Below are 72,089 nucleotides of genomic sequence, written 5' to 3'. Positions count from 1 at the left end.
GGGCAACGGAGAAGAAGAGACAAGGAGCTCTACGGGGAGAGAGGGAGAGAGAGCAAGCCTGAGCGTTTTCTCCGAGAGCCCCCTAGCACTGTTGCCTTCTCCGATTTATAGTAGGAGGTGGTATGGCCTCGCCGTCGGTGATGTAGACAACGGGAGAGTTGTCAAATCATCGGAAGTTGTCATGCCGTTGACAAAGTTGACAGGTCCTAGGAATTAATTCTCGTCCTTAGCAGGACAGCGTCCCAGGCTTCCTGGCAGGGTAATGCCCCCTGGCGTCCGTGCGGCGTTTACTTGATGGGACTGCAGCCAACGCCGCTCATCCGGCATCTAGGAGGGCCTGTAGAGGTGGGACGACAGCCATCCAAACCGATAGTGAGTCGTCGGCGTCCCATCCGATGGGAAGTCGGTGATGGGGGTCGGCCCTCAGGCGATCGGAGGCGACGTGGGGCCGCTAGGCTGATCCGTTTCGGTCGGGACGCAATCGATAGTCGCTGTCGGTGTCGCCCGCGATCGATCGGATGGAGTCGGTCGGTATATCCCAACAGATACAGTGCAAAGAACTGATTTAAGTAAAGTTACCTCATTTGGTTTGTCAGAAGTAAAAAGATAGAAAATATGACCAACAAAGAAATGAAGAAATCTCTCTTGTTTCGTTGAAGTTTTCCAAAAAGAGAGATTTAAAAATGGCATTTCCATAGGAATAAGCTTTTCTACGATTCATAAAAAAGAGAAACTATGTGGGACAAGGATTTTGACATTTTCGTGGGAAGAAAATTGTAATCATTTTTTTTTTAAATAACCCTTAAAGCCATGAATAAGATAGGATAAGATATTTTCTTTTATTAAGGATACAATAGATATTTTTTATTATTTTTTTCAAAAAAAAATAAATGCTCAACTAAATATAAGGTATTTTATAATATGCCCCTTTCATCAACCAAATATGCTAAAATTATTTTCTCATATATCATAATTTAAGAAAATATCTTTTCGAAAAAAATATTTCGATACAGAAAAATTCTTCCTAGAAACCAAACGAGCCCTTGGCCATAAGAGCATCTAAGAGCCCTAACTAATAAGATCAAAAAAATTATTTTTAATTCTTAATATTTAAATAAGTAAAGTTTATACACTCAATTTTAAGCTAAAAATTTAAAGTTTCTCTTTCGTAATTAAAGAAAGAAAGTAAGATGCAAAATTTCAAGTCTTTTTCTTAAATTCAAAAATGCATGCTGATATTGTAGAAATAGTTTATATACCTAATTCTAAAAACATCAATCATCCACCCTTTAATTTATGCAAATTATGCTCATGATGCTCACTTAGTCATAGAAATGAGAAGGTGTTCGATTTAGTGTTGCAAAAAGTGGATGCACTAAATATTACTATAATTTTATTATGTACTCTATTTTTTAGTGGACTTATATAATTAAAAAAAATTAATTATAACTAACTAATTGTTGGCAATGTTCAATTTACTTTTAATTTACATTAGTTTATTGATTCCTGTTATTCTTTTTTTTAAATCTTTACTTTTAACATTGAATTTTAATAGTTAATCTTAGGTTTGAGTTCCCATGTCACTTATGTTACCAAACTCCCATAGGTAGCCAATTGTTTCAAGTAGAATATAATATTTGCTTTTAGAATCTTATATAGAAATTAATAAAAGAAAGAATGTTTTTATAGACGAGTGGTAAGAGGACAAGGGAAAAAATCCTAGAGCTTTCCTGCTGGTCCTTTTAAATTTGGCATTGGGCTCAGCTCTAGAAAGTGGATCGGTGGGAATGGGAAAGCAACAAGCCTACCACATCGTGGAGCAATCCCCAGCCCACGATTCCAATCCCTCTCCCGAAATCACAAGCCTGACCCCTTGTTCTCCTCCTCTCTGTCCTCTGATTAGTGTTGGTCCCCTCATCATCAGATTTATCAAAGTTTCATGTATGTGCAAGATTGATTACTTTGCAACGGCTCACTTTGCGTTGCTTACAATGGTTCTTGATATTGCTAGTCACTTGTAACTTTAACCTTATCACTTCTGCACTACAATCTTGAATTATATTAGACACTTACATGACATTTTCAATGAATGAATTAAATAGAAATAATGTTAATAACATTATTACACAATTCCATACTAAACCAAACAAACTATACCTAAATTATATATATATATATATTATATATATATATATATATATATATATATATAGTGCTAGCTTCATGATAATTGATAAAATATTATAGATCGATTAAGTAAAAGATGAATTAACTCATGCACACATACTTCTCCTTGACCGAGGAGGCTAATGTTGTAGGGGATGGTATTTTTAGATCCAAATCGATTGTGAGTCAAAGAGAATATGTCTTATATAGAATAGAATATTTTCATCCTCGGAAGATGTCTTTTGAAGGACAAAATCGTGAGGACCCTTGTCATGGGTTTAAAACTGAAGCGGATAATACCTCATGTATGTGGGAGTAGAAACCAACACATCCGAGCCAGGTGTATCTTTGACCACAATAAAACCCAATTTACTTTTTTCATTATTTTTCTTCATTTAGAAGTTTTTCTTAATAAATACTTCTGTAGAGGTTCTTAAACAAGAAGCACCTTATCATACATATTCTTTAGGATCGCATCATAAAAAAATAAAATTTTCAAATTCTTTTCATAAAAAAATATTAGTACAAGTGGGTTTCATTAAATCTTGGTTCAAATATATATATATATATATATATATATATATATATATATATATATATATATATATATATATATATAGTGCTAGCTTCATGATAATTGATAAAATATTATAGATCGATTCACTAAAAGACGAATTAACCCATGCACACATACTTCCCCTTGACTGAGGAGGTTAATGTTGTAGGGGACGGTATCTTTAGATCCAAATCGGTTGTGAGTTAAGGAGAATATGTCTTATATAGAATAGAATATTTTCATCCTCTGGAGATGTCTTCTGAAGGACAAAACCGTGAGGGCCCTTGTCATGGGCTAAAGACCGAAGCGGATAATACCTCACGTATGTGGGAGTAGAGATCGATGCATCCGAGCTAGGAGTATCCTTGACCACCATAAGATCCAATTTATTTTTTCCATTATTTTTTTCATTTAGAAGTTTTTCTTAATAAACACTTCTGTAGAGGTTCTTAAATAAGAAGCACCTCATCATACATATTCTTTAGGATCGCATAATAAAAAAATAAAATTTTGAGATTCCTTTCATAAGAAAATATCAGTACAAGTGGGTTTCATTAAATCTTGGTTCAAATTAACTTGACTTTATTTTTATCCTGTACTCTTATTATGAATTGGAAATTGCAAGGCACTTGTTCATTTAATCTGATGATTAAGATGAATGGAATGATTCTATAATTTAGTTAAAATAAGTTCAATGCGCATAAGTTGCCATATGCTTGAGTCCTGCTAATATATTCAAACTTCACCCTCCTACAAGTACATACCAAGCTAAAAGCCTAAATCGAGCTTGGTTCAAGCTTTAGCTAATTTTTTGCTTGATCGAGGATTTTCAAGTTGATCAACTAAGCTTGAGTTCAACTTGGTTCAAAATTAAGCTTGAATTATCCCGGCATAATAGTAAACAAGTCAAGCTGGATCTCAAATTTGAATCTTGAAATTAATCTCAAAATAAGATTGACCATACCAAGCCTCAATCAAGCTTAGTTGGTGACACTCTTACCTTCCACATACATGGAACTAATAGTTGAAGCATTATAGTCAAACTAGACATTTTGAAATACGTGTTTAGCCATGACAACCTTGGTGCGGCCGTAGTTGGGTTGCAAAGTTCCACCAGCAGATTGCTCGATAAATATTCCTCCTGAGAGATATTTTTTATGCACCGTGGATGGTGCAGAATATGCATATCACCTGTGGTGATTGGCTCATGCGTAGAGTCGGAGCACGGTGCAAAAAAATTTTTTTTCCTCCAACCTTATTTGTGAGCTAATTATCATGGGCGATATATACGGTTTTGCACCATTCATAGTGTACAAATAATTACTCTTCCTTCCAAATCATCAAATCAAATATCCCAGCTCCCTTCCCACCTTTTTCCAACAGATACTAAGGATTAGATGAGGTTTCCTTTTTACATAACCATGTTCCCAGGGAAAAGCTAGCTTGCAAAACAGCCCTTTCCATCCATATTGTTAGGACTCATTTGGTTGAATTTTTTTTTAAATTAATTTTTTTAAAAATTATTTTTTAAAAATATGATTTTGATATATTTGATTGATTATAAAAAAATTATTTTATTTAAGAATAACTTATATTTAATTGAGCATCTATTTTCTTAAAAAAATTATATCAAATAACTATAATATCCTTAACAAATATAAAACCATATCTTTTTACTCTCAAACTTTGTATAAATAATAATAAGATATTATATTAATATTAATATTAATATAATAATAATATAATATAATATAATATTAGATCATAATAATTTATTATATTAATATAATATCAATATATATGTACTAAAATTATATTAATATAATTTTAATATTTTAATATTATAATTCATAAAAATAAAAATAAATATAATATTAATATATTAATATAAGTAGGGCTGTCAAAATGGGTTTGACCCACAGGGCCGGTCCGATCCAATCTTGTAAATGGGGTGGGCTGGGCTGCCATATGAATAGTCCAAATAACAAGCAGGCCTGTTTGGCCCGCCCCACATCAGCCCAAAGGCTAATATGAGTTGGGCCAGACTAGCCCGAATGGGTCATGAAAATTAAAAAAAAAATCTTAAACAAAATTCTATTCATTTTTTAATCCCTGACTTCTGAGCTCCGCTGCCTCACATCGTCGGCTGCTGTCGCAGACCAGCAGGATGATCGTCTCTATCAGTTTCTTTTCCTTTCGCCTCCCAACTCTACAGATCCTCTCTCCTCCTCATTGTCAGTGCCACCACCTCCGACCTCTAAGTCTGATCACGAATCAAGATACACCGGCCCCCTCCTCTCTTTTGCCGATGGATGCCTCTCCATCTACCCTCCAGACGATCCCTCTCCTCCTCCGGGCCCCTCCTCCCTTCTGCCAATGGATGTCCCTCCATCCAACCTCTAGGCAAACCCCCTTCTTCTCCTCCTTCTCATCGTCGGCGCCGCCACCTCCGAGTCAAATCCAACCGCAGCTCCTCCTTCTTGGACTCTCTCAATTTTTTTACTCTCTGAGTTAGATCCGTGCTGCCTCCCCTCGGACTCTTTCGATCTCTCTCCACTCTCCAGGCTCGACCGTTCGAGGCATCGCTACCTCTGAGTCAAATCCAATCATGGCTCCTTCTCCTCCTCGGACTCTCTCGGTCTCTCCACTCTTCGAATTAGATCTGCGCCGCTTTTGGCCTCCCCTCAGGCTCTCTTGATCTCTCTTCACTCTCCAGGTTCAACCGCTCGAGGCTCTCCCTCTCTCGAGTTCATTGCCTCTCCTTTTTTCACTCTTCATTCTTCAATCATTTAAAGTTCAAGGCCCATGGGCTGGCCCGGTTTGGCCCACGGTCCTTAAAGGGTTGGGCTGGACCAGCTATATTGTGTCTCATTTTTTGGCTAGACTTAGTCCAGCCCGGCCTATCAGATTTTAGACCCTTATGGGCCGGATCGGACCAGTCCATTTTGACAATACTAAATATAAGTACTATATTAATATTAATAAAAATATTATATAAGTATAAATATTAAATTAATATTAATATATTATAAATATTATAGTATATATTAAAATAAAAATTATATTATATTAATATTATATTATATTAATTTTGTAAGGAAAAAAAATGGAGATCTTGTCATACATCACTGTTCCGTATTTCATCTCAAGTATCTATTGATATTTTGTAGAATTTCAATCATAGACTTTAAAAGATATTTTTAGAAAAAAAAAAGATCATCAATTCATATCCCATGGAAAATCTCAAAACCTACCTATCTCTCATGGATTTCTACTTTCCATGAAACATGAAAAGTATCTTTCTATGGAAAGAACTTTTTCATTATCACTCCTCTTAAAACTCTACCCAAATAAGGAGACTCCTCTCCACTTTTCAGGAATTATCTTTTCCCCCTATGCTTCTCATGAACCAAACGTGTCCTTAAAGACCATAGACATGTAGAAATTTGCAAAAAATAAATAAATATAGTGCAAAGAATTGATTTAATAAAGCTACCTCATTTGGTTTGCCAGAAGTGAAAGGAGAGAAAATATGGCCACTAGAAAAATGAAGAAATCTAGATCTCTTATTTAATTAGAGTTTTCAAAGAAGAAAAATTCAAAAGTAGCAATAAGCTTCCTATGTTTTATAGAAAAGAGAAACTATATGAGACAAGGATTTTTGACTTTTCTATAAGAAGAAAATTGTGACCTTTTTTTTTGCAAAAGTATCCTTAAAGTCGTGAATAAAATAGGATAAGATATTTTTTTTCAAAAAAATGAACACTCAATCAAACATAAGATATTTTGTAATATGCCATTTTCACATAGACAACCAAATATGTTAAAATTATTTTTTTATATATCATATTCTAAAGAATCATCTTTCTAGAAAAAATATTCTAGTATAGAAAAATTCTTCCTAGAAACTAAATGGCCCATAGCTACGAGAGCATCCAAGAACCCCTAACTAATGAGGTCAAAAAATTTATTTTAAATTTTTAATAATCAAATATATAAAGTTTATATAGCTAACTTTAAGTTAAAAATTTAAAGTTTCTGTTTAATAATTAATAAGTAAAGTAATGTTGCCCAGCTATGCAACCCAAGAGAGGGGGTGAATTGGGTTTCTAAAAAATTTTAAGCTTAACTTATGTCTTATGAAAAATGTTTGACAATAGCTAAATAAATAGGGAGAGTAAAGTTAATTCAAGGCTAATGACTAAATGCAAGAATGCAAGAGAATAATGAAGAGATAAAGAAGAGCAATTAGGCACAACACAAACAAAAGGATTTATAGTGGTTCGGTGCCAACCTTGCACCTACATCCACTCCCCAAGCTCCTACTTAAAAATTCCAATCCACTAATCTTGTATTCAACCCGAATACAAACGTCGAAAACTCCAACTCTAGCTATCCCAAGCTAGCCCACTTGTTTCTCGGATACAAGCCAATCCAATACACTCCGATTCAAGGTTTGGATCAACCTTTTCTTGTTTTGGAACCCTTCTAAAACAAAAACAATAACTCAAAACAAAGTATAACAATGAATAGCACAAGTAAGTACAAAGAAAGCCCCTTTAATGAGCGTATGATGCTTTAAATACACTTTACTCAAAGAGAAGAAGACTCTTTTTGATTTTCTCAAGGTGGTTGGAGACTTGAATGTGCACTTGAGGAGTTGGTGAGCTTGGATTAAAGGCTTCTTGAATGCTTTGAGTGAGCTTTTACTTAGGGCTGAAAAGTTTGCTTGAAATCTCTTTTTCAAAATCTCTCTTCTTGATTCCTTGTTTTTGATTTCCACCTTTTTATCCTTTTTATAGCTTCAAAAAATAGTGAAAAACATTCTAGGCTGAAATAGAGCCGTTAGACCACATTAAATGAGCATTAAAAGCACTTAAAACGGGTTAAAAACTAGACGTTGCGGAACAATCCTGTCACAGGGGTCGACTCATGGGTCGACTCATGCCTGGGGGTCGACTCATGGGTCGACCTCTGTGGAAAAACATCAGAGAATCAAACGGGATGCAAGGTTCTGTAAAATTGGCTTAAAACTCACAGAGGTTGACTCATGGGTCGACTCATACCTTGGGGGTCGACTCATGGGTCGACTCACAGGGTATGCCAAGTATGTGCCAGCCAAAAATTTTAGCATGCCAATCATCTCATGTGCCATGAGTCGACTCATGGGTCGACTCATGTTTTTCAAACATGCAAATCTTTCAAAATACAAGTCCAAAAACAATAAAATTTTCATCAATGGATCACAAATCTTTTGTTCTATCATTTGATACTTTCAAATCAGGATTTTGGTAAAATTATGATTTTGCCCCTGAAGAGTAATAAGTCTTTTTCAAGTGAAAAACATTAGTACTCATTCAAATGCTTTGTAATAATCAAAATCAATTCAAGGAGCAATAATCTCCCCCTTTTTGATGATGACAAAACACTTGAACAAAAGTATATATATGAATCAATGAGCATGAATTTTAAAGGAATGAAATGCATTATAGATAGTTTGAAGATAAATAGAAAATTTACTACCAACTTGAAAATTACTTATAAGTGCATTTGCTTGAAAAGAAGATTGATTCTTTTGGCATGTGATACATGTGCCCATTTGCATAAACAATTTGCCTATTACTTAATAATTTAAAAATTTTCTCATTTGATTATGTGATTTTGGTATCAGAGCAAAATTTATTTTTACTATCAGAGTAAAGCAGAATTTGCCTAAGAATTTGAAAATTACGTATTTGAAAATATCTCATTTGCTCATTTGCTTGTTTTTCAAATTTTTTAGCATCTTGAAAATTTGCTCATTCTCATTTGATTATTTAATTTGGATATCAGAGCATGTTTAAAAATTAAGTGTATCAAAGCATGTCTAAGAATTAATTTTAAAGTGTATCAGAGCATGTCTAATTTTAAAGTTTGCTCATTTTCTTTTTGCTTAGCAATTCACTCATTTTGTTTTTAGGTCTTTTATGTATCTTGCTTTTGATACTTTTCTTTAATTTCTCTTCCTTTTTGACATCATCAAACATTGTTAACTCCCCCTCTTTTTTTTTGAATACATTTTCTCTTTTTGTTTCTTGAAACTTCTTGTACTAATCATTAATTTGACTGACATTAATATTTACTCCCCCTGAATACAGCAATCATAAAATAAAATATACCGTTGAGTACTAGCAATTCATAGTATTTTAAGCACGCACATAATTGAAAGGAACTCAATTTAAAGGACATACATTAAAAGTCAAAGAGTAGATACATAATCAAAAAGTGATTGATACCATAGTTGTTCCAATACATATTCCATAATATAAAAGTCAACCAGTTAATATCATTACATGACCCAAAAGATAGATCCTAGAAAGAAACAAGGCTAACTACAAGGATCTAGTAGAGTTCATGACTAGATGGATCAGAATCAGATGTATCGGAGATAGGGTGGGGAGATGATGGATCACGACCAAGGACTCATCCTCTACCCCGTCTGCCTCTGCCACGAGTGGAGGTGCTGGCACGAGTAGGTGGGCGAGATGATCCTGAAGGCTGAGAAGCAATAGACTGAACTGCAAGAGAGAACCTGATGGTGTCGAGAAGGTTCAGAACTCTCGAAACAGACTGAAGCAGTGCAGTAAACTGTGTGGATGCATGCTCACTAGAGCCTCTGATCTCTCTCCTCAGGAAATCAAATCCACTCTCCAATACTCCTCTAAGTCTGGCTGCCTCCGTAGATAGGTCTGAGACCTCAGTAGTGCACTCCTGTGGCTGTGGATGGGCCAGAGCTAATACTTGCCCCTGCAAATCAAGTACCCTCCCAGTCAGTCTCAAAATGTAACCCTCGAGCTGCTGAATCCGAACTGACTGATTTGAGATCATCTGAAATACAGTAAAGATATGGGGGATCAAAGTCTGATCAGATACATCTAATGATGTGGATCCCGGTGCAAAAGCTGAAGTGCTCCACTAACGAGAAAGTAAGGAAGCCACCCGCTGAGAAATCATCTCAATCTGATCATCAGCCAGTCTGATCTCTGAGGAGGAGCTCTGCTGTCTGGCTGCTGAACTGGAGTGTGCCTCCTGGTGGACTCTGAAGGGCCAGCCTCTGGATCTGAAACAAACTGGATGTCTGGAGATGCTGCCCTGATGTCATGGAGAGGTGATGAGAGACCTTCTTCCTCAGCTCTGTCCTCAGCTCTCTCTTCTACATCCTTAATCCAACCACCATCGATCCTAGTGAATCCCATGCGGTGCAGAGTGTGATGGTTGATGGTGTCAGAGTGAGAAAGCCCAGCAGATGCCTCCCCCTCAAAACTAACTCCAAACCTCCTGAATATCAGTGTGAGGGCCATACCAAAAGGCAGATGTGCCTTGGATCTATTCAGTGTTTCTCTCATGGCCTCAATCATTAAAGCAGGGAGGTTTAGGGGGGTTTGGGTGATCACATGAAACATGATGCATATGTCTCGGCCTGAAAGGAGGTCATGTCTACCGCTTCTTGGGAAGAAAAGCTTTGTTACTAATTGATGTAGAATTCTCATTTCAATTGACAAGATCTTAGCTTCTAATTTATTTAGACTTTCCGAGTAGGTTCCTCCTAAAATCACATTAATCCCTTCTTCTTTCACTAGGAGTTCCATGTTTGAATATCCCTCACAGGGCAAATGAAGAATCTCTCCCAAAATAATAGGATCTAAGCAGATATCAATTCCCTTAACAGTAGATGTTACTGTTCCATTCCCATAGCACAGATTCAAATAAAACTCTCTAACCAAATCTACATATGTAACTTCTTTAAGAGAACAGTAAAAACTCCAACCTTGATTTTTGATCTTTGAACCAATGGAGAAACCTTCTTTTTCAAAAAATCTGAAGTCAATATTTTTGCCGGTTTCTACCTTTCTGACACAGAATGGAATTTTACTAGGGCTGAGAGAAAACTGAGAGGAACCTGGAGCAGATGCTGAAGCAGGAATGGGAGCAGAGGAGGTCTGAGAAGCTTGCCTTTTCCTGCGCATGCCCTCTTTCAGTCACGGACCGATTTCCTTCTTTGAGGGAGTTTCATTTTTGGAGCCATTCTCACCGCAAGAGCAAGCAAGGAGACTTGGAAGATCAAAAGGGTGAGGAGAAGGAGGGTTATTAGGGGATGGAAAGAGATTTTTGGAGGAGAGAAATCCCAATTTGGAGGAGAATGGTGGAAGCTAGGGCACGCTCCAACCGTTTCAATCAAGGGAGAAAAATGAGAATAGCGCCTTTCCCAAGGGGCAATTTGAGGTGGAGAGGTGATGGAAGAAGGATCTTAGGCTAAAACCTCGGATTTGGAGAGAAGGAAGAAGAGGACTATGGGTTTTGGAGGGAGGAAGACGAAGATGAAGGGGTCGGCTTATGAATGGGTTTTTTAATTAAAAAGAGATGAACCCGTGGGATGTTGGTCGAAAATTGCAAGTATGCCATTGGGTCGACCCTAAGGGGTCGACTCATGATTCACAAAATTTCAGAAAAATTATGAATAAATTTTGAAAAAATTCAGAATTCTGAGAGAAGAATTTTTGCTCAATGACAAGTTGTGAGAAGGATAATCTTGAGCTTTTAGATCCAAGAGAGATGATGGAAATTGAGCTCAAAGAAATTTTAACATCGATTTCTTGGAATTAGAGAGATATTTAAGCAAATGGATCAAGAATTCCTAGATCTCTCCTAATTTCACAGAATCTATCTTCACTAGGGCCTTTGTAAAGATATCGGCTAATTGATTTTCAGTGCAAACATAGTCAAGAATTATATCTTTATTTTGAACATGTTCTCTTATAAAATGATGTCTTATTTCAATATGTTTAGACCTTGAATGTTGAATTTGATTTTTAGTAAGATTTATGGCACTAGTGTTATCACATCTTATGGGTGTTTCATTAAGTTTGATACCAAAGTCTTCGAGTTGTTGCTTAATCCATAAGATTTGAGCACAACAACTTCCGACTGCAATGTATTCGGCTTCAGCCATAGACAGTGCTACCGAATTTTATTTCTTGCTAAACCAGGAGATTAGGTTAACTCCAAGAAATTGACAAGTTTCACTAGTGCTTTTTCTATCTAATCTACATCCAGCAAAATCAGCATCTGAATATCCTATTAAGTCAATTAATGAGTCCTTAGAGTATCATAATCCTAGAGTTTGAGTACCATTTAAATATCTAAGGATTCTTTTAACAGCATTCAAGTGAGACTCTTTAGGATTAGATTGAAATCTAGCACACAGACAAACACTAAACATGATATCAGGCCTACTTGCAGTTAAATATAATAAAGAGCCAATCATACCTCTATAATATTTTAAGTCTACACATTTACCTTCTTCATCCTTGTCAAGCTTACATGAAGGGCTCATAGGTGTGCCAATTGCTTTGGAGTTCTCCATTATAAATCTTTTGAGTAATTCCTTGGTGTACTTGCTTTGGGTGATGGAGATTTCTTCCTTTGTTTGTTTGATTTGGAGTTCGAGGAAGAATGTCAGTTCTCCCATCATGCTCATCTCGATCTCCCCCTGCATGAGCTTAGCAAAGTCTTGACAAAGAGATTCATTAGTAGACCCAAAAATAATTCATCAATATAGATTTGTATAATTAACATATCATTTTGATTTCTTTTAATGAAGAGGGTTGTGTCTACATTACCTCTTGAAAAATTATTATTTAGTAAAAATTTGCTTAGCCTATCATATCAAGCCCTAGGTGCTTGTTTCAAACCATATAGAGCTTTATTTAATTTGAAAACATGATTAGAAAAGCATGATTTTCAAAACCTGGGGGTTGTTCTACATAGACTTCTTCAGCAATATATCCATTAAAAATACACTTTTGACATCCATTTGAAATAATTTAAATTTCATAAAGCAAGCATATGCAAGTAGAAGTCTAATGACTTCTAATCTAGCAACAGGTGCAAAGGTCTCATCAAAATCAATTCCTTCTTCTTGATTATAACCTTTAGCAACCAATCTTGCTTTATTTCTTATTACATTTCTATGTTCATCTAATTTGTTCCTAAAGACCCATTTTGTGCCAATTATTGAATAATTTTTAGGTCTTGATACTAAAGTCCATACATTATTTCTCTCAAATTGATTAAGTTCCTCTTGCATTGCATTAATCCAATTATAATCATTTTCAGCTTCTTCAATAGTTTTTGATTCAAGATGAGAGATAAAAGCACAATGATTAAATACATCTTTTAGTGAAGAACGAGTTTTTACCCCATGCATAAGATCACCAATAATTAGCTCCTTAGGGTGATTGTGAACATACCTCCATTCTTTGGGTAGGTCATTTGTACCTTGAGGTTGTTCTTGATGTTCTTCACCTCCCTCATTCTGTTTGTCTTCATGTTCCTCATCATCTTGAATTGTTGAATCTTTCAGAGTGATCTTCTTCATTCCTTCTATAAGAGGATCTGTATCATCAACATCTTCATTCTTCCTTGAAGAAAGATCGTTAGATTCATCAAAGACAACATGTATCGACTCCTCTACTACTAAGATTTTTTTGTTAAAAACTCTAAAAGCTTTACTAGTGGAGGAGTAACCAAGAAAGATTGTTTCATCTGATTTTGCATCAAATTTTTCAAGTCTTTCTTTACCATTATTTAATACAAAACATCGGCAACCAAAAACATGAAAGTATGCAATATTAGGTTTTCTTTCTTTCCAAAGCTCATAGGGGGTTTTCTTTAAAATTTATCTAATCAAAGCATGATTTAAAATATAACATGCTGTGTTAATAGCTTCCGCCCAAAAGTATCTTGGAAGGTTGCTTTCACATAGCATGGTACGGGCCATTTCTTCTAGGATTCTATTTTTTCTTTCTACTACCCTATTTTGTTGGGGTGTCCTAGGTGCAGAGAAGTTATGGTCTATTTCTTTTTCATCACAAAATTTTTCAAAGTTTTGATTTTCAAATTCAGTTCTATGATCACTTCGAATATTTTGAATTGAAAATCCTTTCTCATTAGTGACTTTTCGATAAAATTTAGTGAAAACTTGAAAAGTTTCATCTTTGTGTGCCAAAAAAAAAATCCAAGTAAAATGAAAGTAATCATCTATAATTACAAAATCATATCGTTTTCCTTCCAGACTAGTAGTTCTAGTAGGTCCAAATAAGTCTATATGCAAAAGCTCTAAAGGTCTAGAGGTTGAAACAACATTTTTGGTTTTAAATGAAACTCTTGTTTGTTTACCTAGTTGGCATGCATCACAAATTCTATCCTTTTCAAAATTCAATTTTGACAAATCAAGAACTAATTCTTTCTTAATTAATTTTGAAAGTGAATGCATGCTAATATGTGCAAGCCTACGATGCCAAAGCCAACTAGTCTCATTAATTTTAGCATTCAAGGATACTAGGCATTGCATGTTTATTTTGGATAGATCATTTAAATCTACCATATAAACATTACCATGTCTATGTCCAATAAATTTAATGCCATCATTAATAGGACTAGTTACAATGCAAACAGAAGATTCAAAAATAACTTTATATTCTTTATCACAAAATTGACTAATGCTTAGTAAATTATGCTTTAAACCATCTACTAACAAAATATTTTCAATGTATTTGGAGGGAGTGATACCAATGTTACCTATACCGATGATCTTTCTTTGTCATTGTCTCCAAAGGTGACCATCCCTCCATTCTTAGCATCAAGAGTGATGAATTGGGATTCATCACCAGTCATGTGTCTCGAGCATCCGCTATCAAGATACCATTTTCTGTTTCCTCCTTGGGATGCTAGACACACCTGCAAGCAAAAGTCAAGTTTTTATTTTAGGTACCCAAGCTTTCTTGGGTCCTTTTTGGTTAGTCATAATGGTTCCTTTTGGAACCCATATTTTTTTTACATTTGAGTTACAGATTTGTTAGAGAAGCAAGTGTATGACTTGTGTCCTATTCTACCACATTTGAAGCAAGTACTATTGGAGAACTTGTTATTTGAAGAGTTTACATAGATATTTTTCAGATACTTTTGTTTCTTCAAAGGGTTATAGCCAAGTCCAGCCTTGTCATACACAGCTTTTTGATTATCAAGGATCATATTAAGTTTATTTGAACTCAAGGTGAATTTTTCTACTATTGTTTTAGCTTGGCAATTTCATTCTTTAAACTTTGATTTTCTCGAAGCAGGATAGATTTTTAATTAAAATACTTTTATTTTATTTCAATAAAGATTGATTTTTCAATTTTAGATCTTTGTTCTTCATCCCTAGTTTCTTTAATTCATCAACTAAATCATAAAAGGCTTCATGTAGTTCTTCAAATGTAAAGTCACTAGGAGTTTCGAAAATTACCTCATTTTCGTGTGCCATAAGGCACAGGTTGGCTTGTTCAGTCGAGTTTTTCTCTTCGGAGCTTGAGTCATCACTCGCACTCCAAGTGGCCATCATGGCCTTCTTCTTGTACTTTTTGAGACCCTTCTTTAGTTGTGGGCATTCGGACTTGAAGTGTCCCGATTTCTTGCATTCGTAGCAGATAAGGGATTGGTCTTTCTCTTTTTCTTTGCTTTGTTCCTCTTTTGTGAATGACCTCTTTCTCATCCCTTGTTTTTTTTTTCTCAAAAATTTCTTGAATCTTCGGGTAATGAGTGCCATCTCTTCATCATGTTCTTCATTTTCAGTGTCATCAGTTTCTTCATCTGGTAGAGCTGTGGATTTGAGTGCAATTGTTCTCTTCTTTTTGATTTCTTCCTCTTGATGTTGCTTCATGCTCAGCTCATGAGTCATCAATGATCCAAGAAGCTCTTCCAAGGGTAGAATGTTCAAGTCCTTGGCTTCTTGGATGGCGTCACTTTGGCTTCCCAAGTTTTTGGTAAGGATCTGAGAATCTTTCTTACAAGCTCACTGTTAGTATAGGACTTACCAAGACTCTTTAAACCATTTATAATATCAGTAAAGCGAGTAAACATTTCAGTTATGGACTCATCATGCTCTATTTTAAACAATTCATATTTATGCACAAGCATGTTGATTTTAGACTCCTTTACTTGATTGATTTCTTTATGGGTTACTTCTAACCTATCCCATATTTTTTTAGCAGACGAGCAAGTAGAAATGCGATTAAATTCGTTAGCATCAAGAGCAAATAAAGAACATTCATTGCTTTAGCATTTAATTGGGCCATTTTCTTATCAACCTCATCCCATTCTTTCTCGGATTTGGCTGATTCCACACCATCTATACTTTTAGTGGGTGTGTGAGGACCGTTCACTATGATACTCCACATATCATAGTCGAGTGCTTGAATGAATATTTTCATCCGAGCTTTCCAATAGGTGTAATTAGACCCATTGAAAAGTGGAGGTCGGTTGGTGGATTGTCCCTCGGCTAGAGAAGTGCCGACCTGAGTTGCCATAGATCTTTGGCTTTTTGATTGTTTAAATCAAAGTAGGGCTAGAGCACCGGGCTCTGATACCACTTGTTGCCCAGCTATGCAACCCAAGAGGGGGGGTGAATTGGGTTTCTAAAAAATTTTAAGCTTAACTTATGTCTTATGAAAAATATTTGACAATAGCTAAATAAATAGGGAGAGTAAAGTTAATTCAAGGCTAATGACTAAATGCAAGAATGCAAGAGAATAATGAAGAGATAAAGAAGAGCAATTAGGCACAACACAAACAAAAAGATTTATAGTGGTTCGGTGCCAACCTTGCACCTACATCCACTCCCCAAGCTCCTACTTAAAAATTTCAATCCACTAATCTTGTATTCAACCCGAATACAAACGTCGAAAACTCCGACTCTAGCTATCCAAGCTAGCCCACTTGTTTCTCGGATACAAGCCAATCCAATACACTCCGATTCAAGGTTCGGATCAACCTTTCCTTGTTTTGGAACCCTTCCAAAACAAAAACAATAACTCAAAACAAAGTATAACAATGAATAGCACAAGTACAAAGAAAGCCCCTTTAATGAGCGTATGATACTTTAAATACACTTTACTCAAAGAAAGAAGACTCTTTTTGATTTTCTCAAGGTGGTTGGAGACTTGAATGTGCACTTGAGGAGTTGATGAGCTTGGATTAAAGGCTTCTTGAATGCTTTGAGTGAGCTTTTGCTTAGGGCTGAAAAGTTTGCTTGAAATCTCTTTTTCAAAATCTCTCTTCTTGATTCTTTATTTTTGATTCCCACCTTTTTGTCTTTTTATAGCTTCAAGAAATAGTGAAAAATATTCTAGGCTGAAATAGAGCGTTAGATCACATTAAATGAGCATTAAAAGTACTTAAAAGGGTTAAAAACTAGTCGTTGTGGAACAATCCCGTCACAGGGGTCGACTCATGGGTCGACTCATGCCTGGGGGTCGACTCATGGGTCGACCTCTGTGGAAAAACATCAGAGAATCAAACGGGATGCAAGGTTCTGTAAAATTCGCTTAAAACCCGCAGAGGTCGACTCATGGGTCGACTCATGCCTTGGGGGTCGACTCATGGGTCGACTCACAGGGTGTGCCAAGTATGTGCCGGCCAGGAATTTCAGCGTGCCAATCATCTCATGTGCCATGAGTCGACTCATGGGTCGACTCATATTTTTCAAACATGCAAATCTTTCAAAATACAAGTCCAAAAATAATAAAATTTTTACCAATGGATCACAAATCTTTTGTTCTATCATTTGATACTTTCAAATCAGGGTTTTGATAAAATTATGATTTTGCCCCTGAAGAGCAATAAGTCTTTTTCAAGCGAAAAATATTAGTACTTCTTCAAATGCTTTGTAATCATCAAAATCAATCCAAAGAGCAACAAGTAAGATGCAAGATTTTAAGTCTTTTTTCTCAATTCAAAAATACACATTAATATTGTAGAAATAGTTTATACACCTAATTCTTAAAATGTCAATCATCCACCCTTTTAATTTATGTAAGTTATGCTCATGATGCTTATAGTGCCTACTCATAGAAATGAGAAGATGTTGGTTTTGGTGTTGCAAAAAGTGGGTGCATTAAATATTACTACTATTTTATCATGTACTCTATTTTTTAGTGGACTTATATAATTAAAAAGTTTTAATTATAACTGAACTAATTGTTGAAAATATTAAATTTATTTTTAATTTACATCAATTTATTGAATCATGTTATTCTTTTTTAAAATCTTTACTTTCAACATTGAATTTTAATAGTTAATCTTAGGTTTGAGTTCTCACATCACTTATGTTACCAAACTCCTATGGGTAGCCAATTGTTTCAAGTAGAATACAATATTTGCTTTAAGTATCTTATATAGAAATGTAATTTTATTTACTCTTGACTAAAATAGGGAAATCTAAATGGAGAAATGATTGCCCCATTATATGCATACATATGACTAATATAAGCACCCAATCAATAAGTTGTGGTCTAAACCAATTTTGAACTAAATCTTTTCCTATTGATATTATTTATGATTACTTGAATTAAACTAACATATATGCATGTTACACATTAAATATAATAAAGAAGATTACAGAAGTATTTAAAAAATACCAATAAATAGTAATTTAATTTTTATTTTATAAATTTTGAAATGCTAAAATTAAAGAAAGCCTCTTGGAATCCATAATTATTTAGATTTGTTAAATAAAAAATTAATTTTTAGTAGAAAAGGTTAATAAGATTCTTATTTTTTTATGAAGTCTACTCACCTCTATATTAGTTCTTTAATAAAAAAATATAATCTCATTTTTTGAGGATATAGGTCAAATTGATTCATTTTAATAAAATAAAGAATGTGGCATGATTTCATTAGAAATCAAATATAAGAGAGGTACTTCTATAAGAAAAATCGTTATAGAGTTTTTGATAGAAATTTTGAAATTTGAAAAAAAATACTATTAAGGAGTTCTACTTGTCAGTGATGGAATTCAAATTAAATAGGATAGATAGGAATTGGGTGAGAGATTAAGGCTAAAAAAAAAGAGGTTATGAACCACAATGAAGCATGATAATCGAGGTTTGTTATTAAAATTATATTAAACTTAGTTTCCAATATTAACCATACTTTTAAAGAATGTATCATAAAATATTTTATGGAATGAATCAATTTTTTATTAAAGGGCAAATCTAACAAACTAGAGGACTCCAAGTACTCTTTTTAATAAGTATAAACATATAAATCTTGTTCTTCAAATCTTTTAAAGCTTGTACTTTGGGTTAAACTATGTAGTTTTTTATTTTTAAACTTTTATAACATCCCGCATAGGTGTGTTTTAGCATCGCTTCCACTTTTTATTCTTAAAAAATTAATTTATATTTTTTATATTTAAAATTTAAATATATTTGGTATACTCAATTATTTTGAAAAATATAAATATGGTGATGGTGATAATATTGTTAGTATTAGTAGAGACGGTGGAGATGGCATAGTATTAATGAAAGGATTGGTAGTGGTATGGTGAAGGTGGCAACATTAATGATAATGGTGATAGTGGTAGTGGTAGTGCAATATAAGTGGCAACAATAATAGTTGTGGCAACAATGATGAAGTGGTGGTGGCAATAGTAGTAAGAGCATTAAAATTATAGTGGTGGCGATGATAATGATAGTATTGGTGTGATAACAATAGCGAGGAGTAGTTATAACATTGAAAAAGAAAAAGAGATCATAGAGATGAGGACAATAGTGATGATAAAGATGATAATAATTTTGATAGTAAAGACAGTAGTGGCAATAGTGGTAGAGATGGTGAAAGCAATATTGACATGATGGTAAAAATATGAGATATTTATTGAAAGTAAGCAGCTCTTATTTATGAAAATAACTCTTGAAATGTATAAAATAAAGGCAATAGCACCAATATATTTTTTTCTTGATTTTTGTATTTTTTTAAGTAGAAAATAAGAAATAAAAATGATATGAAATAGGCCCTGAAGTTTGCAATTCTCTACTTTCTCCTTTTATAATTATGCTCTAAAGTCCTATGTTACTTCAGTTAGTATTATTTATACTCCTTTTTTTTATCATGATGATATGATTTTGTAAAGTACTAGACATCAAAAATACATAATGTTAAATAAAAAATAAGATTGGATTGATGCACCTTAGCCTCAATCTTTTACGAGTATTATAATAAATATCATCATTTTTTGCACTCATTACCTAATTTTAACAACTATCATATGGATTACTAATATTTAAAGTGTTGTGTCAGAATACCATAATATCAAGATCAAACACGACAAATTAGCTAAACTTCATCTCAAGCTTTCTTCAAAAGATACTAGATTTTATAAAAAAATTATAAGACATCCTTTCAGGTTTGGATCATTTATACTTGGATTCTAAAAGTTTAAAATGTATTAATTAGATCCCAAAACTTTAAAATCGTTGCAAAATGATCCAACTGTTTATCTTTATTAAAGAATTATCATGTATTGCTCACCTGATAGATTAGGGTGCATTTGGTTACACTTTTTGATTTTTGATTTTTGATTTTTAATTTTTAAAAATACTTTTTATTTTTTTTTGATTTTTGCTATTGAGTAAAAGCAAAAAAGTAAAAAGCATATTTGGTAACTACGTTACTATAAAGCAAAAAATAATGTTTGAAAATGGCAGGTGAAGAGCTAGGGAGAAAGGTTCAAAAAGAGAGGGAGAAGGGGTGGAGAGGTGAAGAGCTCGACAAGGAAGAAGGATTCAGACTCTTTACTTTTTGATTTGGCATTTTAGATGTGCGGAAGCAAAAAAAAATAGAAAAATAAGTTTTGGAAAGCAAAAAATTTTTACTTTTCATATAAAGCAATTATTTTGATTTTTGCTTTTTACTTTTTATGGTGTTACCAAACATTACTTTTTGATTTTTGCTTTTTAAAAATCAAAAAGTAAAAAAAAAAATTTTTTAATGACTAACCAAATGCACCCTTAATTTATATAAAATTTTATAATTATCCTTCTCACTAACTTAGTAAAGGACTCTTATTTTGATAGAAATTAAAAGAAATAGAAGGAATGTAGCACTTTGAGATATGTCCCCGTGGATGAATGATTTTGTCCTTTAAGATTATAGGTGCATGTATAATGAAAGATATAGTACTTTAAGATTTATGAAATAGATAAATAATAGAAGAATGAGTGCTTTGAAATTTGTACTGATAGATGAATGACTATGAATGGAGTGCTTTAAGATCTGTGCAAACATATGGATGATAGTAGATGGAACATTTTGAGATCCATACAGACAGATGAATGATAAAGGATGGAGTACTTTAAGAACTATGTAAGTTGATGGATGATAAAGGATAGAGTGCTTTGAGATCTATATGCAAATAGATGGATTAATGGAGAACAAATTATTTTAAGATTTGTGCAAACAGATTGATGATAAAAAATAAAGCACTTTGGAATCCTTATAGATAGTAAATGATAGAGGATTGAGTGTTTCAAGATTTGTGCAAGCGGATAGATGATAGAGGATAAAATGCTTTGAGATCTATGCAGACAATTGAATAACAAAGATGGAGTGCTTTAAAATATATATAAATTAATGGATAATACAGGATAGAGGACTTTGAGATATATGTAAATGGATGGATGGTGGATGACAAACTACTTCGAGATTTGTCCAAGTCGATGGATGACAAAGAATAAAATACTTCGAAAATCATGTCGACAAATCAATGATATAGGATAGAGTGCTTAAATAGTTGTGCAAGCGAATAGATGAAAGAGGACGAAATGCTTTGATATCTATCTAGATAGATGGATGATAGAGAATTAAACGCTTTAAGATTTATATAAGTAGATAGTTGATAAAAGATGGAATACTTTAAGATTTGTATAGAAAAATAAATGATCAAGAATAAAGTACTTTAAGCTCTATGCAAATAGATAGATGATAGATGATGGAGTACTTTAAAATTTATATGGATAAATGGATGATAGAGGACTGAGTGCTTTAAGATCTATATAGGCTAATATGTTATAGATAAAAAACTTTGAGAGTTGTGTAGACAAATGGATTACAAATAGAGTACTTTACGTTCTGTGTAGGTGGATGAATGATAAAGAATAAAATTTTTTATCATTTATACATGCAAATGGTAATTGGGGTTATTGGACCTTTAAGATTTGTATTGGTAAATAAATGATAAAAGATGGGGCACTTTAAGATTTATGCAGATGGATGAATAATAAGGAATGTAGTGTTTTCAGATTTATATAGATAAATGAATAACAGAAAACAACCTTTCTAAAATAAGGATATTTTAATCTTTTTATATTATGTTAATATTTTTAGAATCCAGATGGCTGGACTATTTTGCAACAAATTAGAAGTTTTAGGATATAATTGATACTTTTTAAACTTTTATAGTACGAGTGTAAATGACTTGACCTGAAGGGATGTCTCTATAATTTTTTTAATTTTATATTATGATTTTCAACACTTATTTTTCGTCCAAGTAAAGCTCTCCAAAATATCAATTTTAAAGATAATGTTATACATTATTGCTCTAATCTTCCATTCCTTCAACAATTATGCTTTAGATGCTACCATCCCAAGTTATTTTGCTAGGATATTATAAACTCATAATATTAAATGATCATGGCTAGTAATTTATCAAATTATGCTTTTATCAAATATATCTCTAAAATATAGCTATAATATGTTTGAATATCTGTGTTTTAAAAGATATGATATATTTGTCCATATATTAATATCTACATATTTTATTTCCATGATGTCCATATTTTCAAAGTGAAATCAACATGCATGTTGACCACTTCATCCTAGGCTCCCCCTAGGTGATGTTTACTGATTGCCATAAGTAAATATATATAATTATTTTTCTCTTTCAACCTGTTTCATTACATAGTTTTGTACTTTAGCTTGCTAAACTAACATCGTCCCTTTAATTACTTTACCTTTCAAATTTTGATACCTAATAGTGAAAAATGAGAGAGTAAAAGAAGAACACACAAACCCCGATCCCTCTCTCAAGCCCTCTCCTATAGGGAAGCTCCACCAAGGGCTTAAATTTTTTTTGCCACTCCTCTCCTCCATATCGCACTCATAGATAACTTTAATTGTGACTCTAATATTTGCATCATGTTTATTTTGTTCTACCCCATTCACCCTCATCCCTCTTCCCCACTATTCCCTCGAAGATCTAAGAAATGGAGATGGTTTCTTCCAATATAGGTCAATTTTTCATGAATTGTTTTCACTTTCCCATCAAAAAATTGGGACCTATAGTTTAAAAGCCTTCTTCTACTTTGATAGAGTTGGGAGGAGTCTAATTCTAGGATTTGCTATTATCTCTCTTCTCAATTTTATGAAAGGAGTGGACTTTTAATTTTTTTTTTTTTTTTTTTTATGTTAATGAACTCATGATACATATCTAGAATTCTCTTTTAATATAGTAGTAGACAACTAAATAAATAAATAATATGAAATCTCTCAATTTTTTTGCATCCAGTAATATGAACTCATGTTGAAAAGTTACTTTATGCATCCATTCTAAAGACACTACTTCTCTATCCTTTAACTACACATTCATTATGGTCATGAGGACTACTCACGATATTGAGAAGGTGTTGATTTTTGCTAGAAATATGTGTATTAAATAAATATTACTAGAGTAATATCGATTTATTTTTCAATTTAGATCAGCTTACTAGATTACCTTCTTCTTTCTTTTACTTTCAACCATATAAAAAAAAAAAGCCAATCCTGAGTTTGAGTCCTTATGCTACTAAACTCCTTGTGAGGGGGCCAATGGTTTCATGCTGACTAAAAGACTTATATTAGTATCTTTTATATAAATATAATTTATTTCTTATACAATAAAGGCACCGACCAAAACCAAAAGCAATGCAATAAAAAAATTAGAAGCAACATTGCTGCCCTATGGATTTTGCATCATCCATCACTGCAAAATAGAATAAATTATAAGCATAATGAAAGGAGAAACCAACTATTTTGATCAATAGTTGCTGTACTATATGCCTACTTATGAAATCATGCAGTGTAAACATCTAATCAATAAAATTGCCACTAGAACTAGATGTGATCTGAACGAACTATGAGCTAAACTTTCTAATTTATACTATCTATGATTGTTCAAATTAAATCAATATATATGCACATACATTACACATTAAATATGATAAAGAATGTTAGAATAGTATTTAAAGATATAACATAATTTTGATAACAATTGAATTTATAATGCTAAAATTAAAGCTAGTTTTCTAGAATTCATAATTACCTAGACTTCTTGTGGATAGTAGAATGCTTGATAATATTTTTATTTTTACCCAATTCTAATTGAGCTTCCTTTTCCTTACTCATTAAAAAGATTTTATTTTCACTTTTCACACATGGCTTAAATTATTTGTTTTTAGTGAAACAAAGAAAACAATGAGAAAAATTTTATTTAAAACCAAATATGGAAAGGTTCTATTTCTTTTGATAATATTTCTATTTTCACCCAATTTTGATCAAGGTACCTCCTTCTTAGCCATGAAAAAGGGATTTTATTTTCATTTGCACTCATGGCTTAAATTATTTGTTTCTAGTGAAATAAAGAAAACGATGGGAAAAATTTTACTTAAAACCAAATATAGGAAGGCTGTATTTCTTTCTTGAGGAATCTTGAGAGTATTTAGACAAAAAAAATGAAGTTAAAAGAAATTAATATTAAAATTTTTACTTGTTAATGGTAAAGCTCAGGATAAAGTGTGATTTAGTAGTTGAGATACCAAGATATTAGAGAGGAAGGATTAATGAAGCATAAGAATTGTGCTTTTTCTGCAACATTTGACGAGATATCATCAAACTTATTTTTTAAAAATTATTAATTCATCTAGTGAGTATATGATAAACCCTTTTAAAAACTAATTAATAATCTATTGGTGGTCAAGTTGGATGGACATGAAAGACCCACAGTACTCATTTTAATATAGTATATATATTTGATCATATTCTTCAGACTCCTTGAACTTGCACTTTTTTTTGGGATTGAATCAGGCTCTTCCATCTTTAATTTTGCACCATTATTTCTTCAGTCTTCTTCTTTCTTATTTTTGGTAAAAATCTTCTTCCTTTCAAAAATTATGCTCTACTCTAAAGTCTTATTTCACTTAAGTTATTATTCCATACACTCTTTTTATTCTTTTCAACAAGTATGATCTTAGTTAATACCATTCTTGAGATCAAAATCTCATAAATATTGAACAAAAAATGGGACAATACTCTCACCTTTGTCTCAAACTTTGATCATACTATAATTAATATCATCATTTATTACATATTTTCTAATTTGATAATTATTTTATGGATTACTAGTATAATTAGATATTGTACTAGCACACTACACTATCAAACTCAAACAAGAAAGATCACCTAAGGTTCCTCTTAAACTTTTCTAAATTATAAAATTTTATATTTATAATTTACAGCATTTGTTTCTCATTCTAGAAAATATATTAAAAAAAATACAACCATATTGAGCGATCAAGTTAAAACTTAAAACATCACAACGTCCAACTAAGATGAAACTAAATTTCTCAACCTGCATCCAAACAAGCTCTTCAAAATATTAAATTTAAAACTAACATTATTGATTGATGCATGATCTTCCATTCTTTTAAAAACTATTCTTGGGAGTGTCGCCATGCTTATCACCAAATTCATTATATTAAGCATCCCATTATTAATTTATCAAACATAAGTTCGTACAAAGAATACATTTATAATATGCATCTACAACATTTTCGAATACTTGTGTTTTTGAAAAGAATATACCATGGGTGATTTACTCAATTAAAAAAAAAAAAAATGCAACCATGCTCACAGTCATTATTTTTTGTTTTCATATTCTCCAAGGTCGCACGCATCTTGACCACTCCATCGTTGGTTATTTTATTAGGCCTATTGACTGTTGGCGAAAGGTAAACACGGACAGCTGTCCCTCATCTGGCAGCATATCTCGCTGTGCCGTTCTTTGCTTTCCTAACTTGACCCCATCGCTTAAGACACCGTCGTCCTTCAAAAGCCAAGACCCAGCGGCGGAAAGCGAGAGAGCCGAGCACCGATCCCTCCCCGAAACCCATCCCCACTGGGGAAGCCCCGCCGAGGGCTTAAATCCCCTCCCAGTCTCTCCTCTCCCCACTCGAAAAACCCTAACCCTAATCCCTCGCCCTCGCCGCGCATCGATTTCGGTATACTCGAAGAGCCCCTTGTCACCACTCCCTTCTCCTCGAAGATCCAAGAAATGGCAGCGAGTTATACCAATGCAGGTGATTTTGCGCATTTCCTCGTTTTCCCGTCAGAAAGTTGGGATCTTTTTGTTTCAAATGCCTTCCTCCACTGTGACAGGGTCGGGAAGAGCCCAATTCTAGGGTTTGAATCAATCTCGAGGACTCGAAGATGTCGCGGCAGGCAGCCGCCTCTCATTTCCACAAATCGAAGACGCTTGATAACAAATATGTGAGCATTCTAACGTGATTCTCCCAAAATTTTTCTCCCCCCTCGTTCTTTTGTGGGTTCATGTGCGTTTGGTTTGTTGGTGGTTTAGATGCTTGGAGATGAGATTGGGAAGGGAGCGTATGGACGCGTGTATAAAGGTTTGGACCTGGAGAATGGAGACTTTGTGGCGATTAAGCAGGTCTCGTTGGAGAATATCCCCCAAGAAGATCTTAACATCATAATGGTAAGTGCTTTCTCCGTCTTTTGAAGTGCTGATTTATAATCATCTTCAACTTTGTTACCATGTCACAAATGTATATTCCTATTGTGATGCTTTTTTAAATCATCAAAATAAATCATCTCTATAAATGCGATATCTAGAAAGTGAGGCTGTATGTTTGTCCTCTTGATGTGTTCCTGTTCTCTCTTTCTGTCCTTCATTTTGCATTTTTGAGTTTAGATATCTTTGTATACAGGTTTATTGTTTCATCTGAAATGGATGTAGAAGAAATAGTATTCAACCATCATGCTACATTTGTATTCTCTTTTTTTTTTTTGGCAAGAGCTTAGCTTAGAGTGAGGTTACAATTCCACAATCGTCTGCCAGAATGCAGCCTCCCATTGCCTCTGACCACATGTCGCACTATGCTACGATGTTGGTGGATTTCAAGGTACTTTGTACTTCATTTGGAATAGGATAGGTTGATGCCTTGCTGCAATGATCTGCAGTGGAGGATATGGGCTTCCTGTGATGTCGCTTGCCACGGGCTCCTAGTAGCCTGTGTTGGCTTCTTGAAGTGGCCATCTTCAAAAAGGCGTTTGCCTCTTGTTTGAGACAGTTTTTTTAATGGTATTATGTTGCATTAGTATGAGTAGATGCAATAAAGGTTTAATATTTTGTTTCTGGATTATGTTTTGGCTGTTGTACTTGATGCCAAAAGTTTTCAACCTTGCCGACAAAAGTCTGAGAAGGCAAAAAGTACGTTTGATGAATAAGGAGTTAAGCTCCAAAATGACATGACATCTTTGATGTACATGGAAACATCTTGTTACATAGAAACAATTTGAAGCATGTTTCAACGTAAGATCCAATTGTATGCGTATTTTATAGCTATTTAGTGAACTTTAAGTTTTAATCCAATTATGTGTGTATTTTATGGCTATTTAGTAAACTTTAAATTAGTTTACTAGCGCACTCTTGTAGTAACAAATATATGTTGTGTGTGTGTGTTGACCTCAAGCACCAAAAATAGAAGCTACCATGTGAGACACTAATGAAAACAACAGAAGTTTTGAATGTGAAGTTATGAGAACATAATTAGTAATGAATAGGACCTTTACTCATAATTCATGCTCTCCATAATAATGCATGGTGCTGTAAAAGTTGGTTGCTTGGACAACCTAGACTGAGGTCTGCTCTCAGCTGCACCTCGTAGAGCTTGGATAGCCTATATGCAATCTGATTGCCTAGCAGTCATCTGGGGGTTCTGTTAGGGTAATATAGGTTAGCTGACATGTGGACGATGAGCCAGGTTAGGTAACAGGTTGGGGGTGGGTTAGGCCAGGTTAGCTACACACAAAATTCAATGGGGTTGTTTTATGAAAACCTCCTTCTGATTCTTCATGCAGTCTATTCCACCCTAACATGAAAGAACTGAGCAGAGAACAAAGAAAGAAGGAAGAGGAGGGAGATGCATTTGTGGATCTGATTTCTTTTCTTTTCTTTTCTTTCTTTTTTTTTTTTGGGTTGGGGGGGTGGGCGGATGCATGGATAGTGAATGCAGAGGAAACATTACTATCTTAGTCTTAGCTGTGCCTTTTTCATTTTCTCATTCTCTACCTCTTCTTTTTAAATCATCTTTCTTTTTCTCCATCTCCAACCTCTAACTCCATCATATTACTGAGTATGCTCAACAGGGCAAACTCGCTGAACCATGCTGTTCCCTTGATAATTAAGGTAAAAGGCAACCCTCGTGGATTGCTGAGGAGCTAATGTGGCTTAATAGGGTGGAGTTGCAATATGGAGAAGATTTTGATCATTTGCAACAAGATTGAAATTTTTTTCCCAGATATGGCAATTTATTTCAAATCTTTATTTCACTCTGGATGTTTATATTGAGAATTTCTGTGGCATAAATTGAACCATCGAGGTGTGTTCTCCAGACCATAGGAAGAGAGATAGGAGTAGGAAGAGTAATGATAAAGACAAGGAAAAACTTAAATTTCATGAAAATTTTGGAGAGATGTGGATGCTCTGAAGTTTAGCCTCACCCTTGCATATATAGGTCATCATGGTTCAAGCCATAAGAAACTAAGGCATAACCGTAACTTTTTTTGACTTGACTATCCTTGTCCACAGATCTTGTGTTTTTTTACTGAAGGAAGATTCTTGTGTTGCCAATCTTGTTTTACCCTTTGTAGGTCACGTTAGGTTAGTCTAATTTAAGCATTTCTTTTCTTATAATACATTGAAATGATAGATCTAACTCTGACATCTACAATCACATATAATTTAGTTGAGATCGACAGTGAAATTCTACTTATGGCTCTAGAAAGCTATGGTTGTAATTAAATATGCAGAAAAACTGAAATTTAAAAAAAAATCTAACAAGATTTATCCAACTTTTTACGATTACTGTTTGCTATATCAAGTCCATCAGTTGTGTGGATCTTTCCATAGATCAATATGTCGTGCAGATTCATACAACTTTAGATTGTAACCATCTGATGTTTGAGGCCACTTAGGATCTTGATTGGATGGCTGATCTAATCTTTTGTTGTAAATTATGGACCACTTGATTCATTGCTGGAGGATGCCGATAATAGGATCATTTGAATCAACATCAAAGGAATCTGGAAACCTGTGCTTGATCTTGATCTATATTTATAGCAACTTAGGAGCATGCACCTTGTGCTCTTTGGTTTTTCATCAGTCTGACTATTGACCTTTCAAGATGCAAGGTGGTTCTTCATCATTAGCGGTTTGACTGGTATATCTAGTCATTACATTTTTGCGCATTGAATCTTCAATTAAGGCCTTCCATTGTGGTAGATCTCCATAGTTCAAATCTTCATCAGCATGTGTATATTTTTTATTTCACTGCAATGAGAGATGGAATAGTTAAAATTTGAAGCACTCCTATCATCATCATCATCAATGCAACAATTCATCAAACGCCAATCATGATTTCCTTCTATATTGTTGAGAAGTGATGCATATGTTGATGTGATGCTCAGGTTTTTGAAGTCACAACAAGGCTTGTTTCACATAGAATTGCCATCACATGTTAGGATCCTGCTACTTCCACACCAAAGTGGTGTGGAGATGATCAGAATGATTGATTTCCACATGGTTTTTGTTTGAAATTTATTTTTGAATTTGAAACTTTTCTTAAGTTATACTTTTAGATAAGGTTTTAAATCCCATGGGACGGGGTTGTCCCGATTTTTTTGTGGGACGGGACGTGCCGCTGTCCCACTCCATCCCGATACTTGGGACAGAGGATGTCTCAAGATGTCCCGATTGGGATGCTGGAATGCTAGTGGGATGGTCTTGTCCTGACAAATGGAATGGTATCCTGTCCTGATGTCCTGTGGGATGTCCCAAGAAGAGAAGTAAAGGCTAAAGAAAAATGGGGAAGAACAAGAAAACATATTTTGTTAGTTTTCCAAGAAAGGTATGTCATCTTACAGGAAGGCCTGGTTAACTTGTATCTAAGTCATATGACTGAAATCCTATAAAACTAGGACTCTGTCTGAACCAACTCTGAATATCTAATCTGATTTTAGTTTTTTGCATTCTATCATAACCCAGTTTAGATGAACCCTCTGTCATTCTAATATATACAATGGATAGATCTCTTTTCATCAGGACAGTGCAAAACGAGCACCCTTAACATTTGGAACTGTAAAACCTTAATAGAGATCAAATAGTTTGCTGTAGAATGATTTAAATCTTCCTTCATGTTGGTTGCTCTATATCCTATCATTATTTCTGTTCATGTTTAGGCTTAATTATTTGCATCTTTAATTTGCTCTGTACAATTAGAGTATAACACCTTGCCAATGATGTTTTTTTGTGTCATTAAGCAATGCAATCTGTTCTGCATTTAAGAATTGTTTGTTATTATAGCACTTATTACTTGGGTTATTCAAATGTTTCTCACAAACCTCTTTTTCCTTTTCTGCAAAACTCTTTGGTGTGGCGGGCACATTGTTAATTCAGCAAGAAATTGATCTACTAAAGGTAATCCTTTTAGTTCAGTCTTTTCTGGCATTGCACTCGTCAATTCTATTATCATGCATTAATTTTTATTGTGTTACTCGGATATATTCTTACATATTTGGCATTTGTTTATATGATTGAAGTAGCAAAGTTCAAAGTTCAAACCATCTTTAACATGGGTTTTTGGTGCAATATCAATGTGATAGTTCAACACAGACAAATAAATAGCACTGAGGGAAGTGGAGCCCTTTTTTTTTTTCCAATGTCACAAAAAATGCAAAGCTTCTAGATGTCTCGATTTATTATACTGCAGATTACTTCTATGTTTATATGTCAATGCTAGGAAATTGTTTATTCCTCTTCAATGCTTCTGAATTCCAGCTGACTGGAGAGAGCAACAATGCAAAAAAAAAATGCTTTGGATTCTGCAGGATGCTTTTTCATTTTGAACATTCCTAATTTAAGCTGTTGATATTTCTTGCAGAATCTTAACCACAAAAACATTGTGAAGTATCTGGGATCTTTAAAGACAAAGACCCATCTGCACATCATTCTCGAGTACCACCCTCCCTTCCGTTGTGTATTTGTCACTTGTTGCAGCAATTCATCAGTATATCTTACATTGATAAAACAGTTTACATTTTACAAGGTGCATATTTTTCATTCATTTAGTGCGATCAATGTAGGTATGTGGAAAATGGCTCACTTGCTAACATTATCAGGCCCAACAAATTTGGTCCATTCCCTGAATCATTGGTGGCTGTTTACATTGCTCAGGTGTGTGCACTGCAGTACATTTTTCTTGATTAATCCAGCTTGGTTAATCCTCATACCTGAATGCGTTTCTAATGATGCACAGGTTTTGGAAGGTTTGGTCTATCTGCATGAGCAAGGTGTAATCCATAGAGATATCAAGGGTGCAAATATTTTGACTACAAAGGAGGTAATCTTTCAACTCAAGTTAGATTGTCTCAGTTATCTAGGTGATCCTTTTGACTTCCTTTTCAAATCATGTCCTATTCAATAAGGGATTTTTTTTTCTTTCTTAATATGTTAATTGCTTGATTTTTTTTGATATTTGCAACTATTTGTCTTGCACCTCTTTTATATCTGTTTGTGAAAAGAATCTATTAGAAACAATGGCTTAGTTTGTTTCCTCAGTTGATTATTTTTGGGTGTAAAAATTTTGTATAAATTGTTCTTCTTGGACTTTTCTTACATTGGATTTCTTTATTACTTAGTGGAAGTTCATGACACTATTTCATCTATTGACCTATTTGTCTTTGCACATGGTACGCACAAATATAGACGTATATGCACCTATCTATATCCATATGTCAATTATCTTGAATAGTTAATTTTATTTCATAGGAATCCTCATCGTTCAATGGGTTTTAATCTCTCTGTGTGTGTGTGTGTGTGTGTGTGTGTGTATCTCTATCTATCTATTTGTGTGCATGTCTATATGTATACAACATCGTATCTACAACTAGGTGTATGTATGCTTATAACATATGCGTATATGTATTTGTGTGCATGCGTGTGTGTGTGGGTGTGCATATGTATATATATTACATATCCATATACATATGTATGTATGAGTATATATACACAAACACATAGATACAGACACACATGCACACACACACATATGGATGTGTGTATGTAAAAATCTATAAATATGTATTTGTGTGTATTCATATATATGTATTTGTATCTATTTATGCACATCTATATATGTACATATATAATATGCATATATATGTGCACACATACGAATAGACTTGTTCTTATGTAATATATTTACATGGTGACTTTATTTGTTTTCAAAAATTTACTAACATTCTTATGCCTTGTGCCAAAATGCATGGTTTGTCATCCAAAATGATGCTCCACAATGTACATCATGTTTTATATATTTCAGACCTATGTGAACGAAAATTCAGGTGGCTTGGACATTTTCTAACCATTGATCAGAGGAAATATTTGTCTTGTTTAGGATTAACATTTTGTTGCTGTGACCGCTCAATGTGTAGATTACAAATATCCCATATTATCATCTCCCAAGCATTTTTCCTCAAGGTAGAGTTTGAAAGTTTGATTTGAAGAGAACACATAGCTGAAAAATAAAAATTTTGCCATGGGATATCATGTTAAGTTTTTTGGGCAATTAACATGGAAGCGCTAGAAAACTATCCACTTTGCTTGTTGTGAAAGTATTCTGAGGTTTCTCCAAAGCCTAACTTGCATGGAATGCTAAGGTTGACAAAAAGAGATGGAAGAGAATGTGAGTGCATGAGAGAGTAATAGTAAGACAAAAATAAGGCACACAAAGGGCCGATTGACATAGGGCAACACCTTGTGCTGTAGTGAGAGAGGAAGCATAAGGAATGGGGAGAGAAGAGTGGAAGAAGATTCCATGAAAATTCTACTAATCAATTGAAACAAGTCGATTCCAAACAAAACCCTTGCAAGATTCAACTAACAATAGAAACCCGGCCAACAAATAAAAGGAAATGCACTAGGACCACTCTACTACAACATCTAAAAATTAGATGAAAAACTAATACTGTTTCTAGTGGAAAATTTAAATGGGATCATTGTCTATGAATCCATTGGCTCCTAGGATACTTGGCATGGTCCAATTGATTATACTACTTGCTTGCTGTATCTAACGCTGTATCATCAACCCGTTCCTCACTTTTCTATAGGGGTTTCAGGCTGAGTCCAAGTACCTCCTAACTAGGACCTGTTCTCACTATGTATCTTTGGAATCTTTGGACCCATAACTAGCCAACAGGGTTACAAGCTTGATCGGTCTTGGTTCAGGTCTAGGCAGGACATGGGTTTGGTTTCTGTAGGTATTAATGATACACTATTTTTGTAGGAGGAAAGGGGACCCACCAAGGTTGTGCACCTCTTCTTTTCCTACTACTAGGAGGGGACAGGGCACATCAGTGAGGGCCTCCCTCTTTTGTTGTGCCTGTTAATGCATAGGAGTGATGGCGGGCCTAGTAAGAGACTGCCTTCTCTTCCCTTTTTTTTTATTTTTTTTTAATATAAGAAGAAGAGGGCTAAAAGTTGGTGCAATTCCTGTTGTGTGTGAGCCACCATGCATGTGAGTCACATTTTCTTAATGGTTTCAGTATATTCCCTTCGTATTTGGGGACATATATGGTAGAGGTGTCAATAGTGTTTATGTATAAAAAAAAGACCCGATAAGCTATTAGGTTGGGTTAAGGTTCCAGAGTTGGACATAAAGTTTTATCGGGTTAGGTTTGGGTTTAGGTAGATCCATGTCTGAAACTCTAAACCTGACCCGAATATCTATATATAAACAAATATGTATACGTATGCACATAAATATATAAATACATACGTGTATGTATGCCTATATGTGTATCTATCAAATTTTCACTTTAATCATAAAATAATAAAATTGGGAGTCGTGAAGTTGTAACCATTTTGTTCTTCCAAATTCATACCCTTGTCATTTTTAGTATTCTTTCTTACAATGTATCTGTTGCGATTTAATAGTTATATTGATTCATTGAACTTAATTATTGTAGGATGTTTTTTGTTTTTCATGTCTTCTTACATGAACCCTAAGGTATTAAAAGCAATAGTTGAATAGATGACCTTTTTAATATACAAATTTTTATATTGTTTATGTCATCATTTTTGTGTTTCATAGGTGCATAAAATGATTTTAAAAAAGGCCAAAAAGATCTATCAAATTAACTTGTTAAATACCTGATTTCTACGTGAAACATGATCCAAACCTGACCTTTCTTGGGTCCAACTTTTGGGGTATGGGTATGGATATTTAATTGGGTTTTGCACTGGATCTAACAAATGTATGTGTCAGAGCATGGATATTGCTGAACCCAACCTGTACCGGACCCACTAACACCACTATATATGGGGTTATTGTGTGTATATGTCCATGTTGCACATTCCAACTTGTCAGTACATATTAGCGGCATGTGTGCACCTATAGATGGAGGAATTGAAGAAGGCACTTTTGTTATTGAGGATTGGTATCTGCTCTTGAAAAACATAGTGCATCAGCCATTTGAATGTAGTTGTTACCTTTCATTCATTTGTTCTGTTAAGGGCTCTAAACTTCTAATGCTGTGAAATTTTCTTTTTTGCATTGTGTACACGTTTTTTTTTTGTGTTAACAGTAGAAAACTTAATTTATTTATAAGGGTTCTAAACTTTTAATGGTGTGAAATTTTCTTTTGTGCATTGAGTACACATTTTTTTTATGTTAACAATAGAAAACTTAACTTTCTTTATATATATATATATATATTTTATTTAAAGCTTGCTCATTTTCTTTTATTTTTTTTTTAATTTCCTTTTAATCATTCTGATCTCTTTAGGAAATATTCTTTTAGGGTCTTGTTAAGCTTGCTGACTTTGGCGTTGCGACAAAATTAACTGAAGCAGATGTAAACACACATTCAGTGGTTGGAACCCCATACTGGATGGCCCCTGAGGTAGCATGATAAATTGCATTATGGACATCTTTACTTTAATCTGATTTGTATCATTTTATAGTACATCATGCAAAAGCTTTGCCTTTATGGTACCCTAGAGACTTCTTTGAAGCACATGGAATCAAACTACTTAAGGAAGACAAGATGGTGACAGTTTAAAGATAGATATTTATCTACACTATTTTGTAGCACTATGAAACTCATGTTTATTGATGATAGTAAAGAAAAGAACATCATTGAGTAGATGAATAAGAACAGAATAAATCTTCTTCCTCGGTCAAGGGTTTAATCCTGATATTGGCACCTATCCTGGTCTCGTCCCCAGTCGGATAGTATTGGGATGCTCCTGTGTCGACTCTTGGGAATGCTTGCATCCTAGCATGGTATTGAGATGCCCCCTTTTATTGCCTTTTTTATTTTGTTTATATTTTCTACATTACTTTTGTCTTTTTCACAAATATTTGAAAGTTTCTAGGCACTAAATTAGAATTTTTAAGCAGATGGTTGGACTTGTGGTGCTGGTGCAGGCACTAGCGTCTGTGGTTTCAGAAAATAGGATAAATAACAATAAATTTAATCAAAGCACCACTTTATCAATTATATTATAATCAAGAAAACAACAATTTGAAGTCCTGCATTTATTATTTTATTATTTTTTAATAGTCATTGCTTCTGCAAATCATTCAATTTTATAGAAAATAAAATCCACATTAAAAGCTAAAACAAGGTGTTCTAGGTTGATGCCTTCCCTATAACATGTTCCAATTCCTTGTGAAACAGAAAAAGGTTGGCATGGTTTTGCCTTATTTTCTTTATTTTTGGCTAGACGAAGGGCAAAGGGAAAAAGAAAAAAGGGTTGGACGTGCTTATCAAAGTTGCACGACAATTTTGGTGTAGGAAAGGTTGGACTTGAGTGAGAGTAGGCTGGATATGAAGACTTCCTCTCATGTCTTCCTCTTGTTTTTTTCTCTCTTTCTTACTCTCACTCTGTTAACCTCTCCCATGTGCGAGTTAGATCACAAAAACAAAAAAAAGGCACATTGCTCTCTTTTATTGGACATATGCTTGTCCTAGTTGGTACCAGCTAAGTCGGTCTCAGTTAGTTTTGATCATATTCACTTGGACCAGTCGGGATGAGCCAACCTAGGAGAGAATGGGTGTCCTGAGGTCATCTAAGAACCCAGTTCCTCTTTGGAACAGTATGATACTAGTTGGGTGGACTGATATCCATCGTGTCTTGGATCATTGGACTTGGTGGTGGATACATCAAATGTGCTATATTAGGTCTATATATCCTGAATCTAATCTGTCATTTCAATTAGTGAAAAATAATAAAGGTCAAGGAAAGTTTTGAATTGGTAATTATATATTCTATTGTATCCAACTACCTTGGTGAAATTTAGTGGGGAATGTGAAATAGAGGAAGATGGTTTCCAATTGAAGCCCCAACAGAATGGGCAACTTGGTCTTTTGATTAAAGAGCTGAAATATTTTATTGCTGGAAAACAATGTATATGTTGTATATATATTAACATCTTGCGTGAGAGGAAGATAGACTATTGTAATGACATATTTTAGGTAATTGCCCGTTCTAGTGGATTATAACTTTACTACAATGTTAAGTAATTACTTATGTAGTTCATCAAAGTCATTCTTATTGATGACTTAAACATTCCATGTTTAAGCCCTCTATTTCTGACATCAGTTCAACTTGGATATCTTTTATTTTATGTGCAGCCATACCTTGTTGGTTAGATCCCACCAACAACTATTGAAGGTGACTAAAATCCTAGTGTTCATGTAGTTGGCTTCCATTGGGACCTTTGGGTTTTTACATCTCATAGCTAGGGTTTTGCCTTGCCCTTTGAGCATTGCACTTGGTTTGGACTAAAACAGACTAAGAAGGGGATTCAAGCATTCATGATTGGTAATGAAAGGCATCATATTATTGTCTAGTCAACATTTAGCCATGGTAATATGGTTGTTAGAATCAAAGGAAATTTGGGTGGAGTTAGATACTTAGGGTTTAGAATATAATCGAGCATGTAGGACCATTTTAAACAAAATGGCATGCTGATAACTCACTGTGAGACATAGGCCCAGCTAAGTTGGGCAAGGACATAACTCGGCATCAAGCCCTATATATTGGCCTTGTCTAGGCCTACTCAAGACTCATATATGAAATTCAATTTAGTTATAAACTTATAATCTTTTTTCCAAAGCTCGGACATGACATGACCTTTGAGGGGTAAAGATATAAGGACCTTAGTAGTAGGAATCTTTTACCCATGGTACCACACCCACTTTAGAATCATCTTAGAATTTTGAACCCAGCACTCACTACTTAGATGCCTCCTTCAAATGCTTCTAAGATATCCGTTTCTGTGCTCCCAAATCCAGCAGCTAAGAGGAGGACAAGGGTAGCAGTGCAAGGAGTCACAGAGTACTGGCGCGAGGGGGGTAGGGAGGTTATATTAGGAGACAGGGAAGAGGAGTGAGGAGATGATTAAGAGGGTGGTGGAGGCATCTGATGCAGTAGGAGAGGTTAGGAGATGTAAAAAATGGGGAAGATAGGAATATATCTATATCTTAGTTACCCGAAGCAGGAGTGGATTCAAGAGCAGGCCAGAGGGCCGGATTTCTCACGAAATTTAGAATAAGAAAATGCTCGGGAAGTACATGTTAGTATGAGATTCCTGAGGGTTCAAAGTGCGTGCAACACCCTAGCTACAAGTTTCTTGCTGCTAAGACCTAGAGAGCAAAAGTCGAAATGGAGGTCTTGGATGGGTGGCCAAATGTCAAACAAGAGGGGTTGTCGAGCAAATAGGGTGGGGACTTGTAGGGCTTTGGTGGTATGTGTTTATTTTATTTTATATATTTTTTAAAACATATATTTATGATGTATATTTTTCATAATATAATAATAAGCTAATGCATTATAATATAATAATAAGCTAATGCATTACTTTCTCTGGGCTAGGCTATGCGATGGCAATGTAATTTTTGTTATGCCCAAGCCACAATCTGACCAGGCCCAAAACTTTAGGCCTTGCCCAACATGCTATGCTTAAAATTAATGCTTAGGTGCAATGAGGGTTTGGCTGAGGATGGCCAAGCAACACACTCTCAGGCTAACCATAGCAACAAAGCTTATGGTGAGTATCGTAATTATCATTATCAACCAGCCTGCTTCTGCCAAAAATGGTATTGGATTTATTGCAATAAAGTTGAGAAGGCTCTGTTGATGAATCGAGCACATCTTATCACTGGTTGTCAGCCTCTTCTATAATTGTTATGAAATACTTGGCAATGACAAATTGACTAAAGAAAGGGCCTTCCATGAATTCTACATGGCTAGTCGGCATGTAGGTATATCAAACATACTAATCATGGTGTTATAAGCTAACGCAATTAAGCATGGCTCTCCAAGATTTTCATAGACATGCAAAGTCTAGATGAAAGGGTGAGATAATAACTTCTGATATAGGGAACTATGCCTGTCCCAAAGGCACAAGTAAGCAACGAGTGGAAGTGTGAGTGTTCTCTGAGGTGCATGTGACATCTAAATTAGGAGGTTCCGTTATGAAGCCCACTCTAGTAACTTCTCCTTTTGCAACCATCTTGTGGGCCTATAGCTTTTTGCATGTTTATATTTAGACATCTCAATTTTATTTCCACGTAATATGTACTTTACGCTTAACCAGACTGTTGTTTTTGCTCTCACATTTTCTACCCAGGAAAAGAGATTGCAAACTTCAACTTTGATGTGCACACGTGTGCATGTATGTTAGGTATAAGTTTTAATGTATAAGTTGCGTTCATCTATAATTAGTGTATGTATTTATGTGTTACATAACCTTCCTCATGAGTGCTACTTTAGTATTTATTACATTATACTCAGAAAGAGCAAAACTAATAGTTTTACTAAACATCCTTCTTGTGTTTCTTAATTTTATGTTAAATTTTAGCTAACATAAATCTTCTGAGTTCCATCTCTATGTGGTATCTGCAACTCACTAGTTGGTTTCTATTTGTTTGCTGTATTGCTCTATAATCATCAATTTTTTACAGGTTATTGAAATGTCTGGGGTTTGTGCTGCATCAGACATCTGGAGTGTTGGCTGCACTGTCATTGAGTTACTCACATGTGTTCCTCCATATTATGATCTTCAACCTATGCCTGCACTTTTTCGAATTGTTCAGGTTTTCTCTAAATACTTTTTCTTTATTGTGCGTCTGGTGTTGGTGGATGCGTGTGTGTGCATATGGACACATGCTTCTATCATTGCATTATTAATTTTAGTTTTCTTTTTGTCTTACATCGTTGTTTGTGCTTATTGGATAATTTGCAATGATCATGGAAGAAAATATTTTCAAAAAATTTTACCAAAGGCATTTCGTATTATCACTATGTGAGGTCAGGCTGCTGCTAGTGAGTTTGAGGGCATGGCCATGATGTTAAAGATGCTGTCTTATAGGCTGGAGGGCTACTGTTCCTTCTTTTGATGATGATTATCCTATAATTTTTGTTGGAGTGTATGCCAGGTAATGCTGAATGAAGGAGGTATTAAGATGTCAGTATGCTTAAGGGCTGAAGTATGCATATGATGTCAGTATGCTTAAGGGAAGTATGCATATGACAAGTATGTCATGTGGGAGCTAGAAATTTTCTTTGTAAACTGTGATGCCCTGGACACCTTCATCTGTTGGTCCAAAGATGTGTGCCAAAAGAGTCTGATTTCCTTGTTGACATTTAGCTGTCAAACCAGGTGCTGATTCAGATGCAAAAGTCAGCAGCTACAACCTACATTTATGTCAAGTAATTGGGTCAAACACTTCTTTATAGGCAGGTAAGATAATAAAATGTGAATATGAGGACTGAAGTTTAGTTCACAGAACTGATAAGATTCTATAGGATGACAAGGTCTTGGATCGTGGAGTAGAGTCCTGGCCAAGGCAACTTAAAGCAGTAGTCTGGATTCATATGCTATCCAGAAAGCAAATTGGCAGGTGGGGAAGCTAGCTTATTGGTGAAGTCATTTAAGCTAATGGAGTTAAGCAACAACCTTTCAAGGTTCTTCTAGACTTGGAAAGAGTATGACAGAGTGCAGTTGAGGGTATGGTCAAACTTGGAGATTAGTAGCCATGATTCATTTATAGAAGTTGCAAAAACTTTGCAAATAAACATTAGATTTTGCAAGTTCAATTATTCAAAGAAAAGATGTGTCAAATTTGAGAACATTTCAATAAATATTCAGTAGTTGAAGAAGATTGTTACAAGGTTTCTTTTGGGCTGCTCCCATTATTTGGTCATCTGTTTAAATTGTTATATAATTTTTATATAATTTCTAATGTAGCCCGTTCTAGATTAGCTCTTTTTCATGTCATGCATGCATTTTGTTCTAGGTCAAACGGTTTTGCTGTTTAGATCCAAGTCATTATAATCCTTTTGCAGCCTAGCACCCATATTTCTTTTCCAATTTCTCCTGTTTTCTATGAAATTCACAAAACATCTCTTAGTACTTTTGTTTTTGTTTTATTTTATTTTATTTTATTTTATTTTTGTGGAAGTGCTTGGTGATATTAGTGGACTTTCTGATTTGAATAACTCTTTTTGGCTACTTTTAAATGTTTCTTTGACATTTTCCTTAAAAAAGTATTTCTTGGACGTATGACAAATTTAAAATTTATTGATTTTCAGGATGTGCATCCTCCAATACCTGAAGGCCTGTCACCTGACATTACTGACTTTCTTCGTCAATGTTTTAAAAAGGTAATGCAGTAAATTGTTATCACTTCAGTTGTTTATAATTAAGAGCAAATCTCACCCACCCAGCCCACTATTTGTCATCCATTTAGTCTCAATGCTAACTTTAATCAATTTAGGATGCAATGCAAAGACCGGATGCAAAGACATTGTTGCAGCACCCATGGATTCAAAACTCAAGACGTGCTTTGCCATCCTCTCTGCGACAAACAGGTGGATCAATTAGGTGAGTAATGGTGATTGTTGATGCAGTGTAATTTGCCCAGGAAAATAAGTACATTCCCCCACCCCACGTATAATTTATAGACATTGTTGGCTGCTTAATGCGATCATTTGGTTTCATCTTTCTTGGCTCAAACATTAAGCTTTCTTGGGAGAATCAATTCAATATAGCTAATGCAAGGGATTCCTTATCCAAAAGCCATTTATTATCATTTTTATAGTAAGATAATTTTATTCATGTGCAAGACTTCTTTTTTCCATTATAGTTTGAACTATGGTTTGCCATACCGTCATGTACCACCTCAAAGGGTGTACCATATTGTAGCAGTATTGAATCGGTACGATATCTTGTACCATATAAAATTGTGTACTGACATTATAATAGGATGGTACTGGTATGGGGTTTGGTATTGAGAAGGCGAACATTGGTTTGAACAGTAATGTTCTAAAATCTGGGTGTGAGGTCCAAAAGCTTGGATAGAATCGGTAAATGTACTCAGTTTGTGACAGAGGACAGGTATTATGACTGATAATATGTTGGGCTTAGGTCAAGCCACTCAGAGCAAAGGCAGCGTGAACCTTTAACACTATTCTAGGTTGATGATTTAGAACCAGCTCCTGGCATTGGATTTCTGTGCAAATTTTAGGTATGATGACTGATAATATGTTGGCCTTAGGTCAAGCCACTTGGAGCAAACGCAGCCTGAACCTTTAAACAGTACTCTAGATTGACAATTTTGAACCATCTCCAGGCATAGGATTTCTGTGAAAATTTTAGGTCTGGCTGGATCCCGGCTCGAATCCTCTACTCATAGGTTGAGTCTAGTCAGCCCACCTGATGAAGAAACGCTTGATTGTGGATGGGGGCCATGAGGCAAGATGGGCTGGGTAAGCATTCATGTATGGGTGGCTGTTGGGAGGGAAGGGTGTGGGGTCATGGTGTTATGGCAGGCCTCAACACATACATGTCTATGTATGTTTTTATGTGTCTGTAATTATGGTTCGTAATATTATGAAAGATTGAAGCCAGGATTGGCCCAAAAAGATCAATTATGTTCAATGCTGACCTGATTAAGTCTCTCAGCCCCATAGACCTCATGCTCTGTGGGCCCATTATCAGCTTAAATGTATACTTAGTGCTAACACATGTATGGAATGAGGCTGTGGCACATATTTAGGTTTCATATCAGATGTGAAACTCTATTTGGAAACCACAGTTCTCTATTATATTATATTATACTACTGCAGCCTGCAACATTTTTTCTTCATTTTGTGTGTATACTTATGCAATCCAACAGTGATATATCATAAACATTTGAAGTTGTTTATTTCTGGATTTGCTCCTCACTAAAGGAACCTTTGCTTCCATATGACATATTTGAGTTGCATCCTCCCTTTGCAACACAGTGTGGTTAGGTTTAGCTCCACATTCATTGAAAACCAACTTCCCAGTTCCAGGCTGTCCACTGACTAGTGCCATTTCAGGAACATTGATGAAGATGTCACCATGGCTGATGACAACTCAAGTGGGGATAACCAAACTGGCAGTGAAAGTCCAGTAGAGAAGACAAAGATGGTATGTCTTTTTATGATGATTAACATTTTTATCTTAATGCATCATTATGACTGAGGGATCAAACATCATGGACATTTAAATGAATTTTAATCATGCTTTCATGGTTTGGATTTTATATTCTCAAGCAGCTATTGTTCAGGTTATAACAAAATGATGCCTCGTTGTGCTGTCATGCTTCAGGAAGAATCTGAAAAAGAGCTCTTGACTACTGATTCTATTGAAAGGAATGGGACTGTTGAAGATCTCAGTTTAAAGTGTAACCTTGCTCAGAATACCTGTTCAGACAATGCAGACAATATAGTTGATGATATGCTTTCTGCTAAAGATCCTACTCTAGTTTTCCATGAAAAGCCATCATTTGGGTCTTCTTCTACCAGAGCAGCTGCTCCCAGCAATTCGGCTGAGCTATCACGTAATATTATGGTTACAAATGGGGTTCAAGACATTCCAGAGTTGAGAAGAGAAAATGATAGAGATGTAGAACGTGAAGATGGAGGCTCAAGTCTTGATGAAAGTAATTTGTTTTCCTTTGGACCAGGAATACAAAAAGCTGGTTCTCAAAAGGTGAAATTTTCATCAATATTTTTCTCATTATATCTCATCCTGATAACCAGAGCTGATGAACTTCTTTCTTGCGCTCCATTGCATTTATTGCGGTCATGTTAGCTGTTGCATCTATCATAGATTAGTTATGTCCCAAATTGACATGCTCATTCATAGGTCATATCATTAAAAAAGTTTACTTTAAGCAAGTTGCGAGTAACCAATTCCATGTTTATATGTTTATGATTTATTATCTTAAATATCTTGTGCTGCTTTCTTCCATGTGCTATGCATTAAGACACAACAGAATCTTATTCAAATGGTCATCAATAATATGTATGTTTCTGAGATGAATATCATTTTCCTTTAAATTTCTTATAACTAACTATGGTGACCTATCTGAAGGTTGCAAAGCCAACAGTTCGTGGAAGTAATGAGCTGAGTAGGTTTAGTGACACACCAGGAGATGCTTCCTTGGATGATTTATTTCAACCATTGGATAGACAGAGAGATCAAGGTGCTGAAGCTTCAACATCTGCTGCTGCCCAAGGAAACACAGTCACGTATGATGGTGGGAAAAATGATTTAGCAAGAGAGCTCAAAGCTAGGATGGCTCAGAAACAGATGGAAAATGAAACAGGACAGAGAAATGGTGGAAAGCTTCTAGAATTTGTCATGGGTCTGGGGAAAGATGTGATCGATATCGATGGTTCAGTATGTCTTTTCAGTTCTAAGCACATTTTTTTCTTCAGAAGCTCTTTTATTTTAATTTGCACTGTGCACACGTACATATGTCTGTGATTTTTGTTAAGAAGATACAGTTTTCAAAATTTTGACTAGTAACCTTCATTTGTTAATGTCTGACATTGCTATGTCTCTGTGGTTTAATTCTTTTGACAGGTCTTTGATGATAACTTGCCTGCAGACAACTTATTTCCTCTACAGGTGCTCATTTTTCTATTAAAATTGAAATTCCTTCAGTTGATGCGTGATGTCATAACTATGTTTCAGATGATTATCGTATCTGAATCCAATAATATAAATGACTGAATTTCTGAATGTATTTGCTATTCAATGATTTTTTTTTTTTTTTTTTTTTGTGTGTGTGTGTAAATGTCTGTGTTTTAATGGTCATATCATGAAATTTGTGGACTAAATAGTTGAAGATAATCTTTTTTGCTCTAAAGACAACCAAATACATTCTCTAATTTTTCAAAATTGTTGTTCTAGAGGACACTTAGTGCATGTTTGGGGATGCATTTGTAACCGTCAAAAGTGATTTCAGATCCAAAAGCAGAATTTTGAGTGTTTGGCTATAACCCAAAAGTAATTCTGGATCGCGTTTAAGATCCCTCAAAACATGGACTATGTAAAGCTGACCTCCTCCCACTTTCCGTGGACGCAGCACTGCAAGCTAAATATCGCATTTGCGGGAGTTATTATTTTTTTTTAGAAAAATTATATGTTACTCTCTCAATACCCCTCGTACGTCTCTTTTTCTTACTTTCTTGCCTATTAGGATTTTTTTTCATTAGATTAATCTCATCTTATCTTCATCCACATCTCGATTAATCTCTCATCTCCATCGACATCCTCTTTTTTCTGATTGCCAGAATTATTAATCTCCTCTCATCTCCATGTACGTCCCCTTTTGTTTGATTTCTTGTCTTTTGGAATTTTGCAAATGACTTAAAGCATTAATACCTGTTCAATATCAGCAATAAATTTGTCATATACTGCCAAAAAATAAATTCATCATTTACAAGCACAAAATGTCATGCCTTGCAATCTGGCCCTGCCAAGTCCCCATGGTGACTACGATTGCATTGGAAGCATTGCCATTCCTGAATCAAATTTCAAGTCATGTAATTATAAGATAAGTGGCCGTTGATTGAATAAAGCAAACTAAAATGTTGTCCAAGTTAAGCTTATAGCAAGTTTTGGAACCAAACCAAGATTTATTTCATTGCATTTTTTTTAATAATGCACAAAACAATTCAGTTTAAAGGTAAATATTGCATCCATAAATATAGGTAGATTACATAATTCTCTCCTTAATTTACTGATGTAGTCATTTTGCAGGTCTGTTCTTTAGATACACAAAAAAGGATCTAGCTCTTTCTTTTGTGGTAGTAGCTTTACTATGTATAACAAAAGCACTTCAAACTTATTAATAGCCTCATGCTTATTTGTGCTTCACTCTAAATTACATCATTCAATGGAGAGCTACACAACTTAGTAAGTATCCAAACATAGTGAACAACCAACATAGTATGAGGAAAAATAAAACAATGAAAACTCATATATTAAAACTTAATGATTAATAAACAATATCTTATAGGAGAACAAATAGGTACATTTATCCTCTTCAAAGAAAGGTACATTTATCAATATTTTTTTGTTCTGAAACACTATGATATTAATGCTTTTGAAAGAATTAATATCATCAAGATATATGCCTTTTTGTGCATAACTGTTGAAAACACTTGTTTGGGGAGACATTGGAATACACTTAGAAACACTTGAATACACTGGGATACGTTAGAAAACACTTGAATATATGGAAAACTTCCTAACACTTATTTATGATCATTTCAATACCAACTGGTCTGTAACCTACCATTGTACTCACTGGTCAAGGGGTTCACTGAAACCAATTATGATACCTGCTGGCTAGGGGTTTACTGAAAATCAACCACTATGACATGCTGGTCAAGGGTTCACTGAAAATCAACTACTATTACCTGCTGGTCAAGGGTTCATTGATCAATAGGCCTATTAGCTAAGCGTTCATTGAGACCCACTATTATAGGTGCTCGTCAAGGATTTGTTGATGCCAACTATTATACCTTCTGGTCATGGTGCACTATATCGTGTTTCTACAGAGAACATGAAGGTCAACAACTTGTTGGCCAGGGTCAATTATCACAATGTGGCTTGTCTGAAATTTTCATTTGAATTCACAGCGAAATGAAACCTTTCACTTTTAGGCACTATAATGATTAAAGAACATTTTGCATGACCAGAGTCCAAAGAAATCTCTTTTATACATTGACATAAATTCAGATCATGATGGCTTAATGCTGATAAAATAAATCTGAAATAGTCAAACACAGATTTTTCAATATTCACTTGCCACAGAACATTCGTGAAAAAGATCAGAAAATCATAGAAATTGATCATTTACATATGACTAGATTATATACCATATAAAAATATCCATGTAATCATTGCTGATATTAGAGTCGATAACCTGCCTTAACTTTAGTGAGAAACAAGAAATTTAGACATTTCATAGTTATTGAACAGTAGAAAACAAAATTCTGAATCTATATTAGATCCATCACATATTTGCTAAAATATGAATTGTCAACTATGTTCGGACATATACCCTATAAAATATGTTCCATAGCTTCACACTGCAACTCTCCTTTTTCCCTTAGTTTGCTGCTGTTCTTTACTATATTTTCTTTCTTCATTAGCTGCTTTCTATAGGTAGCACCCTCCTATTTATAGAAGTCTTGAAGGATAAGGTCTCCAACTATAACATAGTAGTAGCTAGGTTCACACTAAGGTTCAGCTAGGTGGCTGATATGTTAGCATGATGTGGCTATTTTAATAAGGACATGCATGAGGTGTTAGATCAGTCATGAGGTGTCAAATATGAGTTGGTAGGTTAAGCATGAGGTGTCCATCCCTACCTAAACATGAGGTGGGTTTCAAATATGAGGTAGCCACTTCAACATGAGGTGGCCCAAGCATGTGATGGTTGTCTAATAATAAGCTTGATGTCTACTAAACATGAGGTGGCAGTAAGCTGGAGGTTGTGATTCAGGTAACATGCACAAGGTAGAAGCCTAGAAAAGCATGAAGTGTCCTACTGTTTAGTATTTGAAATATAATCCTTGCACTTTCCTTAATTGTACTTAGAATTTCATCAAGAATTTCCTTATAGTCCTTAATATCAATTAATTAATCTTAAGGTAATGCCACACAAATAACATTGCTTGACTGAATCAAGGGCACATTCATGGTCATAGCGTAGAATGAATTTTGCTGAATTATACAAGTAGTCATAAATAGAATATTGTAGAGTTCGGGCATTGCACAAAACATTCAGACATAGCCTGTATAGTTGTTTTAACTGTTAGTGGTTGGAAATTCCTTTGTTTTGCCACTAAATTTACATACTTGTAGCAGCTCTGCATACATTGTCTTCAACAGTTTCATTGTACCTTTGATTCTTCTTAAGTGCTCATAGAATTATCTCATGTGATGCTCTAATATATGTTTTCACCAAGGCACTAAAGACTATGTTTACATTTTTTATTCTTAAATCTTTCATTTATTTTGGCCAAGGAAAGAAAATAGCTTTTAATATTGAGCTTGGATTTGTAGAGTCATATCCATTCTTGAATATTGTTTTTTTCTTTCCTTATTCAACTACCCTTTACCCTACCTTTATGTTGTGCATTTTTTTTATTTCCTGACATAAATGGTGTAACTTTATTCAGTACTTTATTCTTATAATCTATGTTTCTTGGATGTTCTATTTTTCTTAAAGTGCCTATGCTAAGCAATGGATATCAATGTCATACTTGGTTATGGGTTTGCAAGAAGAAGTTTGTTAAATTAGAATCATCCAACATGTAGACTCCTTACTGCATTTGATGCTTATACCCAAGTCTATGTTGCATAGCATTTAATTGAGGACTGGGCATCTTTAATCATTTGTTGCATTCCTCTTTTTCAAGAGTTAATTAACCAAGCTAGTTATTTAGTAGTTTTGAGAATTTTCTCCAACCTTCTATATCCATGATGTTATTGCACCTGAAATGACTACATCTTAGATTATCCTTTTTCTCATTCTCATTAACTCAAAGATATTTTCCTCACTACCTTTTGATGACAACCAATTATTGACATGTTTAGCCTTTGTGGTGACCAGGGGTGAATGAAATTCGATAAATTAATGAAGTAGTTCATAGTTTCAAAATTCAAATTGTAGATGTTACCACTATGTGTTGTATGTATTGGAAGCCTAAGTAAACAACTATAATATATTCATAAGAACCTAACATTTTATAAGAATTCCCTTCTTTACACTTGAAAACTTGTGAAATTTGTGAAGTTGATGATGCTTAATACTTAATAGCTTGTAATGTTTGCATTTTATGTTCTATTAGAGCTAAATGCATGTCAGTGCTAAAATAAAGATACCTTCACTTCTTAATTACACATGTATTTGCGAAGGTGATTTGCCTTGAAAGTTTTCCTTTACTAACCCCAAGGCTGGGGGAGGCAGAGGGTGTTGGGCTGAGAACGATTTGAAAAAATGGTTGTCTTGGCTGCTTAGTCACCCACTTTAATATTTTGCATCATGTGTGAGTAGGAAGGGTGAAATCAATTTATGAGTTAGTATTCAGAATTTAATTCGGTACTTCCCATCAATTTGATATGTTTATTTATTTATTTTTTGGATTAGTTCTTTGTATATTTCTCCTTATACCTATTGGTTTCTTGACTTTTTTCTCCCTGCGATCTTGAGTTCTGGTCCACTCTTTTTTGTATGTACTAGCCTACATATATATTAGTGCTCAATCTTGTTATTACCCTCTCATTTTAACTAACCAAGCTATTTTACATGACTAATGCTCTCTTCCATAGTAATATAAATTATAAAGAACCATCTGATATGCATGTCACTTATTCAGTTGCCACATCTTTACATACATTAAGAGTTTGTCAATTAATGGAAGCAGCAAAACCTCATTTAAACATATACATTTGCACCCATACAATTAGCTCTCCTTTCCATGATGTGGTGTTTTGGATTTAAAATTGTTAGGTTCTTAAAAGATATATGGTAAGTATCTTGGCATGATTTGCTAATTCAAGCGAGTTGGGCCAAAATTCAACCTTTTTAAAAGATTATCGATGACTTTAAGGTCATGGGAACCCATTTTATATATCAAAATAGATAATATATGATTAAGTAATAGAGAAGCCTTATCCAAAATACAGTTAATTTTATAAAGAAAGACTAATTTTACCTACTTCCAGTTGCTGATTTTACTGGATATCTGATGGTGTTCATCTGAAAATATGATAGCTATGCTTCTACAATGCCTCAGTTTCATGTAAACAACCTGCAGTTGTGCTGCTGTTAGATATTTTTTCTGATCTCCATCACTTTTCCTATTAATGGGATGGACACTGCTTTTGCCGCAGAAATCTTGATTTATGAGATTGGATATCCTAGTGTTTTGCTCATGCATTCAAATTCTACTACCTAACATATCTTTCTTTGAAATCTTATTAGATCATCCTTGCTTTTGACCATGATATTTTTTTTTTCTGTTTTGTGATTTATAGTCCGTGGAATTTAGCAAATTAGTTGGGCTGCTGAAACCGGAAGCACCTGAAGATGTAATTCTGTCGGCTTGTCACAAGCTTATGGTGTTCTTCACTCATCGTCCTGAACAGAAACATGTTTACATGTCACAGCATGGTTTCCTCCCACTTATGGAACTTCTTGAAGTCCCCAAAAACCGTGTATGTACTTAACTCAGTATGTTTTTCTATGGATTTGTCATTTATTAGCTTGAATAGCTTTGAACAATGCATGATGTACTGCACATATAAAACATTCTCTTCTATCATAAATTTCATATTCATGGTTTTCATACTTATTTTATAGCATGAGTAAGATATTATACTCTGAAGAAGATATTATACTCTGAAGCTTCATCTGCAGGTCATATGCTCTGTGCTTCAAATTATCAATCATATAATCAAGGATAACATTGGTTTCCAAGAAAATGCTTGCCTTGTTGGACTTGTGAGATCAGCGTTCTTGCAATACTCTGCTTTTCCATGTCATTTTATTTTGATATTGTTTAGTGGGAATTGCCATCTTGATTCCAAATGTGATTTGCAGATTCCAGTTGTAATGAACTTTGCAGTGCCTGATCGTCCTCGAGAAGTTCGTCTGCAAGCAGCATTTTTTATCCAACAGCTTTGTCAGTCCAGGTTTAGATTCTTGTATGCTTTCCTAGCAAATACAGTAATATGACAATTGCTTTAACTGAGGGTATTTTGTTTGCTATCCAGCACTGTGACATTGCAGATGTTCATTTCATGCCGAGGGATACCTGTTTTGGTGGGCTTTCTTGAGGCTGACTATGCCAAGTACAGGTGGTAATTTTTTTTGGTCATAAAGAACACATTTTCCTTTCTGTTTCATATTCTTCTCCTATATATTTTTGTGTTAAACATCTGCTAAACTTTTTATATGCTCAATACTCAATCTTTATATCATCAGGGAAATGGTTCACCTTGCTATAGATGGCATGTGGCAAGTGTTTAAGCTGCAGCATTCAACACCTAGAAATGACTTTTGTCGTATAGCTGCAAAGAATGGAATACTTCTTAGACTTGTAAATACCCTACACAGCTTGAATGAGGCAACTCGACTGGCCTCAACATCTGGTGGAGGTGTATCTCTTCCACAGAATGGTTCTGCTCCTAGACCAAGATCTGGTTCGTTGGATACAACTTTGCACACGAGCCAGCTTGATGCTTCTAGGATTAGGCTTGATCATCCTTTGTCAGCTGCAGCTTTAGAACCATTACATGCTTCAGCTTCTCATTCTCAGAGACCGGATGTCATCCAATTAGAGACTAAGCAGTTTTCTGGAGACGCAGATAAGCCCCACTTGAGCCATGCTATAATGGAATCTTCAGCACCTTCAAAGTTCCCTGAACTTGCAACAGAAAATATTGGCCATCTGATGAACAGAAATTTGAAGGAGCATGACCATATGGGCTTGTGGAAGCATGATACTTCTCGAGCAGATAATGATCTACAGAGGCAGCAAAGACTCTCTAATTCTGCTAGTAGAAGTTCTACCGACAAGCCTCCAAAATATATGGAACACACATCAAATGGGCATGTTGGTGGTGGAAGTCAATCAGGATCTCAACACGAGCACATCAGGCCACTTCTTAGCCTGTTGGACAAGGAACCACCTTCTCGACATGTCTCTGGACAGCTCGATTATGTTCGCCACCTTTCTGGGTTGGAAAGACATGAAAGCATATTACCACTATTACATGCTTCAACTGAAAGGAAAACAAATGGTGAACTTGATTTTCTGATGGCAGAATTTGCAGGTCTTACCTATTTTTCTGATTCAGCGTACTGTAAGAGTAATAACAGATGAAACAATGTTGATGCTTTTTATTTCTGAGAGATTTAGATTTTAACAGTTAGCATGACTGTAAGATTCTAACATGTTTTCGGTTATGAATTATCTGGTATGAATTCCTGCATCTTTTGAATTGTGGTTCTTATTCGTAATGGTAAAAATTTTAGGAGCTTCTAGTTGATGAGTAATCAACTAAGAGAATTAGGCATGACAGATACTGGACTTCTATACCTTAAATCATGGGCAACTGTTTGCATTTCTCTGATAAACATGCAGCTGAGTATTTCAGAACCATGGGGCACTTGGAACCATGCCTTCTCCCATGCTTTTATTATATTTAGACTGGAAAGATAGTTACAAAATGTTTATCACTTTTCACTTTGTCTCTATGCCAAACTCTATGGAACTTGGATTCTAGAGATCTGGTAGGCTGGTATTTGCCTTTTTGGATTGCAGATTGCTGATCCTTCTATACATAACCATTTGAAGGGTACTTAGCAGACCGAGTATATCAAACTTTTCCTGTTATGAAGTCTCTTTTGGGGATTATTGCAATTGTTAATTGTATTGTAGAACTTTTCACACATAAGATGAAATTATGCACTTATGTTTGTTCTGATCATATGTGCTTTTCCTTCTAATGGAATCAAACAGGCAAATGTGTGCACACACTTGGACACAAAATGCGGGCACGCATGAGAGAGAGAGAGAGAGAGAGCCGGGGGTGGGGGGATCCTTGATACATGGATACGTTTCTCAACCAGGCACTTTTTTCAGATTTTGGATGTTAATTGCTGCCTGTTCAGCTTGCTGATTTTATTTCTGTATACCATGTACAAAGTCATTTTGGGTTTTCTATGTGGAGTCATGGAACTCTCATTTTATAAGTGGCCTTTGCGTGAAGGTAGAAAAGGGTATCTTTTTGTTTTACCACTAGAGCAGCAGTCTTCACATCATTTTGTATTCAAATCATCTGGTTAGGCTTCCATGATATCATCTGCTTGGACTTTTTATAAGGAATTTCAGTTACATTATTCTTGTGGCATTCTGCTGTATTAATCTGTTATACAAGCTTATGTCAAATACTGTAATATAGCCTGCAACTCAAAAAAAATATCGTATTATTGTTTTCTTTTATTTGTTTTGCTAAACAATTCTTTAATTGTTTACAGAGGTGTCCAGACATGGTCGAGAAAATGGTACTCCAGACTCAAATATGAAACTTTTAAACAAAACGGCAAGTAGAAAATTTTTACCCCCATCTGTGGGGTCAACAGCTTCTAATGAAGGAGCTTCCACTTCTGGAGTTGCCTCTCAGACTGCATCTGGTGTGCTATCTGGATCTGGTGTATTAAATGCAAGACCAGGAAGTACCACATCATCCGGGTTGCTTTCACAAATGGTATCTTCAATGAGTGCTGATGTGGCAAAGGAGTATCTTGAAAAGGTGGCAGATCTTTTATTAGAGTTTGCACAAGCTGACACTATTGTAAAATCTTACATGTGTAGCCAAAGCTTGCTCACTCGTCTTTTCCAGATGTTCAATAGGATAGAACCTCCTATTCTTCTTAAGGTCAGGTTGGGCATGTTTGACGTGGTATTAATTGCATTTTTTTTTCTTGTTTAATTTACTGTTTCTGTCATGTGGTCTTATCTATTCTTCTAAATGCAGATACTGAAGTGTATCAACCATTTGTCAACTGACCCAAATTGTTTAGAAAATCTTCAGCGTGCTGATGCAATCAAACATTTGATTCCAAATCTTGAACTCCGTGAAGGGCCTCTTATCTCTCAGATACATAATGAAGTGAGTATCCTACATTTCATTTGCTATGTGCTCACAAATTTTGTTAAGATACCTAAAATCCAACATAATGTTTCTTCACATCTATAATTTGTGTCTAAATTACTTCTCCAGTGTGTTGCTGTACTTGTTTTCCACCTTTGGCATGGTTATGACTGTAAATGAACCTAGCTCAAGCCTGGGTTGTTACGTAGGCTAGAGCTGAGCTCAAGCTGGCTTATTTAATTTCAAGCCGAGCTCAAGCTATTCAACAAACAGCTTGTTTGAGAGATTTGGGCAGAGCATAGGGTGTCTCAAGACTTTCACATGTACTTTGAACTAATTGTCCTGATAACATATTATCTTAAATTAAAATATGTTCTTTACATTTTAATCGTTTTATTTTATAATAAATAATGATAAAGACTTTTAATATAAAGATAATTATTAAAATAGTATAGTGATATATGAATCGTTTATGTATTCGTATTTTGAATGTTATTGAGCTGAGTTCAAGCAATCATTCCTAGCTCCAACTTGGCTGATGTACTAGTCGGGCAAGCTGGATTCAAGCAAATTTCGAACTGAACATGGGCTGGCTCATGAACTGCTTGCTCATTTGGCAGCGCTGTACATGATCTGTACAGATGCAGGAAGGAGTATGTTATATTAGTATCAATTTTGACTTCTGCTTGGTTCTATCCTATATTAACTCTGCATTGTACTTGGCTACCCATGCATGTTTAGCCTCAATATTTTCATGCATATAATTTTAGGCTTATCTTTGGAATGTTACTGAAGTGCACTGATTGGGCTGCAGCCTGAATATGCTGACTCACTTAAATTTTTTTATACTTCTGTTGAAAATAACCTATTTTCTTTTCTGATTATTTTCATTTAATTGTAAAATTATACTAATATCATTTAATGTCTCTCATCTAATACAGTTAATTTGGCACTCATCAACTAGGGGTTCAACTTGGGCAGGACCGATTGAGTTGAGGGCCAATCCTAACCCAACCTAGCCCGACCTCAGGGCTCAGGTTGGGATTTCCAATCCAACCCAACCTCTTCTTAAGGTAAGTTCAGGCTGTGTTGGGTTGGGCGCGATGGTTGGGTCGGTTTAATCAGGGTAGATTAAATTGTATATCGGTAATAGGGGAAAAAGTATTGGGCATTTTGTTTAGGATTCCATTGGTTTGGATCTTGTTTAGGCGCACTTCAGAAATTCTGTAACCTAACAAGGTGAAAGATATAGGTAAATGAAACACATAGGTCTTTTGGGTTTGGTGGAGCTTAGTTGGGTTAGGGTTTGGGGTTTGTTTTTAGCTCAAAACCAAACTCTGTCCAACTTGGGTTTGGGTTTGTGATTTTTTTAGCCCAAGCTACACTGAGTTCATAAAACTTTGGCCCTGCTGTACCCAATAAGCAGGTTGGGCTGGTCGATTTTGGTTACCCCTTCTATCAATTAACACTGTATCTATGTATTTTGTTTCAGTATGTCAAACATTTGATTATTATTCTTAAAAAGATTATTTATTATTAGGGTAGCATTTATTGTATAATAATATTCGAACAATGGTTTCTGGATACCGGTCACCATTACTCTTATTTCAACAGCCAATACTAGATCATCTCTATAAAATAGACTAATGGTTATGCATATCAAATATCAGCTGTTAGTTTCATTTTAAACATGTCCAGCTATAGATTTTCATCTGATCTCCTTTACTGGCTGACCGCAACCAATTGAGTAATATATCATTTGTATATGCAGTGCAGTTGTGTGTGTTGGCGCGTGCGCGTGCCACATGCAGTGCTGTATGCTACTGTTGTAAGAAAGGAAAGCTTAAATAAATCTACACTCTCTTGCCCTCTTGCATGCATGTTTTTTTCTTTTTCTTTTTCTTTTTTTTTTTTTCCATTTTCTTTCATTCTTTTGGTTATGAAATGGGGCTGAAGCCCCTTTACATGTGGTATGCAGCAATTTTCTATCACGGTTGATCCATGAGTGCACAGTTTCATCAATATCCCCTTCCAGATGTAGGGATACGTGTGTCATCTTGCAAGATAGTAACAAATATGCAGGAACGTGTGGCTGAAAGCGTACTTAATTTCTTGCAGATGTAAGGATACACAAGTCATGTTGCAAGGTAGTAACAAATATGCAGGAATATGTAGCTGAAAATGTAATTATTTTAAGACTGGAATTTTTTGTAATGCCACTAAAAGCAGTCCAACTCCATAAGCATACTAGTAGTTCATTCATATGTAACAACCGCCAAGGAGTACAGAATTTAAATGCGGAGTTCTCAGGCCTACCTAATAAGCAAACTGTACAGTTGTGTATATATACATGCATTAGCTCATAAACTGTTGAGTCACTTAAAATATAAGAAATTCACATGTCACATAAACATGTGTATGTTAGGTTTGTTGATAATTGAGATTGTTGAGAACTAAAAGGAGAATAATCAGGTTTACAGTTTCAGTGCTTCTACTTAACAATATTTCCATCATACTTTTTCCCTAAATGTTGTGTGTTCATTTTCATGGTTCAGTGATATGTGCATTGGTTAAATGATACTGCTCATATATTTTGTTGAAGCTGCTACAGTCTGATTTGCCCTAGTGCAATGTTCGTCAGGAAGCTAATTTCTGTTTCCATTGTTATTTACATCTGCAGGTCCTCAATGCCCTATTCAATCTTTGTAAGATAAACAAAAGGAGGCAGGAACAAGCGGCTGAAAATGGAATTATTCCCCACTTGATGAACTTCATCATGTCAGATTCACCATTGAAGCAGTATGCATTGCCTCTGCTGTGTGATATGGCACATGCATCACGCAACTCAAGGGAGCAGCTAAGGGCTCATGGAGGATTGGATGTGTACTTGAATTTGCTGGAGGATGAGGCTTGGGCAGGTACAGCACTGGATTCTCTTGCAGTCTGCTTGGCACATGATAATGACCACAGAAAAGTTGAACAAGCATTGCTAAAGAAGGAAGCAATTCAGAAATTGGTGAAGTTTTTCCAGAATTGCCCAGAACAATACTTTGTGCATATTTTGGAGCCTTTCTTGAAAATAATTACGTAAGTAACCTGCACATTGTTCCTTCTTATGTCTTTGTTAATCAAAAGCTCCAGGAAATGTCATATTCCTTTTCCTAATCATTAACGTTGGATGTGGAAACAAAATGCAGGAAATCATCGCGAATTAATACAGCTATGGCCATCAATGGTCTGACTACATTGCTTATTGCAAGACTCGACCATCAAGATGCTATTGCTCGCCTTAATCTTTTAAAGCTAATAAAGGTTAGTTGTCACTATTGTTGCATTGGAATACGAAGATGTCCATTACAAACGCTCCAGATCATTGTCTTGCAAAAATTTGGGTGGTATACGGTGGAGAGGATGAGGTAGTTGTTGGAGATGTTGGGTGAGGAGAGCAAGAAACTAGTATGGCAGAGGGAAGGATGTGAAAAGTGAGGTTCAGCCTGTCTGTCAATGGATCCCAACTCTTTATTTGTTTTTTGATGCAGAATTTTTTCGATTGTATGCCTTTCTACAGCAAGTTGAATGAATTCTTTTGTTTAAACCCTTATTTCTGTCAGGCTGTGTATGAGCACCATCCTCGACCGAAACAGCTCATAGTGGAAAATGACCTCCCTCAAAAGCTCCAAAATCTGATCGAAGAACGTAGGGACGGACAGCGCTCTGGAGGTCAGGTCTTAGTCAAGCAAATGGCCACTGCACTGTTGAAAGCGCTTCATATCAACACAGTTCTGTAAATTAAGGTCAATGCATCTTCTCATGTACATTGGTTCCCAAAGGAAAATGTAATTATAATTTTTGTTCTTTTTTTTTTTTCTTTGCTTGTTATCTATGTTTTCTGGGAGCATGTTCTCTTCATTTATTTTTTTCCTTTCTCCTTTGTTTCATTAGCTTGTTTGGTCACTGTAATGGCTATTAACATCCATGAGTTTTGCTGAAGTTTATTCACCAAATGCTAGGAATCAAGATGGACAACCTTCCTAAATGTTTTGATATTAAACATGTTTAAGATGAGCTTATTCAAGGTGTAGGAATGTTGTGATTTTTGACATGATCTTTATAACCCATGTCGTATTACCAGCCGAGGAAAGCTGTACTTCATGGAACAACCATACCAAGAATGTATTTTAAGCAACGATAATTGCATGAAAAAATTTTTGTACGTTACAGTTGCGAATTTGTTGGGTATTCCGGCTAATTTCCTCTCGTGTGCAGGAATCTCATAGCAGTTTTAAGGTATTATGACTAATGGTTGATGCATGATTCTTGGTGGAGAGGGTTTTCTGTTTGTTCTAGTGAATATTTGGATACGGATACAGACACTGACGAATATTGTATTTTGTCTAAAGTTGCTTACACGTATGTCATTTTTGGGTAGGCTTTACGTGGGAAGTGCTATTGGAGTTTGCTTATAACAAGTTTACGGGAATGGTGCATATTACTTTCAAATATCTTGTCACGTGACAAGTAAATCTTGCTCTCATAAACAAAATTAACTTCTAGGATTTATACTGAATGGTAATGCTTTGGGAAAAATCGTGAAATCAAGTTTTCAGTTGGAACATTTTCTGCTTGTTTTTTAATTTTTAGAATAGGTTATTGTTATAAATTTTCTTTCGAAAGAACTTTTGAAAATTAGATTATCTAAAATTTTCTCCTTTACCTTTTCTCGTTTCAGTAGTCTCTAGTCTCGTCCCAAAGTTCTAAAAACAATATTATTTTCCAAAAATTCATGTGCACTGATTCACTGTTTTAGTCAAGCAATTGCTCTGGAAGAGGATGTGGAATGCAGCAAACGAAAAAGATTGCCTTATGATTTCTAATTTTTGATGCTGCTGATCATTAAACACCGGAAATCTTGGGCTAGATTTTGTCCTGCAAGCTTGTAAATGAGCAAAGGGTCGGGGATTCCTGCATCCAGCCCATTGTTCAACTTATTTTAGCTTTGAGAAATTCTATTGTTCACCACATGCAGTGTAGAAAAAATGTACTGCTTCATTTGATTCAATCATGTATTATTATTTTTTAATATATATTTAATATTTATAATTTTATTTTTTTATTTAAATTTTGAATAATAAAAAAAATATATATTTTTAAAAATTATAATATCTTATGGTCATATTATGATATTCTGCAATCAAATCAATCATGCATATAGAAATCCTTAACATTTCATAAATATAAATGTAAATTATTTTTATAAGATATTCATATTATGTTTCAAAATATTGTTCGTAGATATTCGTGTTATGGTCGCTTTATATTTGTGGTAGGGCGCTATGGTTATTTTATATATGTGACAGGGCCGTCATCGTAATCAATAAGTTTCATAATTCATATTTGTTATCAATTTTATACCCATTGGCAGAGAGTCGTTTGTCGATTGACCTCACTTTCATAAGGTTGTCATAGCTATTTAGGAGCTTTGAAAATTTTATATCTTTTTTCTAAAACATGTATACACATAGATAGAAAAATAATTAAATTTATGCTTTATAAACATTCTACTTTTATAAAAGAAAATTATGAAATTATTGATTATAATAAAATAATTTTTTTTCGTACCTTATATACTGATCCTTGTTTTATAAAAAACATGATTGCATCAACAACAGATCATATGCAAGAAAAATATGGTAATTTGAAAATAAATAAGGAGCGTAAGATTCATTTATCTTATTCATCCAAGATTTTTAAACTTCACTGGATGAATTTATCAAACTTATTTATCATATTAAAAATATAATCAATTCCTATTTGATCAATTTTATTATAAGGAAAAAAGATCATAGATTGGGTGGTTGGTTCGATAGGCTGTCCGGGCATCAAAACGATTTGGGATCATCTTGTTGGAGTCAACACGAATCCCTAGAAGAAGAAGATAAAACTCGATACTGGAGTTCCTACGTTTTTTTAGAGAGAAAAAGTAGAAAGAGAATCTTTATATTTCTCAAAGAGAAATTCGTGATCAAGATCATCAAGGATCATGTCAGGATGACTCCATTGGGGTTAATAATAATTAGATGCTATGAATTTCTAACAAGGGTTGAGCTAAGATCCAATAAACTACATAGATATCAAAGCTATTCTAAGTCTCTTTGAAAAGATCATCTTAGGTTCATACTGAGGTCTAGAGATTAGATAGAGAGAGAAAGAGAGAGGATAAGAGAGACATAAGAGAGGAGTGACAGAAGAGAGAGAAAAAATCATTCAATTTTTTTTTTCTCTTCTCTTCTTTTTCTTTTCTTCTTTCTTTCTTGGCCAACAGAGGAGGAATAAAGTTGGTGGTTGGTGCTCCGATGGGGTGCGGCTGCACAGCTGGAGGTCCGACAGCAAGCGACCGATGGCAGTGGGGCAGGGGACAACTAGCGGTAAGGATCGACCGATGGAAGATCATGGAAAAAATTTAGAAAACAATAGATCTGCCCCTTTTCATATTTTTTTCAGTCATTGGCCGATCGTTAATGGCCAAGATCTCCGAAAAAGATGGCAAGGAGATTGGGTGTCATGACCTAAAGGTGTGGCACCAAGGGCGGTGGTGCCGATGGCTGAAGAAAGGGGAAGAGGGCTCGACCAAAAGAGGGAGTCATCTTTGGTTGCTTTTCTGATGAATTTGATGGTCAGTGGCCATGCGCAAAAGCATGGGAAGAAGGGAAAGGAAGAGAGAAAGAGAGGCCGGAGCTTACCTCAGGCTCCAATGACATCTTCGGAGAAGGTTTTTGGTGGATATGGTGAGGGTATCTGTGGCTTCAACGAGAGAAACCAAGGAGAAAGAAGAGAGAGAAAGATTCGACTTCGTCATGGATTGCTTAAGAGAGGAAGGAGGTGATTTATAGAAGACTCCCGAGGATCTTTGGCAACCCTTAAGAGTCTGATTCCCAACCGAATTTGACGAGGAAGAAGATTCCCGATAGGAGTCTTCTTTCCTCTATTTTGTTTTTTTTATTTTTTTTTATTGCTTTAAAATTTGTGCATTTGGTCCAATTGGATCAGGTTATTATATTCTACTCTCCTTAAAAAGTTGTCCTTGAAACGTGGCTTACTTTAATTTTTTAATTAGTGAGGATGTTTTATCTTCATATCATCTTTACCATACTTTAGGCTAGTTTCCATCAACCCTAGCTTCCTCACTTAAAATAATGTAATTCTTAAATAAAAAATTGGTAAGAATAACTTTCTTAAGAGAAGAGATAACATATAGTGGCTTATTCAATTCTTCAGATATAGTTAAACTTGGAAGACAATGGAATGAAAAAAAATATACTCAAATAATATATGAGTATCTATGGGTTGACTAGAATGGTACTTGTAACTACTTGATCACTTGCACTGGCATCCCGCTCAATCAAAGCAAATACTCGTGCATTCTCTTTTTGGTTCTCATCATCTGGTTTGGTTGACTTTGAATTATCCTCTTTCTTAGAGAATCTTGTGCTAGATGCCCTACTTGATTGCACTCATAGCATACCCTTATCTTCTTAAGACAAGGCCCAGCGTAATACCTACCACAATAGCTACAAGTCTTTGTTCCTTTCTTTTTATTACAATTATTATCTAAGTTTTCATGTCGGTCACTCTGAGTTTCTATGGTATAGATCTCATCTTATCCTTCCTTTCTTGTTTCGATCTTTTAATATCTGATTCAACTTTCAAAGCTTATTCCAATACATCCTTGTAGCCACTAAGAATGTGAAAGGACAAATGAGACCGAATTCATATCCTAGACTATGCTCAAATCTATTTGCTTTGCTTTTTTTTAGACTCCATGAGCTGAGGACAAAAATGACCTAACTCATTGAATTTGCTTCTATATTCCAGTACTGTCATATTATCTTTTTGCCTCAAACCTAAGAACTTGTTCTTCTTTACTAATTTTATCGATTCTAAAAATATTGATCATAAAATATTTTCTTGAACTCCTCACATGTCAGCTGGTTATCAGTATTTTCATATACAATCTTTATTGTAGTCTACCAAAACTCAGTATTTTTCTTTAAGATGGGAATGGCTAGCCTAACTTTCACATCATCAGGATACTGTAGTGCATCAAATATTTTTTTCATTTTTTGAATTCAGATCTCTATAACCTGGAGATCAAGTCCACTCTCAAACAATGATGGATTGAGCTTCTTGAATCTCTCATAGAATGACTCGAAAGATGGTGTAGGTCGAGAAGCAACTTGCATCTGTTGTTGTTGCTGAAGAAGTTGGGCCACTATTTGGCATACTTCAGTAATGTCTACCTGAGTAGTCGGGGTATTATGAATCTGCTCAACTGGCTGGTTGACATCTCCCCTCGCAGTCCTTCTTGTTTTTCTCATTCCAGTGGTAAAGTTTGTTAAGACTTTGATGTAGATGCCTTAGTTGTTGAATACCTAGATTTGATGGACCAGACTCAAAAGGGCAAGAAATTAAGCTGATTGCATCTGATCCTGCTAATTTTGATCCTACCATACTAAAACAGACGTAACTTTTTCATTCTGAGTTAGAATCGCAAGATCCCAGTTCAGAAAGCTCTTTCTGTGCTCTACAGGTCTGACCACTTCACCGTGACATCCAATTTTGGGATCAAATTCTATCGTGTGATAGGTCAATGGAAGCTCGGAGGATCCTAGATGAATTGGAGGTCTTAATATTTTTTCTATTTTGTTTCGAGTTGCTTAGGTGTTAAATTAGGACTTTTTCATCTACAAATACAGCCCTTTGGCTAACATTGTAGCCACTTTATTTTCTAGTTATCGAATCAAAAACTCTAGAAGAGAGTTTCTTCTTTCTTTTGTTATTATCTTTGTTTTGTGTGTCTTCCTTCTCTATTTTCCATCAAAGTGTGGCCTAGGTTGTGTCAATTGGTATCAGAGCCCAACTGATCTTAGAGCAGAGTTTCTTCCTTGTAATCGAGAAGGCGGGTGGTGTTGGTGGCCGCAAGTAGAACCAACTTACAACCCAGGCAACAATAGCTTCTGAAAAAATCATGTAGTGGGAGTGAGATCTAATAATAAAATGTGAATGTTTTAGGAGACATGTGACAGAATTGACTGCACATCTTACGTAGTTAGAAAATTAGGATGCAAGATTTGAGGTGTAACCAGAAGACTGCAAATCTGATAGAGAAGCTTCAGATTTTGAAAACCCCTTTCACAAGGGTACTCTCATCCACTGGCGTGAAGATCGAGGTGATTCATTTGAGCAACCAACCCAACGGTATGATACCATTAGGATAGATCTGCTTGAGAATTTAGATAGTCTACAAATAAAGATATTTCTTGATCGATTAGATTAGATCGCATGCATCTTTGAGTATAAGGAGATGCCCGATGATAAGAAGCTGAAGCTTATTATCCTAAAGTTGACGGATTGGGCTTCTTCCTGATGGCAACAATTAAAGAAGACTACGGAATGCAGAGGCAAGCTGAAGCAAGCCGAAGATCCAGGACTAGAAAAAGATGAAGAAGGCATTCGTTGAAGGAGAAATTCTTGTCCTTTAACCATACACGATCCCTATATCAGTACCTACAATATCTCCATTAAGGGACTAGGTCAGCGAATAAATACATGAAAGAGTTCTACCAATTGATCACTAGAAATGACCTGATGGAGGGTGAGGAATAGATGGCTACGAGATATCTTAGAGGTCTAAGGTAGTCGATCTAAGATGCTATGAGACTCCACTCCTTATAGATGGTCAAAGAAGTTTACCACTACGCTCTAGTTGCTGAGGAGCAACAACGATGAAGGCCTGTGCTCAGGTTTGATTCTTCCCCATGGAGCAACCAAGCACTGAAGAATCAGAGGGACGTGTGGTGCAACACAGTCTCTACCCCTCCTGTTCGTAGGGTGGTTGATGCAAGGTCCTCTAAGCCAACCTCGACTAGTTCTTCTATTCTATGGTGCTAGAACTATGGTGAGATCGGGCATACAAGGAGTGAGTATAAGAAGCCTGCTGGTCAATCTGAGAAGTAGCTATTGATAGAAGGAGATGAAATATCCAACAAGGATCAAAAACCTACTTATGATGAAGGAGGTGAAGAAGAGGATGATTTTCTATTGTATGGAGATAGAAGAGAGGTTTTAGTTGTTCAAAAAAGTCTGCTTACTCTCAAAAAGGAGAAGAAAGAAGACTGGAGGCAGACTGATATCTTCCATATATGCACCATTGAAAAAAGAGTTGCAAGATTATTATTGATGAAAATAGCTGCAAGAATATCGTCTCTTAGGAGGCTGTCACCAACCTGAACTTGACCACTAAAAAGCATCATCAACCTTATAAGCTATCATAGTTCCAAAAAAAGAGTGAGGCGGTTGTCGATAGTCACTGTCTTGTATCATTTTCTATCAAACAGAAGTATTTCAACGAAATTTGGTACGACATTGTTGCCATGAATGTTTACCATCTGTTTTTGAGAAGGTCTTGGCAATATGATTGCAGTGTCACTTATGATGGTCATTGGAATATTTACTCATTCTGGAAGGATTGTTAGAAGATTACTCTAATGTCGATAAAGGAGGACCTACTTAACCCAAAGCTAGAGGCCAGCATTAACCTTCTGATGAATTATTCTTACTTAAAGGAAGCAATAGAGACTTCTAACTTAAGGATGAGTTCTTTTCAGTTTGGAGAGTATGACGTAGATGTCTTACCTGTTGAATATCTAGATGTGATGGATCGAAATCGAAAGATTAAAAAATTAGGCTGATTGCATCTGATCCTATCGATTTTGCTCTTGTCACATTAAAATGGTCGTAACTTTTTCATCCAAAGTCAGAATCGCTTATAACATCCCAATTCGAAAAGCTCTTTCCATACTCTATGAGTCTAACTACTTCGCCATCATGTCCAATTTTGGGATCAAATTCTATCGTTTGACAGGTCAACAAGAGCCTAAAGGATCTTAGATGAATTGAAAATCTTAATATTTTTTTTATTTTATTCTGGGTTGCTTAGGTGTTATATTCGGATTTTTTTCATTTATAAATGTGGCCTTTTGGCCAATATTGTGGTCAATTTATTTTCTTGTTATTGAATCAAAAACTTTAAAAGAGAGTTTCTTTTTTCTTTTGCTGTTATCTTTATTTCGTGTGGCTTCCTTCTCTCTTTTCCATCAAAGCATGGCCTAGACTACGTTAGACTTCATCGTCTCTATTGCTCATCGTCATGTATCAAAAATACTAGCATTAATCATCTTTCTTAAATAAGCAACAAAAATTCTAAAAAAATTTATCTATGCTTATTTAATTAAATATGATCTAGCTAAATGAGATCTAATTATCTATTGCTAGACTTTAAAGTCTATCCATAATCTAACCTATTGCTCTGATATCATAAAATATCATGTCCTAAATCTAAGACATAACACCGCCATATTACCGAGGGTACTATCCTCTATAACATGAACCCTAACAATTATACTCAGCTAAAATCCATCATAAATAAAATACAATCAATGATTCAATTTATCATTCATCAAATAATTAAACTAAAATTAGTTTAGAACATCTAAATCCAAATATAAATATCAAATCCATGTCTCAAAATTGATTTATAGTTTATTACAAATCCATAATTATCTAATAAACTAAGTTTAGCTATAAAATGTTCATGCTTGATATGTAGATCCCCACGTCTAGATTTTTCATCATTCCTAACCTTATTCCTCTACAAAAAAAAAAAGGTATGAGCTACATTAGCTCAGTAAGTAAAATCTATACTTTCTTATCAGATCAAACATAAATTTTTTCATGATAATGTAATATTTGAAAATAATAGATAATATAAAATAAAATATTTCAAAGAGCATATAGTAAGATAAGTTATAAATATGTCATACATATCTAAATCATGAACATTTCGTAAACATAAATCATAAATCATTCTTATCAGATATTCGTGTCATGTTTCAAAATATTACTTATAGATATTTATGCTATGGTTACTTTATACGCCTGACAGGGCCATCATTGTAATTGACAAGTTTTCTAATTTATATTCATTACCAACTTTATACCCATTGGTAGAGAGCTATTTATTGATTGACCACAGTTTCGTAAAGCTATCATAGCTATCTAAGAGTCTTTAAAATTTTATATTTTTTTTAAAATATACTATACATAGGTAAAAAAAAAATTAAATTCATACTTTATAAACATGCTACTTTCATAAAATATATTTATGAAATTATTGGTTACAATAAAACATACTTTTTCATATCTTATATGCTGATTCTTATTTTATAAAAAATATAATTTCATCAATAATAGATTATATGCAAGAAAAATATGATAATTTAAAAATAAATAAAGAACATAAAATCTACTTACCTTATTCGTCTTAGATCTTTAAATTTTACTAGATGAATTTTTCAAACCTATTTATCATATTAAAAATATAATCAATTTTTATTTGATAAATTTAATTATAAAAAAAGAAGACTGTAAATTTAATGGTCGGTCTGATAGATGTCCAGGCACCAAAGCAAATCAAGATTATCTTGCTGGAGTCAATATAGATCCCTAAAAGAGAAAGATATGACTCGATACTAGAGTCCCAAGGTCTTTTTAGAGAAAGAACATAGAGAGAAAATTTTATATTCCTCGAAAGTAGAATCTATAATCAAGATCATCAGGGGTAATGTCAGGATGGCTCAATAGGGGTTAACAATGATTAGATACTATGAATTTCTGACAAAGGTTGGATTGAGATTCGACAAACTATATGGATATCAAAGTGATTCTGGATCTCTTTGAAAGATCATCTTAAGTTTATACTAAGATCCAGAGATTAGATAGAGAGAGAAAGAAAGAGAATAAAGAGAGACATAAGAGAGGAGAGAGAGAAAAATCCTTCTCTCTATTTTTTTTTTCTTTTTCTTCTCTTCTCTTCTTTTTTTCTTCTTTCTTTCTTTCTTCATCGAACAAAGGAGGAATAAAGATAGTGGCTGGTGCTCCGATGGGGTGTAGCCGCACAGTTGGAGGTCCAACAGCAAGTGGCTGAGGCAGTGAGGGAGGGGACAGTCAGCGATGAGGATCGGTCAATGGAAGATCATGAGAAAACTTTAGAAAACAAGGGATCTGTCCCTTTTCATATATTTTTCTATCATTGGGCAATCAAGATCTCCAGAAAAGGTGGTATGGAGATTGGGTGTTATGACCTTGAGGTGTGGCACCAAAAGCGGTGATGCCAATGGTCGGAGAAAGGGGAAGATGGCTTGGCCAAAATAGGAGAAAAATAAGGAGTCATCTTTGGTGGCTTTTCCGTCAAATCCGATGGCCAGTGGCCGTGTGTAAGGGCATGAGAAGAAGGAGAAGGAAGAGAGGAAGAGGGGCTGGGGCTTATCTCGAGCTCTAGTGACATATTCAATGAAGATTTTTGGCGGACATGGTGAGGATGTCCATGGCTTCAACGGCAGAAACCTAGGAGAAAGAGAAGAGAGGAAGATTCGTCTTTATCGTGGGTTGCTTAGGAGGAGAAAGGGTGATTTATAGGAGATTCTCAAGAATTTTTGGCAGCTCTTAGGAGTCCAGTTTTCAATCGAATTTGATAAGGAAGAGGACTCCCGATAGTGGTCTTTGTTCCTCTATTTTGTTTTTCTTTTTTGTGTTTTTTCCTCACTTTAAAAGTTGTGCACTTGATTCAATTGGACCAGGTTATCACAATACAATAGTTCATATTAATAGTCATTGGCACTATATTATCGTTTGTAGTTGCTTTGGCCACTAGAATTAAATCGTTAGCAAACATTAGATGTGTGATGCAAGGACCATTCTACTTTAGTTGATAAGCATAAAGAGTTCAGGCATTGATTAAACCATTCAAGGATCTGAATAGCATATTTGGATGTAGGCCAAACACAGAGGGCGACAATGGACATTCTCGTCATAATCCCATCGATGAAGAAAGCTACATAGCTGGAGTGCCATTGATCATAACTAAAAATATAAGGTATTGGATGCAGCACATAATCCATCATGTAAAGTTCATATGGAATTCATAGTGATGGAGAAAAGCAGCAATATATCTTTGACTTTACCGTAAGCTTTCTCTATATCAGCTTCTATAACCATTAATGAATTCCTTGAAGAAGCTCTACTCAATTGAATGATAAACCTCCTGTGCTATCATCATATTATTAGATATTCCTTTCAAGTACAAATGCTCCTTGTTCCATTGACACCAAAGTTAGCATGATCTATTTCAATTTGTTAACTAGGACTTCTGCAATAATTTCTATAGAGTACCACAAAGAGTAATTAGGCGCTAATGTTTCAATTGTTTTGGGTTAGAAATCTTCGGGATTAGGATAATGTGAGTGAGCTTTCAATCTTTAGGCATCATAGCACATTTGAAAACTTCTTGGATCACAACTATAACATCTGCCCTTACAATTGACTAGAAATATTTGAAAAATAAAGGTTGAAAGCCATCATATTTAAGTGCCCTGTTAGAACGAAGTTGAGACAGTGCCTCTATAATTTCATTTGTAGTTACCCCTTTAATAAGGATTTAGTTTTGGTGTATAGTAATAGTAGTTTGGATAGAAGGAAGCTCAATTGCAGGAGATTGGTCTGAGAGCTCCACTATTGCCGAAAGAAGTTTTAAATTATTGATTGAATATCAGGATCATCTTTTATCAGGGACAGTAGTTTAGATAGAAGTTTTTTTTTAAAAAAAAAAAAAAAAACCTGTGGGTTTGATAGATGTTTCTAAAAGAGGAACATCATATCTCCACACCATAAAATTAAGACCTAGGTTGAGGTGACCTCTGTTGACAAATATTAGCGAAGGATTCATAAGAGCCATAGCACATGCAATGTATGTAGCTGGTACAAACTTCCATTTTTCATAATCTTTGAAGTATTACGTAATAAAAAAAATCTTCATTTTTCAATATAATAAAAATAATATATACTAATATAGTGAGCTAAAAATTTTCATGATAAAATATAGTAGGTACCTAGGTACTTACTGCCTTGTAATTCTTTGTTTGGGGAGGGGGAGGGGGAGGGGGAGGGGAGGAGAGGGGGGAGAGAGTGAGTAGATGGTTTTGGATTGAGATTCTCATGAATAATAACTCTATTAGAATATCTTTTTTTGATGTAAACTATGAGAATATCTTTCTATTTTTTTTTAGTAGAAAAGAGCAGTGGCTCCATTGCAAATAGGAGTAGAAGTATAGAGTTTGTAACGGCAACATAGGGAGGTAATCAAACCTCCAATCTACAAACAAACCTTTATACATACAAACCAAAGCATCTAAAATCCAAAAATAGTAAAGAGAAGATGAGAAATATAGGTAAATTCAGCATAGATCCAGATGTGCATCCCCCAATGATAAGTCAAAAAAATAACCAGATTGGAAACCATGATAGAGGAATAATCAGAATAGTTCCACACATTATGCCCAACCTCATTCCTTAAACAACTGTTGTCCATCAGCCATTGTGGTAAGGCCTTCACCCTCCAGATTTGAAGCTGTCCAATCCTTCCCTCTTGTGATGTTGTCTCCTTATTCTTATTGCAATATGTATATCGCTTGCTATATGAAATATATTCAACTGCTGCAGCGTGCCAGTGCTGCGTAGAACTCTCCTGAAACTTCAAGCTATCATAGCTCCACCATTTAACCCAAGACTGGTGAAGTATATTGATAGGTTGAGCCATAGACAATAAACTTACAGATGAGTAATATATATAAAGCTCCATGCTACAAAAGAACTCGGAGTTGATCTCATCAATAATTTTACAACATTTCAATGTGTCATAAGCACATAAATGCTGATCTAGTTATAGAGATCTCAATTGGATGAAACAGCAAGTCAATAAGCAAATTGAAACCATAATCAGCATCATCATCGTTCATACTGAACTCCATAAATGTCAACCCACAAAATCAAGATCAAGATGGATAGGGTTGTTTAAAAAGATATCAATATCAACTTCTCAAGCCTTTGATGCTAAGAAATTAGCTGTTCGGTTGGCGTCACAGAACACATGGGTGATATGTAGCACCTGAATATGGTGCTTCCATGATAACAAGTTTCACATCGAAGGGTTCAATGATCTACTGTGCCGGAAGTGTTTTGTGAGCCATTTTGTGATGGTTAATGAGTCCCCTTCCACCCATAGATTCAAAGCATACATCATAAACCAAGCCATCTTGAAACCTATTCAAGCAACCACCATTTCAGCTTAACAAATCGAGGAGGGTGGCAATACTTTGCCCCTAGCTTGCAATAAATTTTTTTGATGATCCCTAATAGTGAGCGCAGTGGTTGCTTCAGTAGGTGTCGTAGAGGCATCAAAATTTAGCTTGAGAACACCCATGGGTGGGGGAACCAATAAAGTTTAGGTAGATAATATTTTGACGAGTGTTGGAAAAAAAATCTCGAATTTGACCCACAGAAGCAAAAACTTAGATGCGGAGAAGTCCAGCTTGAAGAGCATGTCGTGAAGAGTCTGAAAACCTAGAGCAGTGGGATCTGCAGTGCGTGGAGCAACGAGGCTCGCGGTGCATAGGCCAGAAGATAGGAAAAAGGGGCACAGGCCTGCAGGAAGAAGTCCACAGCCCGACTAGGCCTACAGGCGGGCCAGCCCAAGTCTGCGGCCCAGGCGCACGGACCGGCCCAGCTAGCATGCATGCATGGCGATGTACCATTGTCTATTGGGTGCCACGGTCCATGGGAAGCAGCGTGGACTGGCGCATTGTTTTCCCTGTGCTTCTCGCGGTCCACTGTGGATCGAAAGTGGTTTTTCCATATTTCTTGAGGTCTAGTGTGCTATCGGACGGTTGTCATTGCGTGCGGTCTCGATCGGACGCTTGGGAGGACTTAATCAGATGTGAGCGGATGCTGCAGAGGCACGATTGAGTGGCTAGAGTGAGTCATAGTGAAGATCGAACAGTCAAGATGAATTGTGGACTTCGATCAAGATTCTAATTTCAATTTGAACATGGTTTTAGGTCTTTAAACAGTCCTGTGGGTAATAGAACAGTAGAAGTTGAGAAGGGACCTCAGGCAGCCATCAGGAGAGAGTTCGGTAAAGCAGCGAGGGCGCGCAGCAGGTAGAGCAGATGCAGGCAGAACATCAACAGGGGATCAGGGGTAGAGCAGAGCATTAAGCAGAGCAGCTATGGAGAGGCATGATGTAGCGGTTCATCATAGATATCATCCAGGGGCATCGAGGATCCTAGTACTAGCAGGCCTGTGAGAGGATCTCCTTGAAAGATTTTGAGAGAGCTTTTATGAGGATAACTTCTAGTTGAGAGATGTGTGTACGGAGAGTTGAGAGTGGGTATTCTCCTCTTATATTATTTTTTCTTTCATAGTGAAGCTTGCATGTCCCGTGAAAGTAGCACTTGGGCTATTCTACATACTTGATTATGTGTTTTTCTAGTTTTATTTCTTCTTTCATCCTACTGCAACGAGTGGTATCGGATCCTACACAACAAGTGGTATCATAGAGCCACAATAATTGGTATCAGAGCCAGGTTGATACCAGCGTAGGTTACAGCGATAGTGATCAAGATTGAAGATAGAGAAGACAGACACAATCAAGGTGGAGATCTACCGCAAAGGGTTGATCGATGCTTTCTTATGCAAAGAGGAGCCGTCTACATGGAGGGCACCAGCGGGAGCCCAGTGCAAGGTGGAGTTCCAGGTAGAGATGGATCAGGCACGAGATGGGAGATTCAGGAGGATGATAAGCGACATTGTCAGGAGGCTATCCCGAGTAGATTTTAGGTCAGAGGATATGACGGAGATAAGATTGAACGGTCTGGCTCGGCTCCCATATTTGCCATCCATGTGTAGCAGGCGATTGTCTTGGGGTGTGGGGGTAAGATCCAAAAGCTCTCAAAGTTAGATGGAGGCCGAATATTGAGTCGAGATGGAGATTATTGAAAAAAATATCTTCAATTTAATCCACATGAGCAAAAATCTAGATACGAAGAAGTCCAACTTGAAGAGTACGTCATGAGGAGCCCGAAAATGTAGAGCAGTGGGATCTATAGTGCACGGAGCAACGAGGCCAGCGGCACGCAGGTCAGAAGATAGGAAAAAGGGCCTAGGCCTGTAGGAAGAAGCCCACGGCCCCGCTAGGCCTACAAGTGGGCCAGCCCAGGTCCGCTCAGGCATGTAGGCGCGCGAGGGCCAACCCAGCCAGCGTGCAAGTGTGGTGGTATACCACGGTCTATCGGTTGTCGCGGTCCATCGAAGGCAGCGTGGATCGGTGCATCGTTTCCCCTACACTTCTCACAGTCCATTGTGGATCGAAGATGGTTTTTCTATATTTTTTGAGGTTTGATGCATGATCGGACGGTCGTCATTGCATGCAATCTCGATTGGACGTCTGGGAGGACTTGATCAGATGTGTGCGGGTGCAGTAGTAGTGCGATTGAGCGGCCAGAGTGAGTCATGGTGAAGATCGAATGGTCAGGATGAATTATGGACTTCGATCAAGACTCTGATTTCGATCTGAATATGATTTTTGGGCTTTAAATAGCTCTGTGGGCCATAGAATTGTAGAAGCCGAGAAGGGACCTCAGGCAACCACTGGGAGAGAGTCCGACAGAGCATCGAGGGTGCACAGTAGGTAGAGCAGACGCAAGCAGAGCACCGATAGAGAATTGGGGGTAGAACAGAGCATCAGGTAGAGCAGCTGTGGAGAGGCATGTGTAGCGGTCCATCACAGGAAGCATTCAAAGGCGTCGAGGATTCTGATACTGGCAGACTTGTGAGAGGATCTCCTTGAAAGATTTTGAGAGATCTTTTGTGAGGGTAGCTTCTAGTTGAGAAAGGTGTATACAGAGAGTTGAGAGTGGACGTTCTCCTCTTATATTATTTTCTCTTTTCTAGTGAAGCTTGCATATCCCGTGGAAGTAGAACTTGGGCTATTTCACATACTTGATTGTGTGTTCTTCTAGTTTTATTTCTTCTATCTTTCTACTGTAATGAGTGGTACTGGATCCTACACAACAAGTGGTATCACAGAGCTACAATAATTGGTATCAGAGCTGGGTTGGTACCAGCACAGGTTGTGGCAGTGGTAATTAAAATTGAAGATAGAGAAG

At 35.4% G+C, this 72,089-nt stretch overlaps 1 protein-coding gene across 6 annotated transcripts; it reads left to right on the top strand.

Annotated features, from left to right (window-relative positions):
- The first annotated feature begins 25,692 nt into the window (after positions 1-25,692).
- LOC105048849 (MAP3K epsilon protein kinase 1) lies at positions 25,693-57,074 on the top strand. Of its 6 annotated transcripts, none has more exons than XM_029265667.2 (25): positions 25,693-25,968; positions 26,048-26,158; positions 26,247-26,381; positions 30,363-30,383; positions 30,847-30,920; positions 31,049-31,139; positions 31,222-31,305; positions 34,766-34,867; positions 38,939-39,070; positions 40,569-40,640; positions 40,754-40,860; positions 42,342-42,432; positions 42,613-42,996; positions 43,381-43,689; positions 43,876-43,920; positions 49,351-49,530; positions 49,721-49,816; positions 49,916-50,007; positions 50,089-50,175; positions 50,300-51,150; positions 52,358-52,758; positions 52,858-52,992; positions 55,655-56,061; positions 56,172-56,286; positions 56,586-57,074. In XM_029265667.2, the coding sequence occupies exons 2-25, from the start codon at positions 26,099-26,101 to the stop codon at positions 56,760-56,762; spliced, it is 4,248 nt and encodes a 1,415-aa protein (XP_029121500.1). In that variant the 5' UTR covers positions 25,693-25,968; positions 26,048-26,098; the 3' UTR covers positions 56,763-57,074. The 6 variants fall into 6 exon arrangements, with proteins under 6 accessions (XP_029121500.1, XP_029121503.1, XP_010926625.1 ...); XM_010928323.4 differs by having other exon boundaries at positions 25,694-25,968; positions 49,733-49,816; positions 50,089-50,172; XM_029265669.2 differs by having other exon boundaries at positions 25,694-25,968; positions 49,733-49,816.
- Positions 57,075-72,089: the final 15,015 nt, after the last annotated feature.

The sequence above is a fragment of the Elaeis guineensis genome, chromosome 7 (genome assembly GCF_000442705.2).
Source record: "Elaeis guineensis isolate ETL-2024a chromosome 7, EG11, whole genome shotgun sequence".
NCBI lineage: Eukaryota > Viridiplantae > Streptophyta > Magnoliopsida > Arecales > Arecaceae > Elaeis > Elaeis guineensis.
This window is presented reverse-complemented; position numbering and strand designations above follow the sequence as displayed.

Bases quoted from the DNA above. Each gene is read 5' to 3' on its own strand.
- LOC105048849 (XM_029265667.2), top strand. From the start codon at position 26,099: ATGTCGCGGCAGGCAGCCGCCTCTCATTTCCACAAATCGAAGACGCTT. The intron at 34,868-38,938 runs GTAGCATGATAA...AATTTTTTACAG, and splicing joins CATACTGGATGGCCCCTGAG to GTTATTGAAATGTCTGGGGT. The intron at 50,176-50,299 runs GTAATTTTTTTT...TTATATCATCAG, and splicing joins GACTATGCCAAGTACAGGTG to GGAAATGGTTCACCTTGCTA.